General features: G+C 38.6%; 1 pseudogene; it reads right to left on the bottom strand.

Moving 5' to 3' along the window:
* Positions 1–37085: 37085 nt before the first annotated feature.
* LOC123464011 lies at positions 37086–38135 on the bottom strand (annotated as a pseudogene).
* Positions 38136–72089: the final 33954 nt, after the last annotated feature.

Here is a 72089-nt window from a genome sequence, read left to right as displayed (position 1 = left end):
AAGTTAACTCAGCCTTGCACAGCAACATGCAAATTTGTCTTACAAAATAGACAGGAATAGGGTTTTCACTTTGACCACAAAGAATTTCTGACAGGTGTTAATATTCAATATTCCTCAAATAAAATCTGAACACACATTTTCAAAATGCTTGTTAGGGCCTGAGGAAGTATCCCAGAGATAGAGCATGTACCTGGCATGTGCAAGGCCCTGGCGTCAATCCTTATCCTTGCCACTACCCACAGAAGAAAACAATTTAAAGAGATGACAAATTGTCTCCTTACCCATCTCACCTACATTACTTTATGTAATCATCTTTCTTACCAATTGTTTAATTTTTAAAATTACAGTCTGAGATATGAATGTGACCCATATGATGAAGTTCATGATGAAAAGAACTGGAAAGACTGGAGAAGAAAGAACTTTAATAGAGGAGGAATGATAGGAGGTTGAATGTGAAATGTACATGCGCTTGAGAGACTCATGTGCTTAAACACTTGGTCCCCAGATGATGGCACTGTTTGGGAAGATTGTGGAACCTTTTGGAGGTGAAACTTCTCTGGAGGAAATGAGTAACTGGATTTGAACCTTGAGGCTTTATGGCCCAGCTCCATGTTCTGTTCATTCTCTGATTCCTGATTGTTGATACAACGTGACCAGCCACCCAGTCAGTACTCCTGCTGCTGTGGTTCCTGCCATGATGAGCTGTATTCCCTGTAACTGTAAGCCAGAAGAAGCCCTTCCTCTTTTCAGCTGCTTCTTGTCCAGGACCTGGTCATTGCAAGACAAAAAGCAGTGCCAGGCGTGGTATGGTGCATGTCTTTAATCCCAGCACTCAGGAGGCAGAGGTGGGAGGATTGCTATGAATTCAAGGCTACCCTGAGACTACATATTGAATTCCAGATCAGCCTGAGCTATAGTGAAACCCTACCTTGAAAAGCCAAAGACGAAGGAGGAAGAGGAAGAAGGATTCAGTGGAGGAAGGACATTGTAAAAGGTAAAGGAGAAGGTGTGGGAGGAGATTATCATCATGGAATAGTGTCTGTAAGCATGGAAGTTCTCAATAAAGTTTATTTAAAAAAAAAGAAGAAGAAAAGTAGCAATACAAGTGGGGAGGGAATGGGGAAGCCAGCAAGGTCAAGCTCTGGAGGTGCTGGAAATCAGATTCCTTATTAGTTCACAGAGTGCTCTTCTCCTCCAGCAGTCTGGAGCCCACATGTAGGCTCAGCAAGAATCCATATTCAGGGTAATGGAGCAAGACAAGAAAAATAACCTTAAGGCAAAGATGCATTTATAATACACTTTCTAGAACAAGTGAGAATAAGTTCATTATTAATATAACTGGAAGCAGTTATTATCTAACTGATATTTAAATTTAAAAATACTGGGTGAGTAGTACATCATTTAGCGTAACATGATTAATAATAATCAACATCAAGAGGATATAGTTAATAGTTTTTACTTTTGTTTGTGCTCTTACCCAAAAACTATCAATCCTTTCTGAAAATTATAGGGCAAAACCACTATCAAACATATGGCCCTGCTCTTGTATAAAAGCAAAGTCATGAAAAATCAAATCTGATATCACGGACTGAGTTCATATACCATTATGATAAGGGCTGGGAAGTTTAATGTAAATAAGCTAAATATAATCATGTGGCCATCACTCAAGCATTAAAAAGGCTCAAATAACTGTAGTCTCCTGATAAATCTTTATCAACTATGTTCTTGATAGGGAGTTGAATGGTGTACAAGTGTATTATTTTCCAAATTCTATGACATAGATGATTAAAATGAGAATTTAAACTTACTAATATAATATTAACGGAACAAAGTTTGAAACCAAAAGCACAAAGCTTGTTCTAGGAAGATACAAAGGCCACTCCAGCACACCCCTGCAAATAACTAAATGTACACATTTTTAATTTTTTTCTAATTTTAATTATGAGAGAGAGAGGAAGAGGGAGAGAGAGAGAGAGAGACGAAGGGAATGGGTGTGATAGAGAATTCAGCCACTACAAACAAACTCCAGACACATGTGCCACCTTGTAAATCTGGCTTACATGGATCCTGGGAAATTGAACTTGGGTCCTTTGGCTTTGCAGTTGAGCACCTTATCCGCTAAACCATTCCTCAGCCCATACACACTTTTCTATTCATTGATACACTTAGCAGCATTTATTTTTGGTCCAAATTATAGGTATTTATATCATGGAACACCTAATGATTCTACACTTAGTTTTCATTAAAGGTAGCCAGGGTCAAGCATTAAACTTTGGAAGAACAAACACATAAATCTCAATACTCAGCTTTCTTAATGTATTTTTCATTTCATTTCATTTTTAGCTTTAAAAGGCTTCAAATTTTTATACATTTATGATGTATTCTTGCCAATCAATCACTCTCTATGTTGAGGTCTCTAATGCCTGCTAAAAATGGAGAATGTCCCTGGCTGGCTTGTATTTTTCTTTCTTGGATATCTTTCCCTAAGTTTATGTTACTAGAATGAATGTAATCATGATTCTGAAGCAGACATGGAGCAATGTCCATGAATATGGAAGTTTTGGGAATACTTCATCATAATTTTGGCAGTAATATTCGGTTGGCATATAGATTAAAATTGAGGTGCTGCCTCAAAAATAATTTTAAGTTAGACATGTACAGCATATACAAAGCAAGCTTATAAAGATATTTGTCATTTTAATCACCTCACAAAAACTAGTTACTTATGAGTAAGGTTTAAAACTCAAGAAATTACAAAGCCCATGATTACAAGTTGTGTTCAACTAAAAAGACAAAACTTATCTTGAAATAAATAATCATGGAGATGAGACTTCTCCTTCAAAACAATATCTTGTTAACATTTATTTATATAGTACTTTTTAACCTTCCAAAGATACACATTAAAACAAGGTCATTAACAAATCCACAGGAGATTAAGTTTATTTATTTATTGGATACCTAATGCCAAAATCTGAGAGAAATTAATAACAGTTATGGAAAGGATGGACACGACAATACACTGAGCATTAGCCATGTCATTAACCAGCTCTGCTTTATGAAAACAGGACCAAGGAAACTAACAAAGGAAATATCTACAATTGTTGTATCATGAAGTATCATTTCAACATATATATCTCTCTCTTAGACACCATCTGTCAGAGGGCTGAGGAGATGATCCAGTGGTTAATGCACTTGCTTGCAAAGCCTGCTGGCCTGTGTTTAATTCCCTAGCACCTACATAAAGCCAAACACAAAAGGGGTGCATGTGTCTGGAGTGCATTTGCATGGGCAAGACACCTTGGTGTGCATGCGCATGAACAGACGTACACACAAATAAATGAATAAGTGAAAATTCTTTTTAAAAATGAAATTAAAACATCTGAAGGAACAAGGAGGAAACTCAGTAGGTAAAGTACTTGCTATGCAAACAAGAGGATCTGATTTTGGATCCCCAGGATTTACATTAAAAATGGCCAGGCATAGTAACATGTGCCTGTAATTCCATTGCTGAGGAAGTGGAGACAGGAGGATCCCTAGTGCTTGCTGACTAGCTAGTCTCACCAATTCAGTGAGCTCCAGGTTCAGTAAGAAACCTTTTCTGAAACCAGGTGGAAAGCAACTGAAGAATTCATTCAGTGTTGAACTCTGACCTCCACATGCATACGTGTGCACAGGCACCTGCACACACTAATATGACCGCACACATACAAACATATATAACACATGCATACACCACAAATTTTTCCTCCTTTATTACTTGGAGTATGGATAACTCTGAACTTTCCTGTCTCTACTAAAACTTTTCTACATCATTTTAGAGTGTATAAATCATTAAAAAAATAATAATGGAGTAGCAAATATGGGGTGATAGTTAAGAGTACTCATAATGAGAAATAGCATAGAGCATTCTAGCAAATTTAATCCTAGTTTTGAATGTCCTAGAAAAGTATGAAATGAAGGAAAGGGCCTCACTTGGCTCACACCTGCTAGAAAATGGCAATTTATACAGGATTTTGTAGGTGAATTTTCTCTCTTCCACCAAAAGTTTTTTTTTTTTTAATTTTTTATTTATTTATTTGAGAGTGACAGACACAGAGAGAAAGACAGAGAGAGAGAGAGAGAATGGGCGCACCAGGGCTTCCAGCCTCTGCAAACGAACTCCAGACGCGTGTGCCCCCTTGTGCATCTGGCTAACGTGGGACCTGGGGAACCAAGCCTCGAACCGGGGTCCTTAGGCTTCACAGGCAAGCGCTTAACCACTAAGCCATCTCTCCAGCCCCCACCAAAAGTTTTTAAGATGTTTGATCTAGTAATAAATAGAATCCGCTAAGCTAATCAAGCAAGTTGGTAAACACCAAGTATATGCCACATCTAATTTTACGTGTCAACATAACAGGGCTAGGGAGTGCCCAGAGCTAGCAAAACATTATTTCTGGATATTTTCTTAAGTGTGTTCCCAAACATATTAGCCTTTGAACCAGTAAAATGAATAAAACAGATATGCCCTCAGCAATTTGGGTGGGCATCATTCAATCCAATGATGGCCTGAAGGAAAGCAAAAGTAAACCACATTCATCTCTGTTCTCAGATGTCAGAGCTCCTGTTCTGAGCCTTAGACTCAGGCTTATAACATCCCCTTATCAGGTTCTCAGGCCCAGAAGCTTAGACCAGACTCTTACCACCTATAGCACTAGCTTTCCCAGGCCCTCACCTTACAGGCTACTTAGATCATGAAACACTTTGGGTTTTTAGTCACATGCTAATTACTGTCAATAAATCATACAGAGACAGAGAAAGAGAGAAAGATCCCATTGGTTCAGTTTCCCTGGAGAATCTTCACTGATACAGACCAGATAAATGTTTTATTTAGTAAGTATGATTACAAAATAAAGTATAAACATAAAACATAAAACTTTAGAATGTGTAAAACTCCTAGGGAGGTATAGACCTGTATGTTACTGATCATAAGGTGTTAAAATCACAGTAATATATAAGATATGCATATAAATAAAATAAAACATCAATCATTTTAAAAGGTCAGATGCAAAGAAAAGGAAAAATAGATGAGACAATTAGAATTTGGAAAAATCACAATAGCAGCATTTCAAACCCCACTGCGGAACTAAAGAGAAAGTCTCTTGTATAAAAGGTAAAGCGAGCTGGAGATCAGCGACTTCTGGCCAAGATGGCGATCACCTAGCTGTGCTGCAGATACCGGGGAAAGAAAGATAGATGCAGATCCTAAGGAGAGAGCTGCCCCATCATACCTCAAAAGGGGCCCGACTGAAACTAAGGACAATTGGCGAAACAAGCAAGGGTGATGTTTTCCTGATGAACTGGATACCAGCACAAAGGGGAAGGAGACCAACACAGAGAAAAATCAATTCCTACCAAATCAGAGAGCCAGAGCCTCAGAGGCCCCCAACACCTCAGCACTGAAGTAGACCAAAAATGAACCCAACATGGCTCAGGGGAATTTTGCGGAAGAGGGGGTGGAAAGAATGACAGAGCCACATGTTGGGTCATGATATGCAGAGACATTTATCATACCAATAACTGTGGGCTAACTCCACAATTCACGACCCATTTACATCAACAAGGAGGGTCCAATGGGAGGGAGTAGATCATGGATGAGCCTAAACAATGGTACCAAACTGCCTGTATTTGCTGAAAAGAAAACTAATAAATTAAAATTTTTAAAAAAAGGTAAAGCGAAAGGAGTAATGTAGGTGGATAGCAAACTTGAAAAGCTAAGAAGCCTTCTTAGAATTCAGGAACTTATACATTTATATGGAATAGAAACATAATTATAGATAAAAGAAAGAAAATGGACTAAGAATATTTAGATTTTTAGTGTTTGGCAATATTACAAGGGAAAACAAAATGAGTAATATTTTTTGACGAAGAAATTGGATTAAAATTATAAAGAAAAAAAACAAAACTATTGTCTAGTAAAGTCCTTGATCTGAGAAAAGAAAAATGTATGTGAGAGGGAGTCAGCTTTGTTAGTCAACTTGGAGAAAAGGCTTACAAGAAAGACAGTCACCCTACTAAGCAGCAGAATTGGACTTCAGTGTCTGCCTCAGTCTCATCAAGTTTCTCGCTCTCCCTCCCTCTCTGTCTTCGTCTTGCATGCATGTGTGCTTATCTTACCCAGGTGTGTGTGTGTGTTTGTGTTGGTGTCTGTGTCTGAGTGTGTGTTCCCCTTCTCTGAGCCCCAAGCCAATTGGCTTTCCTGTCTTACCCAGGTAAGTCAGCCTCTTTTGGAAACAGCCCCCTGACTCCACATAAGTAGAGACTGCAGGTGCTATGCTCTCTAACCCTTTTCTGGATCACTGGCTGTTCACCTGCTGTCCCTAAGTCTTGGGGACCTGATACCAGTTAAGACAATGTGCTTTCTGTTCTCAGAGTAGGAAAGAATATTTGGCTTTTACTACTTTTATGGAATTTTTTTTTCAAGGCAGAGGAACACTTTATTTTCAGGTAAAATATAGTTTAAGAGACTTAACAAGAATAAAATCATGTATAATATTAGGTATAAACTAAGTATCAGTATAAGATTTTGGTATGACAGATATTGGGGTCAACTTTGCAGCTCAAAATTATCAACCACAAGAAGTTTGGAGGAAGAGGCTGCCCTGATAAGTTATCCTGTCTGGTAATATTCATTTTGCAAATGAAAAGCTGAAATAGATAATCTATCAATTTTCTAAATTTTGTGTGTCTTCAGTAGAGCTGACGTTATTAGTTTAGGGGAAGCCTTGGCTTCACTACTAAGCTGACAATGGTTGGTCTTACAAACGGTGCTCCTGTGTAGAATTAAGATGCTCAAATGTGTTGGGAGGTTCTGTCATGTCTCAGTGAGGAAGGAGGCAAAGGGTATGTGCTCACATGAATGAACTTTTATCAATGTAATGGGTGATAAATGAGAAGCAGTAGATTCTGTAATCCTAATGTATTTTGGATTCCTTTTAGTGACGTATAAAATATCACTATACTTTAACAAGTAGATACTTAATCAAAATACTTAAAAGTAATATTATAAACTATACTGAGTTATCTATCTATAAGTTTCTTTTATAATAAGCAGGAAAGAATCTCTTATTCCTATTTTAGTGAAAAGAGCAGCAACAGAAACATGGTAAGAGCTGAAAGATGGCTTAGCAGTTAAGATGCCTGCCTACAAAGCCTGAGGACCCATGTTTGACTCCCCAGAACTACATAAGCCAAATGCACAAGGTAACACATACATCTGAAATTCATTTGCAGTGGCTAGAATCCCTGCTGTGCCCATTCTCTCTCTCATAAATAAATAATTTTTTAAAATGTTAAACGTATCTTCTAGTCAGACAGATAGTTAGTGATTAATCCTATCAACTTGATTAAATCTGGGGTCATCTATATTTCATCACAGCAACAAGAAAAGTAGATAATACAGAATAACCAATTAAGGACTGGTCATGCATAGTTATCTTGGTGCTTATTGGAAAATAGCTACAATGTACATTTTTTAAATTTAAGCAACATTTTTATTAGATATGGACATATTTTGTATGTAAACAACACATGTTAGTACCATCCTTTCCCTCCTCCCTGCCCCTTTTCTGAAAATGGGGATGCAGGTCAACACCATGGGGATTGTTGGTCATGCATTATGGGCAGAGGGAGGCATTGTATCTGTGCAAAATGTCCCAACTTGTGTCTCTAATGGTCTTTCTGCCCTGTCTTCCACAAAATTCCCTGAGCCATGCTGGGAACATTTGAAGTCTGCTTCAGTGATGGGTACTTAGGAGTCTCTGGATCTCTGCTTTGGTAGGTGTTGAGTGTCCTTAGTGTCTATCTATCTACATCACCCTTGTGCTGATATTGGATTCATTCCAGTGAGGTTTCATCTAGGGCCTGGGTGGAGTGTAGTAGGTTGTTTACCTCCTTAGGTCCAGCTCCCATCTGAAAAACAGGAAGCAGATTCTCCAATGGAGAATTAAGTTAGCATTGGTTAAATCGGATAATCATTATTAACTTAGAGAGAATTAAATAGACCCTCTTTTTAAAATTTTTTTATTTATTTTTATTTATTTATTTGAAAGCAATGGACAGAGAGAGGGAGAGAAAGAGGCAGACAGAGAGAGAATGGGCACACCAGGGCCTCTAGCCACTGCAAACGAACTCCAGATGTGTGTGCCCCCTTGTGCATCTGGCTAACGTGGGTCCTGGAGAATTGAGCCTTGAACCAGGGTCCTTAGGCTTCACAGGCAAGTGCTTAACTGCTAAGCCATCTCTCCAGCCCAAGACCCTCTTATAGTATAAGGTTAGTGGGAGCTTGACAATGGAAAGCAGAATCATTATCTGGATATGATTCTGACTTGTTTCCAGTTCCAGATATGGGTTCCTTTCCACTGAGTGGATGTTAGCCAATTCAAGAGCAGTTGGTTACCCACCATGGCTGTGTGCCACTATTGCACTTGTGTGAGTATCATATCAGGTGGTTTGCTTCTGAGTAGCTTAGACTTTGAGTTGCTCAGACAAATGTTGGCCACTTTCCCTTGGTAGTTCATGGAGCACTTTCCAACACTAGATGGTCTAATTGTCTGGGGAATGTCTCTCCTCTGAATCCCAACCAGGTCTCTCCATGGTCCATGCCAACAGTGTATGGGGTCTTCAGCAGTAGGGTCTTACCATTAACCTCTGGTGGGTAATCAAATACTCTGACAAAGGTCTGTCTTGTTTGTTTTGGGAGATCTAGTAGGTCTCTCTGATCAACAGCTCGTTGTGAATGTAGACCGCATCATGGTACAGGGAATTACAGGTCAGTGCCAAGGGAAAAGAAAAAAAGAAAAAGACAGAGAAGAAAAAGAAATGGGAGAAATTTGAAGTTAGATTTCATCGCACCCTCTCCAGGGACCTTTGATTCAGGTGCTCACCCTAAGGTCCGCTTGAGGGATTCACGTTTCGGTCTGACTTCCAGGATATAGGATTTCATTGTACCAGTTCAATTTGAGTTCAATCTTGTGCCCCCATCCTTTCCCTTCCTCCTAGCCCTACATTCCCTATTGTCCAAGCATCAAGATGCTATTCAGTTATGTCAGCAAATGGGGCTGATCCAGGTTAGGAACTGCAGATGAGTGAGTTCATGTCATGGTTGTCTTTCTGTGATTGTGTGAATTCACTTAGAATGATCTGTTCCAAGTTTGACCAGTTTTTATACAAAGTTAAATGTGTCATTTTTTTTAATAACTGTTGGATAGACTTCCATCATTTGGATATACCACATCTTGGTTATCCATTCCTCCAATTATGGGCACCTGGGTTGATTCCAGTTTTTAGCTATTATGAATTGAGCAGCTATAAACATGGTTGAGCAAATATTTCTGAACTGAGATGTGGAGCTTTTAGGGTACATGCCAAGTAAAGGAATGACAGGTTCTCTTTGTAACTCTATATTCATCCTTTTCAGTAGTCTCCATGTTGATTTCCACAGTGGTTGTACCAGCTTACATTCTCACCAACAGTGAACACCAGAGTGTCCACAGCTTGACCAACATTTGTTTTCATTTGATTGTTTTTTAATATTTGCTATCCTTACTGAGGTAAGGTAGAATCTCATAGTTGTTTTAATTTGCATTTCCCTAATGGTTAGGGATGTTGAATATTTTCTCAAGTGTGTGTTAGCCATTTGAATTCTTCCTCTGAGAACTCCCTATTTAGTTCTCTGCCCCACTTATGGAGTGGGTTCTTTGTTTTTTTTATTGTTTAGTTTTTTTGTGTTTTTATAGATTCTAGATATTAGACTTCCGTCAGTGGTATAGCTGGCAAAGATTTTTACCCATTCAGTGGGTAATCTATTGGTTCTGCTTATGGTATATTTGTCTGTGTAAAAGCTTTCTAGCTTCATGAGATCCCATTGGCTGAGTGTTTGTTTAATGTCCTTGGCTTATACAGGAAGTCTTTTCCCAGTCCTGTATCATGGAGAGTTCCTCTTATTTTTTTTCTTCTAGTAGTCGAAGAATTTAAAGTCTTATTTTGAGGTCTTTAATCAATTTGGACTTGATTTTTGTATATGGGAAAATGAGTTGGACTAATTTCACTTTTCTACATATGGTCATCCTGTTTTTCCAAAACCATATGTTGAAAATGCTGTCTTTTCTCTAGTCCACTTTATTGGCACCTTTGTCAAAGATCAAGCAGCTGTAGTTGCTTGACCTAAGATCTGAGTCTTAAATCTGTTCCATTTGATCTATGTTTCTGTTTTTATTCCAGTACCATGATGTTGAATGGCAGTGGTAAGAGTGGGCACCCCTGTCTTGTTCTTGATCTCAGTGGGAACTCCTTGAGTTTTTCCCCATTAAGTATTATTTGGACTTTAGGAGCTTTATATATAGTCTATTGTATTGAGACATAAACCCTCCATGCCTATTCTTTCCAGTGTTTTGATCATGAAGTGATGTTGTATTTTGTCAAAGGCCTTCTCTGCATCAATTGAGATGATCATGTGGTTCTCATGGTTCAGTTTATTTATGTGGTATATTACATTGACCAAATTCTGTATGTTAAAATATCCCTGCATCCCTGGGATGAAGCCTATTTGATCAAGGTGAATAATGCTTCTGATGTGCTATTGAGCTCAGTTTGCAAGGATTTTGTTCAGGATCTTTGCACCTAAGTTCATTAGGGATATAGGCCTATAATTTTCTTTCCTTGTTGCATCTCTGTCTGGTTTTGGTATTAGGGTGATACTAGCTTCATAAAAAACAGTCAGGGAGAATTCCCTGGTCTCTGATTATGTGGAACAGTTTGATAAAATTTGATTTCAGTTCTATGAAAGTTTGATTGAATTCAGCTGAGAAGCCATCCAGTACTGGACTTTTCTTTTGGGGAAGGTTTTTGATTACCTTTTCAATCTCCATGGTTGTGACAGATTTGTTTAGGAGATTAATCTGCTCTGAGTTTAGTTTTGGTAGGTGGTATGTGTCTAGGAATTCATCCACTTCTTCCAGATTATTTACTTTTGTGGAGTAGAGGTTTTGGAAGTATGCCCTGTTGATTATTCCAATATCATTGATATCTGTTGTGATATCTCCTTTTTCATTTCTGATTTTGTTAATTTGAGGCTTTTTTTTTTTTTTTGCTTGATCAACTTGGCCAGGGGTTTGTCAATAATCATGTTTACTTTTTCAAAGAACCAGCTCTTCATCTCATCAATTTTTAAAATAGTTTTCTTAGCTTTCAATTCATTAATTTCTGCTGTAGTCTTGATTATTTCTTTTCATCTGGAGCACTTTGGGTTGGATTCTTTTGGTTTTACCAGCTCTTTTAGGTAGACAGTCAAGTTATTGATTTGGGATCTCTCTGTCTTTGTAATGAAGGCATTTTGTGCTATGAATTTCCCCCTTATTACTGTCTTAATTGTGTTCCATAAGTTTTTTGGTAGCCCCTGTTTTCACTATCATTCAATTCTAGGAATTTTACAATTTCTTTTATTTTTTTTTATTTCTTCCATGGCCCATTCATTGTTTAAAAGTGTGTTGTTTAGTCTCCAGGACCTGGTGGAGTTCTTGATGTGCCTCTTGTGGTTAATTTGTAGCAAAGCATTGTGATCTGACATGATGAAGGAAGTTTGGTGTTCTGTGAGCCTCTGGTACCTGGATGAACCTCTCTTTTGTGAGATTCAGGAAATTTTCTTCAATAATTTTGTTGAATATGTTCTCTATGCTTCTGACCTAGATTTCCTCCCCTGGTATACCCATGATCTGGATTTTTGGTTGTTTTATGTTATCCCACAGTTCCTTGTATTATGTGCACTTGATTCTTTGAACTTAGGAAAGTTTTTGGCCTCCCGACCAATTTCTTCTGTCTTATCTTCCAGGTCAGAGGTTCTGTCTTCCAAATGAGTAACTCTGTTGGTGAATGTTTTTAGAGAGGTTTTTATAATTTCTATTTGATTTTTTGTTTTCTGTTGTGTTATTTTGCATCATGTCCATCTCTTTTTTTTTTATTTTTTTTTAATTTAATTTATTAGTTTTCTTTTCAGCAAATACAGGCAGTTTGGTACCATTGTTTAGGCTCATCTATGATCTACCCCCTCCCATTGGACCCTCCTTGTTGATATAAATGGGCCATGCATTGTAGAGTTAGCCCACAGTTATTGGTATGATAAATGTCTCTGCAACTCATGACCCAACATGTGACTCTGACATTCTTTCCGCCCCCTCTTCCGCAAAATTTCCCAGAGCCATGTTGGGTTCATTTTTGGTCTGCTTCAGTGCTGAGGAGTTGGGGGCCTCTGAGGCTCTGGCTCTCTGATTTGGTAGGAGTTGATTTTTCTCTGTGTTGGTCTCCTTCCGCTTTGTGCTGGTATCCAGTTCACAGGAAAACATCACCCTTGCTTGTTTCGCCAATTGTCCTTAGTTTCAGTCGGGCCCCTTTTGAGGTATGTTGGGGCAGCTCTCTCCTTAGGATTTGCATCTATCTGAAAAAGCGAAGCAGATTCTCCAACGGAGAGTAAGTTAGCACCTGGAAAATTGAGATAACACTTACTTTTTTGATAGACAGTTTGATAGCTGTAGGCCCTATTGTACCCCATGATTGATGGTAGCTTGATATTGTAGAGTGGGCTTGTGTTTGGGTATGGTTCGGACTTGTTTCCCAGCTCCAGCTATGGGTCTAGTACCACTGAGTGGATCAGTTAGCCAAATCAAGAGCAGTTGGTTCCTCACCATGGCTGTGTGCCACTATTGCACTTGTGTGGGCATCACATCAGGTTGTTTGTTGCTATTTAGGTTAGACAATGAGTTGCTTGGACAGATATTGGTCATTTCCCCCAGTCACCCATGTAGCACCATCTGGCACTAGACACGCTGACTGTCTGGGGACTGACTCTCTCCTGGCTTCCATTTTACGCGTCAGCTGCGTATGGAGTCTTCAGCAATAGGGTCTTACCACTGGCCTTTGGTGGGTCATCAAGTACTCTGACAGAAGTCTGTCATTGTTTTGGGAAACCTTGTAGGTTTCTCTGATCAAAAGCTCATTGTGGATGGTAGGCCCAAGCTGGAAGTGGGGGTTACAGGTCAGTGTCCACTAAGAAATTGAGGAAAAAGGTAACTAATATACAAGAGTTAGAGAAGAGAGAGATAGAGGTGAGAGGTGGAGAGGGAGGGAGGGAAGATGTAGAAGATTTAGGTCAGTCTTGATCCTACCCTCTCCAGTGTCTTTTTTTTTAAGGTATGATTTCAATTTGACTTGTGATTTTCTTGATGCTTCCTGTACTTCATTCTTGCATTTGATCAAGTCTTCATTAATCAACCAGTTGTTGAGATCTTCCATTTCTTTACTTACCTTCAATTTATTCATATCTCTTTGGAGGGTTCTAATGTTTTCTTCAATCAAGTTAAGCCTACTGTTAAAACCCGAATGTTCCAGGCAATGATTCTGTTCAATTTCATTGACACAATTGTTGTTCTTTGCTAGTTTGCTTACAGTTCAGCATTTTTGTTTTTAATCAGGGTCTTACTGGTTGTTGGGAATGAGTTTCTGTTGATTTCTCTATGATTTGAATGGAGGCTTCCATTGTAGGACTAGGCATCCTTGGAGATCTCTGTTTTCTAACTTTTGCTGGCTTTTTAAGCTGCTGTCTAACCATTTTAAGAAGACTATTTTACTGACGAGGAAGCAAGGTTTTTCCTTTGGCCCATTCACCCTCTGACTCAGGTTTACAGTGATGTTGGTACCCAGTGTCCAATTAGGATACCAGAGCAAAATATCTGATTCCACAGCTCACACAGGGACCAGGCCTCCCCAAGCAAGGCACAATGGGATCAACCAGGACTGGGGGACTGGGAAGAGCAAGGGAGCAGGGATCTGGCCTACTTCCTGCCATGCCTTCCAGTACACATACCAGCACAGGGAACCCAGATTAGGGTGGTGGGAGGAACCTGGAAACAGGGATATGGCTTACTCACTCCAGACTGCTACACCAGCCCACATATTGTCTGAGCAATGAACTCAGTCCAAGGAGGTGAGAGGAGCCCAGAAAGAGGAGTCTGGCCTACTCACTCCAGACCACCATGCCAGGCTCACATGCTACTGGAGCAAGAATCACAGACCTGGAAGGTGGGAGGAGCCCAGAAATAGGGGTCTGACCTACTCACTACAGACCACACACTGTCCACGCAAGGAACTCAAACTGAGGTGGGAGGAGCCCATATACAGGTGTGACTTACTCACCCCAGACCACTATGCCTGCCTACACACCGTCCAAGCAAGGAACTCAGACTGGAGAGATAGGTAGAGCTAGGAAACAGGATCTGGCCTACTCACTCCACATTTCAGTGCCTGTCCACACACTGTACAAGGAACCAGGGGTGGGGTATGGGAGGGGAGGGGGGAGGATCCTGGAAACAGGCCTACTCAGGCCAGAATGCTGCATCCACCTACACACTGTGCAAGCAAGGAACTCAGACCAGGGAGGTAGAAGAGATCCACAAACAGGGGTCTGGCCTACTCATTCCAGAGTGCCTCACCCACATATACACTGTCCTGTAATTTTGATATTTATTAAGGCACAAGCACTTTGAGAAAATCCTTTTTCATGGTTTTTCCAAGGCCCATGCTAAACTCTCATGTGGGCTCTTGGATCATGTGGATGTATCCATTTTCCCTTCCCTAGTTCATGGACTCTCCCTTGTTTCCTGACTTCCTTGAATAAATGTAACAGTTTATAAACTATGTTCCTGATGTGTTTATTCTTATTCTCTTTTAACTAATTAATTTATTTATTCTTTAATAATTATGTACATCCTAAGTATGTAAACAGCCATGGTGGTGCCATCATTAGCCTCCTCCCTATCCTCTCCATGCCAAAGGGACCCTCCTCATTCTGGACTGGTGGACATGCATTGTGGATGCAGCCATCAGTTATGGGGAAGAGGCAATGTCTCTGCATATAATGTCCCAACTTGTGGCTCTAACAATCTTTCTGCCCCCACTTCTATGAATTTCCCTGAGCCATGTTGAGTTTGTTTTAGGTCTAGTTCAGTGATGAGGTCTTGGGATCCACTGTGTCTCTGGATATCTGGTTTGGTAAGAGTTGAGTGTTCTCTGTGTCTATCTTCTTCACCCTTCTTTTAAAAAAAGCCATATATGAACTCAGAGTTTGGATTTTAGGGACTTTTTTTGAATCCCCAAACCCCACTACATCTATACTTTTAAAAAGTTCCTAAATATCCATGAAAAATAATTTTTTTAAAAAGATAAAATTAAAAATAAAAAAGACTTAAAAAGCTAAAATACCTTATTTTGTAAAGTCTTGCAGACATCTGAATAAATTGACATACATATGAAATAGTATGCTAATTTAACTGACAGAAACATGTTAAAGGAAAGAAAATTTATTTTGGACCAGAATTTCAGAGGCTACAGTTCAGGGTTCTTTGGGTCTGATGCCTTAGGCCTGAGAGAGGTGGGCATTGTAATGGTTAGAGTATGCAGTAGTTTCTGCTCACCCAATGGTACACAAGAAACAGAGCTGGGCAGGAAAATGCTAGATGTTATGGATATTATGTGCTGGAATTCATTCCTTTTTAATATTTAATTTATTTATCTGAGAAAGGCAAAAAGGTGGAAAGAGAGTGAAAGAGAGAGAGAGGGAGAATGGGTACAGCAGGGCTGCCAGCCACTGCAAGAACTCCAGATGCATGTGCCACCTTGTGCAGCTGGCTTACATGAGTACTGGGGAATCGAACCAAGGTCCCTTAGCTTTGCAGGCAAATGCCTTAACCGCTAAGCCATCTCTCCAGCCTGGATTTCATTCTTTTACATAGGTGAAGAACGATAAGCAAGCAAGCAAAGTTTGAGGAAAATTTGAAAAAGCCACAAAGTTTCATGAAAAACATAGGACTTTGGTCATGAATCAAAGAAGATAAATAAATAAAGGCAAGAAAGAAAAGAATGTTTTCTGAGCTACAACTCAGAGAAGCAGATAGGCTCAGCAGTGAGGATCTGAGAATATCTGCATGGATACTTTTATAAGTTCCAGTATATTGCTTCATGAAGGGGATAAACATTTCTCCTACTTCCTTGTCTGTAGGAGAGGTAGTCTCTTGTCCAAGTGACCAACAGTCTCACTTGAATGAAAGGAAAGGAACCATAATCTTAAATTTTGGGTAGCTTAGAGGCCATGTCTCTACCTAGGACCATATTAGTTTACCCTCTCCAGAAGACCAGATGCTTCCATCCTGTTCCATTTCATTGTTTTTAAATTCTATGGAAGATTAGTCAATTGTAATGTTTCCCTTTCTAAGATTACCAGGGAAATAGCAGGTAAGGTCCATCCTACAAGTCCATCAATGACCTACAAGCCTAATATCTGCCTACCTACCACCCAGTGACAAGCTAGCCTTCCAAGGCATACCCTCTATAGTAGAAAGCTTCCATGCTCCTAGGATGAATGTCCCAACCAGACACAGTTTTGGGGAGGAAGGGGTTTATTGCAGGCTTACAGATCCAGGGGAAGTTCCATCAATGGTGGAAAAAACTGGCTCGCTTTCACAGATCCAAGTAGAGAGAAATTACCACCTGCCAGCAAACATCAAGTAGCAGCAAGCAAGGACCCCACTAGAGCTCAGACTGCTCTCCACACCTTTGGACTTGAATTTCATCCACCCAGACATATGCCTGAGCTGGATCCCAGGATCCTCACCCAGTGTCTCCTTCAGAGCTTGAGACCCAGTGTAGAAGCTTAATAGAACACCAGAGTTAGTAGGGTATATGCATTCACATTCAATCCTCTACACCCTCCCTGCTGGTGACCTAGTTCCTCCAGCTAGGCCCCACTGCTGAAAGTTTTTGTCACCTCCCACGAGTGTCACCGGCAGAGGCCTGTGAGGGCATTTCATGCTCAAATCATAGCACACACTCACTATAATGTCTCTTACAGTAAGGTCCCCCAGAAGAAAATTCTGAAGCTAAAGTATACTGATCCCAAGAATAATTTGTAAGGCAGTTGAACATTAAAACAGGAACAAGTCATTAAAATAATCTTTACTGAGCTGGTTACAGTTATGGGCAACTGAGGCTCAATCCTAGTAGGCAAATCTAGAAATATAAAGCACATGACTCATCCTCATCCCACCCGGGTGGTTAGAAAGCGGAAAGATTTATCCTGGATTATTCTCCAACTCTGGCTGAAAGGTGACAAAGGACATTAACACTCCTGCCTTTCCATCAGTCTATATGATGAGGCACATCTTTAGGCAAAAAATCAGGTACTTGTGGTTATATGAATTGGGTGCCCTTTCATGGGTCTTTAGGTTTATTAGAAAAAGAATTTAGAACTGGACTCAGAAGAAAACACAAGGACAATTTTGTTAGTATTTAAGAGAAAAAAACATAGAGAAGACAAGCTATGGATCTCAGCAGCTGCTGGGAGAAGGGAGATGGATGATAGGAAGAAAGACAGTCATTTTTCCTGAGTTCAGGTCCAGAAAGCAAGCAGCAATGGATGTCAGCCAGCAGCTGTATGAGGAAAGGTGTCTTCAGAGAAACTGTGAGAAAACCCAGAGTGTCTGGGCAAACGTGCTTAGGACTTGGCCAGGATCTAAAGAAGAGATAGAAAGACAGTAAAAGAAAACTATCCTTCTTGAGTTAGAACCCAGAAATGTGGGCAGGACTAGAAGTGAGCAACTACTTTGAGGGCGGGACTTCTTCTAGTTTCAGTGCATTATCTCAGTAAAGTATAAATATTCCTCCCACCTCCTTAGCATGCTTTTAGGTTAAGGGTGTTCTATTGGCCTAGTGAGTTACAGGCTCCTTTAGAGTAATTCTTAAGAGAAAGAATCATAATCTAAAGTTTTGGGTGGTTTAGAATGCCATGTTTCCACCCAGGGCCAGAGATAAAATACAAATTCTATTCTTTTCATAAGCAGGAAGTAGCTTTCCCACAGCAAAGCTCTGCTATTTCTCCCATGCTACTTTTATCAGGGAAAGCTGAGGTAGGATTTAAGGCTTATCCTAAGGGAAGGGCCCATCATCAATAGCCACAATTCTGATGGTACCTATCCAACTACCTCAGCAGGAGCCTGTCAGCACAAACTAGTCATGAGTGACTAAGGCATGTAGGAGGGCACCCAAATCATCTAACAACAATCTACTAACAATAATGAAAAATCTAGGGCTGAAGAGATTGCTTAGTGGTTAAAGGGCTTGCCTGTGATGCCTAAGGATCTAGATTTGGCTCCCCAGAACTCACATATGCCAGATGTACAAAGGTAACACATGTGAACAAGATTGCACATCCACACATGATGGCGTAGGTCTCTGAAGTTGGATTTCAGTGGATGGTGAACCAATTCTCTCTCCCTCTTTCATAAATAAAATATAATAAAATAAATGTAAAAATCTAAGGGCTAGGAAAATAGCTCAGAGTTTAAATGAGCTTGCCAGACCTGCCCATCCAGGGTTCAAATCTTCAGCCACACACATAAAAACAGACAAACATTCATGTGCAGCAGCAAGAGACAGTGGCATGTCCCACCAGCACCATACACGTGTGCATAAATGAATGAATATTTTTAATTAATCAAAAATTTATTTAACTTAATACTTCCTTTTTAAAGCAACATAGCCATTCCCACCATCAAAACCACAAAAATGTTAGAAGGCCATGAATTAGTGGTAGCTGAGGTTTGAGGAGAAAAGAAAGTATATTAGTAGTTTCATATCTACTCAACTCTTGCATAGTTAAATAAAACTGTGAGGAAATGTCATACACAAAACCAAAGAAATGTCCCCCAGGATTCATGGGTTGAAAGCTTGTGGCCAGCCTATAGACTTTTGGGAAGTAGTGAAACCCTTAAGAGGTGGGACCTAGTGTAAAGAAATTAGGGTATTCAGAATGTGTAGCTCCCTTGACAAGAATGCTGTGCTCATTCTCTCTCTCTCTCTCTCTCTCTCTCTCTCTCTCTCTCTCTCTCTCTCTCTCTCTCTCTCATACATAGTTTTTTCCCATTCAACATGAGTTGAGAAACTCTGATTGACCACACTCTCAGCCATGATGTGTTGCCACATCCAAAAGCAATGGAACCAGCCCACCATGGGCTGAATCCTCTGAAGCCATGAGCCAAAACAAATCTCCTCTTTTCAAGTTGATTTTCACCAATATTTTCAAAGCAACAGAATATAACACTCTATGTGCCCTACTTTTAAAAACTTGTATATTTCCATCTAGAAATAACATTTTGATTGTGAATATTTAATTCACTTCCATCCTAAATTTCCTTTGAGATTTAAAAGAATAAAAAAATTAATCTTCAACATAACCTAGAAAATAAATTCATACCTGAACCAGAAGATTTAAGATGTAGCAATTTCTATAAAATTTAGCAAAATTGAGGCCTAGGCAGATAATTGACACACCCAGGTTCAATGTATGCATATTTAAAATATATGGAATGGTTGCTCAGTAAGAGACCCAGTATAGGGCAACTTCTGAAATGGCTCCCACCCAAGACCTCTGCTTTTTGATACTTTTACCATTGTGCAATTTCCCTCTCCACATCCCTGTGCAGAAACTGGACCAAGACACCTGCTTCTGACCAATAGGAAAAAGTAAGACTACAGATGGTGCTTCTGAGCTTAGGTAATAGAAGACAGTGGCTTCCTTTATTCCAATTCTCACTCCTACTGGTGTCCTGTCTTGCCCTGTTACTTGCTGTTGCAGTCAGCTCCACACTGCTAGGATGAACCTCCAAACCAGATGCAGTTTATGGGAGAAAGGGACTTATTTGAAGCTTATAGATCCAGGGGTAGTTCTAGTGCTAGCAGAAGAAGCTGACCCCTTTTAAAGATCCAAGCAGAGAGGCACAAGCAAATAGCCAGCAGCAGGGAGATATCACAAGAAGCAGGGACATGCCAGGCGTGGTGGTGCACACCTTTAGTCCCATCACTAGGGAGGCAGAGGTAGGAGGATCACCATGAGTTCAAGGCCACCCTGAGACTACATAGTCAATTCCAGGTCAGCCTGGACCAGAGTGATACCCTACCTTGAAAAACCAAAAAAAAAAAAAAAAGAAGAAGAAGAAGAAGAAGAAGAAGCAGGGACAGAACCCAGACAGAGATCATCGTTCTCTGTAGACATTAGACTACAATCAGATCTGCCTTCAAATAACTTTGGGCTGGACCCAAGAATCTACTCCCACTAATATCTCTTCCAGAGACATGGCTAGAGATCCAAGTTACAAGCTTTAATAAAACTCCTGGGTCTATGGGGGCACACATTCCAACTGCTATACTTTCTCACTCTGCCGTGAGAAAATCTTATGCAGAAAGGACCTAAGGGTCAAGGGCCAAGGTCCTCAGACTACAAGCCCTTGCAAAACTGCCTCCAACCAATCTAGCTGGAAGTGGATGTATCTCCAAGAGAACCTTGAAACAAAACTAAAGCCCTGCCCTACATGTGTGAGAAACTCTATATCAAAGAAACCAATTAAGATACCAAAATTTTTAGTACTTGGCTAGTTTGAGATAATAAATGTTATTTCAAGCTATTAAGTTTTAGAATAATTTCTTACAAAGCAATACATAACATAGCCTATAAACACATCCTAGAAAGGAATGTCAAGGCTTGCTAAAAAAGCAGTGGCCACAAATGGATTAAACACCTCAATATAAAACCTGAAATTCTTAAGCTACTAGAAGAAAAAATAGGAGACACTCTCCATGATATAGAACTGGGAGAAGAGTTCCTGAATAAAACCCCAGTAGCTCAGGAAATTAAACAAGCACTTAACCAATGGGATCTCATGAAGCTAGAAAGCTTTTGCACAAACATATAATAAGCAGAACCAATAGATTACCCACTGAATGGGAGAAAATCTATGCCAGCTATACCACTGACAAAAGCCTAATATCTAGAATGTACAAAGAACACAAAAACTAAACAATAAAAAATCAAATAACGCACTCCAAAAGTAGGGCAGAGAACTAAATAGGGAGTTCTTAGAGGAAGAATTACAAATGGCTAACACACACTTAAGAAAATGTTCACCATCCCTAACCATAAGGGAAGTGCAAATTAAAACAACTATGAGATTTAACCTTACCACAGTAAGGATAGCAAACATTGAAAAATCAAATGAAAACAAATGGTGTCAAGGCTGTGGAGAAAGAGAAACCCTCATTCACTGTTGGTGGGAATGTAAGCTAATACAATTGTTGTGGAAATCAACATGGAGACTAATGAAAAGAATGAATATAGAGTTAACAATAGGCCCTGTTATTCCATTACTGGACATTTACCCTAAAAGCTCCACATCTCAGTTCAGAGATATTAGCTCAACCATGTTTATAGCTGCTCAATTCATAATAGCTAAAATCTGGAATCAAAACAGTTGCCCATAATTGGAGGAATGGATAACCAAGACGTGGTATATCTACATGATGGAATTTTACTCAGAAGTAAGAAAAAAAAATGGCACATTGAAATTTGTAGAAAAATGGTCAAATTTGGAACAGATCATTCTAAGCAAACTCACATGATCACAGAAAGACAATAGTTACATGTTCTCACTCATCCGCAGTTCCTAACCTGGATCTGCCCAAGTTGCTGACATGTCTGAATGGCATCTCAAGGCTTGGACAATTGGGAGAGTAGGACTTGGGGGAATGGGAAGGTGAGGGGCACAAAACTGAACCCAAATTGAACTGGTACCATAGAAATCTATCCTGGAAAGTAGACTACATGATTGAGCCCTCAATAGGACCTTAGGGAAAGCAACCAAATTGAAGGGCCTTGGAGAGGGTGAGATGAAGCCTAACCTTAAATTACTCCTGTTTCTTTCTTCCTTTCTTTCTTTTTCTTTTTTCTTTACCCTTAGCACTGAGCTGAAACTCGCAGTTCAAGGATGCAGTTAACACACTAAATGAGCTGTTGATCAGAGAAACCTACTAGATCTTCCTAAAGAAGACAGCCTTCTTTCTGTCAGAGCACTTCACTACACACCAGAGGTTAATGGTAAGACCCTACTGCTGAAGAAACCATACACTGTTGGCACAGCCCATGGAGACATCTGGTTGGAATCCAGAAGAGAGCCAGTCTGAAGACAATTAGCTTATCTAGTGTGAGGAGGTGCTCCATGAGCTACCAAGGGAAAGGGGCCAACATTTGCCTAAACAACTCAAAGTCTAAGCTACTCAGAATCAAACAACCTGACAAGATGCTCACTCAAGTGCAATAGTGGCACACAGCCATAATGGGTAACCAACTGCTCTTGCATTGGCTAATAGATTCACTCAGTGAAAAGAAAACCACATCTGGAACTGGGAAAACAGTCAAAATTATATCCAGATAATGATTCTGCTTTCCATTATCAAGCTCCCACTAATCTTGGACCATAAGAGGGTCTATACCCTTTAAATTATCTCTAAATTAATAATGGTTATCCCATTTAATTGGTGCTGACTTCATTCTCTATTGGAGAATCTGCTTCTCCTTTTCAGATGGGAACTGGACCTGAAGAGAATAATGACCCAGTTCACTCCACACCAGCCCCAGCTGAAACCACAGAGGAACTGGAGAAATGAGCAAGAGTGCTGCTTTCTTAGTGAATCTGATATCAGCACAAGAATTAAGGAGATAGACAATGAGGATACTCAAACCTACCAAACAAGAGATCCAGAGGCTCCTAAGTGCCCATCACTGAAGTAGACTTAAAAAACCCAAAACATGGCTCAGTGATTTTTGAGGAAGAGGAGGTGGGAAAGATTGTTAGAGCCATAAGTTGGGACATTTTGCAGAGACATTGCCTCTCCCCCATAACTAACTGACTGATGCCCCATAATGAATGACCAACAATCCCCATGGGGTTGATCTGCCTCCTCAATGAGGAAGGTCTCTTCAAAAAAGGGGCAGGGAGGAGGAAAAGGATGGTACCAACATGTGTTGTTTACATACTAAATATATCCATATCTAATAAAAAATTTTAAATAAAAGAAAGCACTGCACCAAATGAATATCTGCAAGTTTTATATCAAGTGCCAACTCAATTCTTCCTTGTGAATAAGCAACATGTTCAGTGGTGGGAGTGTGGTTAGAGAGAAGGTCTTGCAATTTCTAGTCATATCAGCCACAAGTTAGTTAATATGAAAGCCTTCTTCACTCTTGTTCAATCTACAGTGTAGGAAGGGCAGGAATGTGGGAGTAGTCACACTATGTAAAAACTAATGATAAAGGGGTGCATTGTATGGACAGATACAAGGATATAAATAAAGCCCACTTTCTATTAACACTATACAATATTAATTATATACAATATCACACAACTTGTCCCCATCAGGGTAAAGAGCCCTACTGACTTCCCTTCCATACATCACTATCTCTGACAAGATTTTACAAATGACTGGAAGAGTGAGACTTATTGGTGTCCAGAGACCTTCTGGCAACTACATCCGTACTTTTAAGGGAAAATTTGATCATTTACTCAACACAGACACCCTACATCAGAATGGTGAGAACACAGGAGTAAAATCAAAGTCACGGAAGGTTCTGGATCAAGTCAAGTGAGAGGAGTCTTATGACTAACTTCCAAGAGTACACCAAGTGTTTCATCACTGTGTGGTCACCTTTGCTCATAGTCAGGAGCAGAATTATTAAAAAAAATATTTATTAAGGTCCAAATTTGAGCCAAATGCTATTCTTAGACTAGGTAATCAGTAATTAACAAAAACACATCATTACTTTTGTGTAGTGCATATGACTGGTAATTATTACAATTGCCTAAGAAATTAAGGGTAGTTTATTCAAATTTCCTTCCCATCCTAACAGCATTTACATTGTCAGTGATTATACAGCATAGAGCTCTTATAATCTATCTCTTTCAGTACTTGTGAGATTTACAAATGTTGTTATCTCCTAAGTAAATTTTTGTTTGGCACTGTATGGCCAGAATGCAATAAATATATATGTAGAAAAGTTTGACTTTACTATACTGTCTCCCTTACCCCTCCCTGATGTTCATACTCCACTTCACCTAGCTACTATTTTCTAATATCATCCTTAATTTTAAGAGTTATTTCTTCTTTGTTCTTATTTTTAGACATAATTCTGCTCTGGGAGATACTTTGAGAGTAGGAATAACCAATAGCTAAGAGGCCTGTCTAATACACTGGCCATAGAGATATGCTGACTTTTTAAAGAAAGTCTAAACTGTATTTTATTTTTTAATATTTTATTTATTTTAGAGAGAGAGAGAGAGAAACAAAGTGAGACAGAATGGGAACATCAGTGCCTTCAGTGGCTGTAAACACACTGCAGATGCATGCACCACCTTGTGCATCTGTCTCACATGGGTCCTAGGGAACTGAACCTTGGTCCTTCGGCTTTGCAGACAAATGCCTTAACTGCTAAGCCATGTTGCCATCTCTCAACTATATTTTAATCCCTACAGGTTTCTAATTAGACATTTCCTCCCAAGTCAAGAGCAAACAGGGTCACAGACTCAACACTCTTGTTTGCACAGTATCTTTCTAGGAACCCTGGTGAAATATGAGCATGTCCATTCTTTGTGCTTAATCATCTGTATTTACAGAGAAGACTCCACATTTTGCTTTCACTTAAACTTTTCAGCTCTAGGGCATGAAAGCCTTAGGTTTGGCCATATGGTCTTAGAAATTTTATTTTCATCAGACTTCTGACCATCTACTCTGCTGTTGTATATTTTAAGTTTCTTCCCAAGGTGGCTTCTGATAGGACACACTGCCTCAATCCTTTCCTGTCTATGATTATGAAGATCTCCCAGGAGCACCTTGTTCTTTTTAGGGTACATGCCCAGTAAGGAAATAACTGGGTCTGCTGGTAGTTCTGTAGTCAGTTTTTTTAGGCATCTCCATATTGCTTTCTAAAGTGGTTGTACCAGCTTACATTCCCACCAACAGAAGATGAGGGTTCCTATTTCCCTACCAAACCAGATATCCAGAGACACAGAGGTGCCCAAGATCTAAACATGGAAGCACACCTAATATGAACCCAACATGGCTCAGGGAAATTTGCAGAAGAGGGGGCGGAAAGAATGCCAGAGCCAATGTTGGGTCGTGACACGCAGAGACATTTCCTCCTATCCAAAACTAAAGGCTAACCCCACAATGCACAACCCATATACCCCAACAAGGAGGGTCCTTGTGGAGAGGGAGGCCAAGGAGGGGGCTAACAATGGTACCAACTTGACTACATTCACTGATTACAAAACTAAAAAAAATATGTTCACATGCCAAAAATTATGCTGTGGAAATGCAAAAATGAATAAAGTTCCTTTTCCTGCCCTTAAGGAGCTCACATTCTAGTAAAGGATACTTAATACAGTACAATAATACAGTATAGGTAGGTTGTATTTACAGTGGTGATACAAAAGGTTAAATGACTCTCCTTGGATGGTGCACATGATCTCACAGAGATACCTATGCTGAACCTGCAGGAATTTACCAGGTGAAGAAGGGAGACTAGGTGGCAATTATAAACATTCAGCAAGGTGAGGCACTAAAAAACTGTTTTAAATATTTTATTTTTATTTATTTATTTGAGAGAGAGAGAAAATGGGCACACCAGGGCCTCCAGCCACTGAAAATGAACTCCAGATGGATGCAACCACTTGTACATCTGGCTTATATGGGTCCTGGGGAGTTGAACCTGGCTCCTTTGGCTTTGCAGGCAAGCACCTTAACCACCGAGCAATCTCTCCAGCCAAAAACTTTTTTTTTTTAATCATAAAACTGACTGGGAAAAACACAAGTATCTTGTACACCAAGTAGAGGACTGTGGCTCTCCAGAAAGCTCATAAAGTCACAGACAGGAGTTAAGCAGAGACATACTATTAAGTGCTTTCTAGAAAGCCTAACATTAGGGAGCCACAAAGAGGAGATAGGCTGATTATAAGGAGATGTCAGATACTAAGAGTAAAAAAAATAAAAAGATAAAAATAAAAATAAAGGATTTCAGAAAGGTTGAAGTAAAATCATCAGAACTCAGACACTAACAGGTGGGGAAAAGTTTAGGAGTGGAATCAACTGTGCAAACTTGGTTCTGAAATTAACAGCAACTAAAAGGGAACATGGGGACTAAGAATGAGTTTTGTGCAAAACAGTTGTGTGGTGGTTTTATTTAGGTGTCCCCCATAAACTTAGGTGTTCTGGACGCTAGGCTCCTCAGCTGATGGCAATTGGATATTAAAGCCTCCTGGAGGTGGTATATTGTTGGGGGCAGGCTTATGGGTGTTATAGCCAGTTTCCCCATGCCAGTGTTTGGCACACTCTCCTGTTACTATTGACCACCTTATGTTGGCCCGGGGTGATGTCCACCCTCTGCTCATGCCATCATTTCCCCCTGCCATCATGGAACTTCCCCTTGAGTATGTAAGCCAAAATAGCTCCCCTTTTTCCCGCAAGCTTGTGTTGGTTGGGTGATTTCTACCACCAACAATGCTAACCTGACTGCAACTTGCTTGAAAGCACTCATGTGATGGGACAACCAAGGGAAGTACAGTAGGAAAATGGACTGAGGAGTGTAAGCTGCAGATGAAAGTTTAGGAACCACTCAACTGGAACTACCCAAAAGTGACGAGTTTTTCAGTGACTAAGACAGCAAGAAGTCTGAGGAATGTCCTATAAGGACTAAATGAAGGAGCAAGCAGAATATAAGAGACCAAGGAAATAGAATTTCTGAATGGAACAAAGTCAAGAAATGGCTTGTGAAATGAACTGTAGATCTACAATTAAGAAAGGGGTGGATGAGAGCGCAGGACCAAATGCTCGCTCTTAGTTAAGAACAAGTCTGAGGTGAAAAGTAAAGGTATGAAAGAGTGCAAAAAAAAACACTGGCTACTAAAAAAATGGGGGGGAATAGATATATGGCAATAACTTCATCCTTTGAGTCCCCAAGAAAACTGATTGAGTGAGCTAATGTCTTTCTTTTATTGTACTAGTCAGACAAAAAATGAGATAGAAGCTGGACCAGATGGTGCAAACCTTTAATCCCAATACTCAGGAAGCAGAGGTAGGAAGATCACCATGAGTTCAAGGCCACCCTAAGACTACATAGTGAATTCCAGGTCAGCCTGAGCTAGATTTTTACCCTATCTCAAAAAAAAAAAAAAAAAAAAAAAAAAAAAAAAAAAAAAAAAACGAGAGGGAATATAGGACACACACTGTTAAAATTGGTTATATGATTATTCACTTGAGATATATTAACTACATACTCATATTGAATCAACAAATATTTACTGAGCACCAACTATATGCTTGGGCACTAGACCAGGTCCTAGGGACACAAAAGAAAATGATGTATGTTAAAGTGTAAAATAGCATTTCTAAACCATTATGTAAGTAGACCTTGATTGACTAATAATGTGACATGTCAACTAGTTATAACTGCTAAAACATATGTAAGGGGACACACAATTTTGAGGTGTGACTTTTTTTCCTACAATCAACAAGTGATACTAATTCCCAAACCCTTTCAAATATTTTTATTATTGAAGAGCTTCCACTAATGAAAACTTATCAAGTTTATAGTTCAGTTTTATGGAGTAAATGAAATGAATTTGATATATCAAAGTCATAAATTTTATGCTGTAAGACTAGCATAAAATCAAGAATGAAAAAGCAACAGGACAAAAGACGATTGGGACTTGACATGATTTATTTTAAGGTTTATAGTGTTATAGTCCATATTTGTAGGGTGTTTTATCTTGAAGAAAAATCATTCTTAGAAAATTATTCAGTATTATACTGACATATTCTGAGTTAAAATAGCATCTTGTTCTTATTGAAACGTTGCAGTTCATTCATCATGGTGAAAGTGAGATCCAGGGCCAGCTTCATGGGACCTGGGCAGTCCCTCAGGTGCTGTGCTTTGGGCCACACTGGGGTAATGCCAAGAAATCAATCTCATGAAATAATTAACAACTTTATACAAGGGGTTCCCACATTTTCAAAGTTTGCTCTGAACCCCATAAGTTAGGTAGCCAAACCTCCTGACACTGTGATCCCTTTTGACACAATAATAAATTTCAGCCTTCTACCTGCATCTTGGTTCTTCTGTGGTAGCAAAAGCATTTACTTTTGTCACTTGTCCTATGACCTGAAGGTCTGAGAGACTGGATTTCACAGTCCAGAAAACCTGGGCACATTGGGACCACACAGATAGAAGCACAACCACACCCACCACCTCACCACTCAAATTCCATCAGGTACCACATGCAACTTTGTGCTATTCAGCATCATAAAGGCAGAATTGCCCAGGTTTGAGAGTCTCCCTACAGCTGTGCCTGGTCCCAAGTCTAACTTCAATCAGCACAAGGGAATCCCACTTTAAGGTAAAGAGAGATGCCTCTTTCATCACACTTCTATTCATTTAGTCCAGTTAAACTGAAAACTAGGTTAATAGAAACTGCCCTGGGTATTTTTATCTTTCTGTTTTCGTCCAAGAACATCTGGATTCTAGAATGCAACCCGAGAGGAATCTGTCTGTGCAGAGTTTGTTTTTTTTTTTTTAAATGCCTAGTCTTCTTATTCATTTAGATCTTACCTGAGAGAGTAAAGATGTTATACTGGTTCTCTTTCACCATCGTGTGCTACTTGGTTGCCAAGGATATCAATATGCCTAAAATTCTAGCTACAAAATTCTATAAGTGTCTGTGTAAATAGACAAAATATGTATATTACTCATATTGTCTTTCAATTTGTATAGGTCCTTTTTGACACAATCATCACCTTCAGCATTCTACTACATCTGGATTACTGAGCAAAGTTTTCTTGGTTAAAATAGCCTATTAATAATATAAGCGTGGGCTGGGGAAATGGTTCAGCAGGTAAGAATGCTTGCAGATCAACCATAAAGGCCTGATACCATCTGAGTTTGATTTCCCAGCAAGCATACAAACAGATAGACATGGCCATGCACTCTTTTAACACCAGACCTGTGAGGATCAGAGACCAATGAATTACTGGGGTAGCGCTGGGTTCAATAAAGAGACCCTGTCTGAAGGAAACATGTGGATGAGCCATGGAGGGGAAACTCAACAGTCTGCTCTGACCTCAATGCACACACAGGGCACATGCTTCTGCACACACATGCATATACACAACACCACACAACCATAACAGTGGTTGGAGCAAATGTCTACATGTATTCTCAACTTTCTGTTTCTGGGGCTTCCAGGTTCTTGGCATCTTACTCAAACAGTTGAAGAAAGGCACACACAAGTAGTTAAGCAGCAAGAAACTCTACTAAGAGCAAAGAGGCAGGAAAGGTTTGAATGCGCTTCAAAAGGCTATTGAGTGCTGAGTACTCTAGGGGACCTAGAAGCCATCTGCAGCTTCTCTCAGAGGATTTTCAGGTTGCCCAGAATGCAGTTTGTGTGGTCCTCTGGTTTGTTTGATGGAGGCTTGGGTAATATAACATTTCCTCTACTGTGCATGTTCCTTTTCATGATGCATCTGGTTTTAATCATATGTATGCCCAGTTATGCATAAACATAACCTGGTGTTGCAGTCAGGTTCGCATTGCTGGCAGAAAACACCTGACCAAGAGCAGCTTGTGGGGAAAAGGGTTTTATTTTCTAGGGAAGCTTCATGATAGCAGGGGGAAATGATGGCACAAGCACAGGGTGGACATCACCTCCTGGGACGACATCAGATGGACAACAGCAATAGGAAAGTATGCCAAACACTGTCAAGGTGAAGCTGACTATGACACCCATAAGCCTGCCCCCCAAAATACACTACCTCCAGGAAGCTTCAATTGTCAAAGTGGCACCAGCTAGGGACTTAAGCATTCAGAACACAGAGGTTTATGGGGGACACCTGAGTCAAATGACGACACATGGTAAATAAGGGTTTCTCCCTAAAAGTTCATTCAGAGGATACAATTTTCCCTGTTGCCCATATCCCAAACCTGTCTTGACCTCATGGCCCCCAGTATTCCAATCCTGATTGTACCTAATACTTTCTAATAGGAACTCATCATAAATCATGGTTACTAATGGGAGGAAAACTTACTTCACTGTTAAAAATGGGGTGCATGTGCAGTTCAATGCCAATAGGATGCTAGGTACATTGTTTATAAGGAGGTGTCCTGGGTGGCCAAACTATTCCCAATGCTTTCCTGCCTCACTAAAAACTAGTGCATTTCCTCCCTGAAAGCATATGCCAGTTCACTACTCTATACAACTTACTGTAAAGAGCTCTTGGTATATCTATTGTATGTCTAGGTTATTAAAGCAAAGCTGAAGAATGATTAGAAAAGTGTTTTGTGGGCTGGAGAGATGGCTTAGTGGTTAAGCGCTTGCCTGTGAAGCCTAAGGACCCCGGTTCAAGGCTCGGTTCCCCAGGTCCCAGGTTAGCCAGATGCACAAGGGGGCGCACGCGTCTGGAGTTCGTTTGCAGAGGCTGGAAGCCCTGGCGCGCCCATTGTCTCTCTCTCCCTCTATCTGTCTTTCTCTCTGTGTCTGTCGTTCTCAAATAAATAAATAAAATTTAAAAAAAAGAAAGGTGTTTTGTGTGTGTGTGTGTGTGTGTGTGTGTGTGTGTTCAGCTTCCATGGGTGTATTGGGAAGTGTACATGGGCTGCCAGACTTTGCAAGCAAGTGCCTTTAACCATTGAGCAAATTTCCATGCCTAGAGTTTTCATTTGTTTGCTTTTTCAGGTAGGGTGTCACTCTAGCCCAGGATGACTTAAAAAACACTCTGTAGTCTCAGACTGGTCTTGAATATACAGTGATCCTCCCATCTCTGCCTTCCAAGTGCTGGAATTAAAGATGTGCATCACCATGCCTGGTGATTAGAGAGTTTTACTTCCACATAAAGGAAAAGAGAAAGAATGAAAATAGCCTCTATTTGTTTCAGCTCCAACCTGTTGCCAGGACTACTATCCAGGAGCAGCACATGATAGCCTAAGACAGCACAGAACTCTTCCCCCTTACCCTGAGCAATAGTAATGCACTTGAACATGCAATGAGTAAGCAAGGGTCTGTTAGGGCTGGGGCCACCTCATCTCAGGAGAACAATTAAAGCCATTAAAAGTATGATTTCCAGGGCTGGAGAGATGGCTTAGCGGTTAAGCGCTTGCCTGTGAAGCCTATGGACCCTGGTTCGAGGCTCGGTTCCCCAGGTCCCACGTTAGCCAGATGCACAAGGGGGCGCACGTGTCTGGAGTTCGTTTGCAGAGGCTGGAAGCCCTGGCGCGCCCATTCTCTCTCTCTCCCTCTATCTGTCTTTCTCTCTGTGTCTGTCGCTCTCAAATAAATAAATTTAAAAAAAAATTTTAAAAATATGATTTCCAAGCCGGGCATGGTGGTGCACACCTTTAATCCCAGCACTTGGGAGGCAGAGGTAGGAGGATCGCTGTGAGTTCGAGGCCACCCTGAGACACCATAGTGAATTCCAGGTCAGCCTGGGCTAGAGTGAGACCCTACCTTGAAAAACCAAAAAAAAAAAAAAAAAAAAAAAAAAAAAGATTTACAAACCAGGCGTCGTGGCACACGCCTTTAATCCCAGCACTCAGGAGGCAGAGGTAGAGGGATTGCCAAGAGTTCAAGGCCACCCTGAGACTACATAGTTAATTACAGGCCAGCCTGGACCAGAGTGAGACCCTACCTCAAAAAAACAAAAAACAAAACAAAAAAAAACCAATTTCCTTTCCTCAAAGTCAATTCTACTAAAGATGGGAACAACTAAAATAATTAGAACTCTAATTATCTATAATACTTAAGTGCATAAAAATAAACTAAAGACTATGTACAGCACAAAGAGATAAACACTGACTAGGAATGCTGTCCCTTCTTCACATCAAGTACAATTGTATGAAGGATCCCCTTTCTCACAGGGAACTCTGAGAAATTAAACAAAGAATTTATTGCTCAGCTGTCTGTGGCTGCATAAATTTATGGCTGAAAGGGAAATTACACCAGATGTATTCTTGGAGGGGAAATGGGTTACTGCATTTCATTAATGTAAGGAAAGGTCTTACAGGAATCAACCAGTCAATTTTATCCCATCATTTCACCTTTCAGATATATTACTAAGCCCTGTCCCTGGCCCGCCAAATACTCATTTTATTTTCAATTGATTTATTGTTGCCTGATACTCTTCAATGAATGAAGGATACAGCAAAGGATGGGGAAGGCGTATGGGAATCTTAAAGTCAATAATGTAAACAGGTGGAAGAACACTGGAGTTGGACAACTGATGCTTAGCTCCAGTCACTGCAGCTGAGCACACCTCACTGCAAAAGGCACATACATATGCATAGCTCACTCCCCAACACACACACATGAAAAAGAAAAAGAGTAAAATATACTATCACCAAACAAACTATTTAGGCAGGACTTTATTTTGTTTTATAGAAAGTTAGTTTTACATGAAGTACCACATAAGTATAAGCATATTTCTCTTCTATGAGAAGACTCTTTGCCTCTTTGGAATGCTCGTGTTTCTCTTTGAAAAAGTCTTCTTCTTCCCCTGACCTCCTGAAATAGTCAGTACACAGAAAACACTGTTGCTTATGAAAATATATTTCCAACAGACAAATCCATCCATCACTGAGTCAGCCACACACTAAATGAAAGAATCATTATAAAGTTAAACTGTGCTTGATATGCTATATTATTTTAATAATCTAAGAGTATAAAAGATTATCAGAATAAGCTTGATGTACATGAACATGTGTGAAGATCAACAATGAAAAAAAATGGACAAATGATACTGGGAGTAACAAAGGCACTAGTCTTCAATAATGTACCAAGAGCAAAACTACTCACATTATTTGACTGTCAACTTTCACAACAATCTATTGCATAGATATGAAAATGAAGGCTCAATAAATGAAGCAATATATGGAGTCATGCCAATAAATAATTGGAAAACTGGAGGCATGAGATCAATCTTTGTAATTCTGAAGTTCTTTCAGTACCATGCAATGTTTTAGGTACTTGCAGGAGCACAGTAAGGGAGCTGAAGGGGAGAGACACAGAATAAAATGAGAAAAATCATATTTAGCCAAGAGCTTTGCCCCATCCGTGAACCTGTTTCTACCCGCGTTTGCCCCAGAAATATCCAGACAATGATTTTCATCCTCCAGTTTCCTTATCAAGTATTAAAATAAGAATGACCCAGTTATCACAATCCTCTTGACAGGAAAGTCAGGACTGACATCCAATTAATTCGGGGTTTCACTGTGTCTTGTCAGGGCCTCCCACAGGGAGAAAGCCTCCACAGTCCTTTTGCACCTTCTGAGCTGGAAGTAATTGCCCCTGCTCAGGCAATGTGAAACCACCATGCCCCAGGGCAGCAATCTGGCCCTTCATTTGTGAGTCTTGGCTCTTCCCTGGCAGCTGTAGATGCCCCCTCAGCAGTCACAACTGTCGATGGGACACCTGTTCTCCCTAATTGAAGGTGATGGCCAAGAGGCTGGTGGGGAAATGTTGGCAGTAGCTCCCCTAATATGTTGTGATCGGACAAAAACTCATAACGAACCATGATGTAAAGGAAATTCTGTCAACAATAGCATCTCTCTGGAGAAGAATCAATTTGTAGTGCAGTAAGTCAGAAACCCCCAATATACACTGAGGGTGGGCAGTAGAGAAACTCTGTTGGAAAATAACTCCTAAGGAAAAAAAATACCTAAGTGAACAGTGCTCTACCCACTCCTCACTGCAGCATTCACAGCCTTTTCCCACCTACCTCCCCACCACTTCAGTAATTGGTTTAATGGAAGCTAAAAGCATGGTGAGGAAATGTAGCATACCCAATTTATTACTACGACTCATTTCATAGATAGCAAGCCCACACCCTACCATGGCGTTTGAATATGTAGGTTGCACTTACAGATCGATATCACTGGCTGCAATTTGATAAGTGCTTCTAATTTAATTTCTGGCTATGACATTTACTTAATCAAACCTTTGGCAATGAGAGCCAATTCTAACATGATATGCCATAAGAAGATTTGGAAAAGAGGCAAAGGGAACCACAGGGTGAAGTCAGAAATGTAAAGGCATAATTTAAGGTCTTTATAATGCTAATTGAAACATTAAGTTTTTTGTAACATGCACAAGTACTCCTGCCCGACCACCAGAAGGAACTATGGTGGGGGTGACCATTTCAGATGTAAGGACTCTGGGTGGATGATATGATCAAAGCAGAAATAACACCACCAGGGAGGCAAATATTAAGGTCCAATGGAAAAATATTTCATTAGTCGTATATAAATGGTACATTACTTATACATGAGATTTTAATGTTTTAATCTTCAAATGTATTTCAGGATAATAATATTCAATAGTTCTTTAAAACTGTCTGGAAGCTTTTCTTAATATTTCTAAAATTTACTCTAGAAGGCTGGCGTATTCAAGTCCTCATTTTGCTAAATATTCTGATTATTTTATGACACTAGAGCTCCTAAATACAGCATAATTTTCATCATCTTGTAATTTTGAAGGCATTGTTGTCCTCACTATAAGTCAGATCTTTTGTTGAAATTTGGGCCTTTAAAAGAATACTGTTAAAATAAGAAAGCAAACAACTTTGAGGTCAGTGGTAAGAGACGAAAGTCCCATCTGAATGATACACGATCTCAGCTCAAATTGCTAAGCAAGTCTGCCAAAGAAGTGTTTATGCTTCATCTAAAAGTAAAAAGAAGAGTGTCTCTTTGGCACACCACGCAGAGGGGATTCAGATGGCCTTTGTAGGGCTCCTTGCCTTGAGTTGTCCACCCTTCCTTCCCCTCTTTCTAACACCCAAGAGGAGCTGTAACTTTCTGAGGAGAGGTGCTCTAGCTTAAAATTCACAGTGGTGTGGGAGTGAGAGTAGCCTGGAGCTTCACAAAGGATTTCCTTGGGGGATCCTTCCCTTCCGCTCTGGGCTAGGAAGAGAACTTTGTGAACAGAGCATTCCCCAAGAAGCCACTACTTTTCTCTCAGGCCCTTGCTCATACCAAGTTGGGTGAGAGACAGGTGGCAGCTTTGGATTAAGGGTTTCATGAGCATAGAACGTGGGGTAGTCAGTTCCTTCTGTTGTTAACCTCCAAGCCTAAGCTGGTTTCTACATTTCCAAACCAACTGGAAACACCTACTCTGTACCTACTGCAAACAGTCTAAATCCCAACTGTAGGAAACCAGAAAAAAAAAAAATTGACATATTCAAATTATGTGAAACTACCAGGACAAATTAGCTATACTTATAGGTAACAACATGAAAAATTCTCAGAAATACGTTCCAGTGATGTGGTACAAAACAGGGAGATAGACAATGAACAAATAATAAAGTTAAATTTATAAATCAGATGATTGCTTTTAAGCTATGGGTGTGGGGGAATCGGGAAGAACAGCTGTAGGACTAGAATAAGAGGACTGGGATGCTTTATGTGAAATCTCACTAGAAAGATGGTATTCCAGAAAAAACATGAAAGAGATGGGGTGTGAAGAACTTTGTTTTGCCAGACTAAGATTTGCAGTTGCCAGTTAGTGAAGGTTTTCCAAGCTGGTTCTGAGTAACATACATCCTTTCCTATTATCCAGTACAGGTAAAAAAAAATTTATATTTTGTATTTATTTTCTGGAATTTTAGTTAGAACCTACTTTCTGGATCTTAAAGAAAAAGGATTGAGCCTGGAACTGATTTTATTTTAAATAACTATATACTTCTGAAGGGACTTGGTGAAAAAAACTGTTATTGTATTATTCAGGAATAACTATGCCTAAATACATCTGCTGTTTTAGCAAGACAATCGATACGAAGAACTCTAGTACCGAGAAAATTCTCAGGCAGCTAAAGGAAAGCATCTGGCTTATTTCCCAAACAATACAGTATTAGTCAAAGAGGCAGAGAACATGCTGTGACCAATGGAAGAGTTAATGTCTAGAAAGAACTTCTTGACTTCACGGGCTTGTGATATTTGGCAAACTAATTCATTTATCTGGGCCTCAGTTTCCACATTTTTAATGGAAATACATTCCCCAATCCTTAGGAAGTAAGGGAATGGGTAGATAAGTAGCTGCTCTGCATCTTCCATCCTGGTAGGTTCTGTGTCCATGATGCGACCACTGTCTGTGGTAATGTCCTCGGTACCCTAGGCCCAACACATGTCTTCCAGCCATATATTAAACACATACTATTTCTTTTCTGATCTCTAGTATTCTAGGGGCTTGGCTTCACTAAAATCACTTAGCATGCCTGATGTGAATAATCATGAACCACAATAGATTGTTGTTGTTGTTTTTTAAGTTTTGGAGATATTTTACTTAGAAAAAGAAAATCACCACTGATTTTAAGAGTTTAATTTTTTTAATGGTATACTGATTAGACATGACATAGTCCTCAATACTAAAAGTGTAGCAGTTACCTTCTCATTGCTGGAATAAAACATACAACCAAAAGCAACTTTTGGGAGGAAAGGGATTTTCTTCATGCTTACAGATTTGAAGGTTAGTTTTATCATAGTGGAGAAAAGCCACCAATTCACAGCATCACACATCTACAGCAGAGAGAGAACAGCAAGCATGAGCTGTCTCTGAACACACAGTAGGGCTGACCCAAGGCCCAGCCCCTGTGACACATCTTCTCCAGCAGGCTCTACCTGCTGGGGACTAAGTGAATGTAAACATAAACACTTGAGGCGGAGGAGGACATCTACACCCAAACCACCACACAGAGAGTGAAAAGTAAACATACAGTCACTGAAACACAAATTGGTTATCCAGTGATTCATTTCAGGTTCCCACTGGTCATCTTCTGTTTCACTCTTCTTTGCCTTTTGTAAATCCTTTTCTTTCTTGCTTTCAAATCCTCTTCTGTCTCTGTTTTTTTTCCCCCCATGGTATGTCTATTGGTTTTTCTTCAGCCAGTATAACAAAAACATATCAGGTAGATCACTGGGAAGAATAGTCTTTGATTCATTGTTTCTGTCTTTGAACATCTTTCACTCACTGTTTCTGTATTTTGAGGTTGTGATGGATCTTGAAGACATGGTGCATGTTTGGTAGCTGGCAGAGGGGATGTTCATATAAGGTTGTTTGTCCAAAACTTTCTTAGAACTCTTCTCTTAAGACAAACTAAGATCCTACATCTATGATCTGAGAGTTTTGAAACCATAGTCTATTATCTAATATGGTAACACTAAAGACATTGTTCACAAATGATTGGCTTTTGGAGTGATACCACCATGTACAAATCTAAACTAAGAGTTTCTTTTTCTAATTAAAAAAAAAGCATAAATTGGCAATTTATAAAAAGCAGGGTCAAAAGACAGAAGGTTGGAAAACCTTTCAAAGTAGTTTTAGTCATCTTTAGTTCACCTAGGGTTTCAATATTTTGGACAAGGAATCTGGAAGATGACCCATGGGGTGAATTTGAAAGCTACATACAAGGATCCTGTGTTTTCTTAGCTTCAAAACAGATGTTTTAGGCAGGAGATATGGCTTGGTGGTTAAGGCACTTGTCTGCAAAGCCTAAGGACACAGGTTCAATTCTCCAGGTTCCACATAAGCCAGATGCACAAGGTGGCACATGTGTCTAGAGCTTCTTTGCAGTGGCTAGAGGCCCTGACACATCCATTTCTCCCTCTCTCTCCCCTCTTCCTCCCTCCCTCTGTCTCTAATAGATAAATAAAAATTAAAAACTTTTTTTTCTTTTATTTATTTTTACTTTTGGGTTTTTTTTTTTTTTTGAGAGTGACAGACACAGAGAGAAAGACAGATAGAGAGAGAGAGAGAGAATGGGCGCGCCAGGGCTTCCAGCCTCTGCAAACGAACTCCAGACGCATGCACCCCCTTGTGCATCTGGCTAACGTGGGACCTGGGGAACTGAGCCTCGAACCGGGGTCCTTAGGCTTCACAGGCAAGTGCTTAACTGCTAAGCCATCTCTCCAGCCCAAAAACTTTTAAAAAGCATGTTTTTGTTGCAATTTTTCATTCTAAGTACCTACTAATCATAAATATTTTATCTTCATGATTCATTTTAGTATATACTTTAAAGTGAGACATGAAAATCCTCAAGTCCTGTGTTAAATGTGCTACTCTATAATTTATTCCTCTAGAAGAAAAGATGAGTATTCATTTCTTATGTGCTTTTACAAACAGAACCTGGGATAGTGAATTTCCCATTCCTCTACTTCTGACACTGCTGGAGGCTTCCCAGCTCACTTCCAGCATCATTTAAAAATTTTTATTTATTTATTTATTTAATACACAGGGATAGAGGGAGAGAGAGACAGACAGACAGAGAAAGACAATGGGCATACCAGGGCTTCTAGCCACTGCAAACAAACTGCAGATGCATGTGCCACAATGTGCATCTGGCTAATGTAGGACCTGGAGAATCAAAATTGGGTCCTTAGGCTTCACAGGCAAGCACCTTAACCGCTAAGCCATCTCTCCAGCCCCCCAGCAAAATTTTGACCTTTTCTCTACAATCTCTACTATGCATGCCCTTTCCTGTTGGTTGTATCCATCTTGCCTCCAAGAGGTTTTTTGTTTTGTTTTGTTTTTGATGAGTCAAAAATGTGAAAAGGCTCTTCCAGCCATGATCATGATTCATGCACTGAATATGGTCACCTTTCATGAGACGGTAAGTCTCAGCCAACTCTGGCATTCTAAAGTACATTTAAGCTTCTGTAGAAACCTTCCTTGTGGTTTGAAGATGGGAGTTGTTCTACTCTCCTCAATGAGAGTCTCAGTCTAGGTTCCTCAATTCTAAGAAGTTGGCTCTTCCTGTTTGTATTATTTATTTTCAAGGCACTGTGACTAACTCCCTGACAGAAGCTTCATAAGAAAGGAAAAATCAATTCTGACTGCTGTTTTCAGAGGGTTTTAGTATATTGCGGTGAGGAAGAAATAGTGAAGAAACTCACGTAGATAGATCATAGTGTAGAAGTGTATGGGAAAGCCTGTTCACATCAGGGTAGACCAGGAAGTGGAGCAAGAGGCAGGAACCAAAGGCCAGACAGTAGTCTTCAAAGCCCTACCTCTAGCAAGCTACTTCCACCAGCTGGGTCCAACCACCTGAAGGTTCCACAGCCTCCCCAACATGTGCCAAAATCTGGGAAACAAAAGTTCATAACATGATCCTGTGGGTAACACTTCTGACCCAAGCTGTTTAACATTATCTACCCCAGACATTTCATTCATAATGTTCAGAGTCCGCTGGGAGGGAGAGAGAGAGGAGGGGTGTCCGCAGCTGGTGATCACAGCCTCATGGCCAGGTTCCAAGTGAAGCAGCTAGAGGCTCAGGTAGGATCATGTGCCACCTCTCCATGGTTTTCATACCATCTCAGAGGTAGAGAAGAGATTAAGAAAGAGCTGGAGATATAAAAGCTGTGACCAGAAGTTGATATGGCATCATGTTTGACTGGATTCTACAGTCCCAACAATCCAAGCTCCAACTCATTAGCTGGTATAGCTCCTTGAAAATAGCTTAACCTACCTCCAACTGGGTAGAATAATACGAAGAGCCAACATCTACTGTGCATACCCTATAGGTTAGACATTGCTCATACATGCATGCATTAAATCTTCATATGGTATAGAGCCCAATAGTATAATTTTACAAAGGAGGATCTGCTCCATCACCTGCTCCAGTTTACACAATGGTTTACACTACCTGACTAAACTGAATGCCCATCCGATATGCACTACATCATTGTGATGACTGAGTAAGGTGATATTTGTGCCTAAAAGAATGCCTGAAATATCATCATGTTTTTGGAGGAACACAAATAGAACTGTCTAGTCAGAAATATAGGTTCATGAAATTCCATCCACAATGGGGTGGGGATGGTTAAGAAAAATTGGAGAAATTTGAATCCTCCATTACTACCCTTGGAAGGCAATGGAGATTAGAGCAGACGAGGAGGATTCACTTAAGAGACTGTGGCAAGGATTCATGTGCAAACTTAGCACATCCTCCCCAAGCACAGTACTTCGGAGAAGGCAGAGGCACACAGGAGAAAGCAATTAAGAAGGCTGACTGTTAGAATAGCAACTCAACAGGGCAAGGACATCAAGATGGCTCCTAAGAGTGCCGCAGGAAGATAATGCCGTTCCTCTAGAGAGAGGCTGCAGACCAAGATCCCAGGACAATTTCAAAGGAGATGGATGCATTCAATTTAAGTCATCTTACATTTAAAAAGAAAGCAAGACATGGCAACCAGACTGAAGATAGGTGAGATAAAGTTTCTCCTGACTACAAGAAAAAAGTCATGAAAAACAATGTCATTAAAAAAAAGCTCTGTAACAGAGCCATCAACTGTGAGTTTCTGCTTTTACTTTCTTCTGCCAGCAACCACAGTGCTTTGGCCTCCAGGTCCATATGATTACATTTTAACAATTCCTTTATGTAAAACAAGGAGAGCACTGTGAAGATTAAGAAATGTTCATCCCCTTCTTTTCAGAAAAAGTTGTTTTATGAAATAATTTATTTTGGCAGGTTCCTGGTGTTTGAGTCTTTATCTTGAAAACAGAACAGAAATGTCTTCCCACAGAGAAGTGTACAACAGTACTAACTAAAAGACAACAACAGGGGGAATAATATTCTCTTGACCTTTTATCTGAGCATTCTGTTGAACTGTTCAAATTGTAAGAACTGATGGCTGAGTCTCCAAATTTGAAAAGTGCACAAAATAAACTTTCTGTTCTTTCTTGAAATGATGTGGTATTATCTCTGCAGGAAAAGAGATTGGGAAGGTTTAAAGAATTCTTTAAGCTTTTCAATTGATGTCAAATGGAATGGGATGCCTCCTATGGCAGCAGGTTCATTTGTTTCACCCTATGCCTATCAAAGTCCAATATGCTGAAATTCTCACTCAGTTGTTCCACACTCCAGGATGCGTTATGCCACCAGATATTAACTGTTGAAATGCCAGTCTCCACCACCCATGTGCACCATTATCTCAGCCAGAAGAGTCAGTTGACAACTGCCTGTCTTTAAAGGAAGTGTCAGAAAAAGGTGTGACAAATAATATGTACTTCAACAAAAAAAGAAAATGAAGACTAAAAATGACAAATCATTAAAAATCGTGTCTTCCTGTTGAGTCCTCACTGAACCACATCAAAAATGGGTGATGCCAACATGGTGAGGATGGCTCTTGACATGTTGAGCTTCCTCTTGCTTCATGGCTGACACATGTCTTGAACTTTCTGGATTTTCCATTCCCTCACATGTAAAATGCATATAAAATATCTACAACACAATATTGTTAGTGCAAAAACTATATGAATGAATGACTAGAATAGTTACATAGGCAGCAAATTCATGTCAGTAATACAGAGTTGTATTGAATAACATGTAGTATGTATTGAATGTCTGAGCATTGTCCTGACAACTTTTTCCTCTTGGTTACATGTCAAAGAACCTCCTAGATCCTTTATGTTATAAATAAAGATAACAACATACCAATATTTTCCAGTGGTAAACAATTTAAAAATACCTCAGCATTAGTCCATGATGCTCACTGAACTATTGTCCCATTTACACTTTAAGTAACTTCAGAGTCCTATGTCAGTGGTAGCATCCCAAGTAGTGAGGATATGGGGCAAATTAATAAGCTTACCATCCTCAAGAATAGAAAGATTGGTTCACTATTATAAATATACGAAATAATATGCTTTTGCAGAAGCATAAGTTACCATGTAGCAGAGATGTCCACAATTAAACTGGATCTTTAAGAGGAGAGGGATAGGAATATGGTTTATTGCTAAATCACTTGACTAGCACTCACAAGGTGCTGGATTCAATTCTAAGTGTGGAATGAAATAAAAGAGCAATGGAGAGTGGAGTACTGCCCAAGCACGAAATAGACAAAATGTGAAATGGAAGAGAAGGGGCTGGAGAGATGGCTCAGCAGTTAAAGGTTCTTGTTTGAAATGGAAGAGAATAATGGAATTATGTTGTCTTAGCCTAAGTCTCCTAGAAAGCAGAGCCTGAAAATGAAGGAGCTAACACAAAGCTCAAGGTTTCCAGGACCATAAATGTATGGAACTGGAGGAGCAAGGGGGATGTGGTGCAAGGTGATATGTTTTGTTACAGTAAGTCCAATTTCTTAAGCAGAGAGACACAGTGTATCATGCAGCAAATATACTTTCTCAGCACAACTCCAGCAGAGCTACATCTGAGAATGGTCCTCCCAAGATGTATCTGACAGTTTTTCAGATAAGGTTCTCACATCATGGGTCTGCTGGGTCCTTGGGAGTTGCTCAAAACCCAGATCTTAAGTGGGAGCTCATGTTTAGCCACAGCTAAAAATACATGAGAAAGTTCTTGTGTACCCTGAGAAGCCATTGAAGAATTTCCTGATTAAAAAAAAATAGAAGGAAGAAACATGGAAAGAAAATGGGGCAGAAACAGCAGAGATTAATTTGCAAAAAGCTTCTAAGTATACCTTTGAAAAGTCCAGATTTTATGTTGTGGATAGAGAAACTTTTAAAGAAAGAGTAATCCAGCTGGTCATAAAGCAAATCATCAAATATCTAGGCAAAGGGGGATTTATGTATTCTGACAGTTGTTTCAGTATTTGGCCAAAGTTAAAGAAATTTTTCCTAGGATATTCAAAGTTTGTATGTAGACAAAAAATGATTGAGATACAATCATTCTACAGGAGACAGACAAACTGTCAATAATAATAATACTTGATTCACTTACCCATTTTGTTTAACTTCAAATAGGAATTAGGTGAGGATCTCCTCAACCAGATGGGAACCAAGTCCAGTGGGTATGAGGGTTGGTCTGGAATACTATGAGTTGGCTGACATCACTGCTGGAACTCTGTAAAAGTGGCTCTTTTCACACCTGGCTTACAAAGCAATCAACCAGGAGGAAGCAAGCACATTGAATGCTCTTTGAATCATAACCACCAACAACATCTGGCTTCTTTTTGGAAGAATGACTTTTTCACTCTATGCTAATCATTGTTGTCTAGCATTGGGCAACATTTCTAAACTGCTTTTCGTAATTTGTAATCTCATTTAATCAACATAGCATATTTATGAGAAAGGAATTATTAACCTCTTGTGCTGTTATGAAAATTCAAATCAATTCAGAACTAATGAATACTGTGCACAATTCCTGCAGCCAATTAATGCTGTTGCTAAAAATTTAGATCCTGTTTGTCTATAATATTTATATATATAAAATATTATATATTTATATAATGTCTATAATGCTTATGGATTTTTTTCCTGGTTTATCTTGCAACCTCACAGGTTTTTGTAAGAAAGTAAATTTTTGTGTATGTGTGCACACATATGTGCACATGTATGAAAGAAAAAGAACAGAGCTTTAGAAGTTGAAAAGTTATCAAAACACATATATCCCAAATTTTTCTCAAATGGATCTATGTTCTCAGATGACACAAAACTTTTAATTTTTATTTGTTTATATGACAGAGGAAGAAGGAGAGAGAGTGAGGGAATGGGCACACCAGGGCCTCCAGCCACTGCAAATGAACTCCATATGCATGCACCCCTTGGGCATCTGGCTAACATGGGTCCTGGGGAATTGAACCTAGGTCCTTTGGCTTTGCAGGCAAACACCTTTACTTCTAAGCTATCCCTCCAGCCCAAAACTGTAAGGAGGGAAATTAGTTTTACCCACATGATTTTAAGTTGTCCATCCTAGTATAGGATTTAGTTCAAACCTTTAATGCTTTCAAAGTTTCCATAATTTTACTGTCCTGAAATTCATCTGGCAGATTTCAAAGAATTTTTAAAAGAATATATCAATTTTCATGGTCAATGGGTCTGAATTTATCTGAGGTTCTTCTTTATAAAGACTTGAATGAAAGATTCCATTTCTCTAAATTACCTCTTGCATAGAAAATGGTGCTCATGGTGGCTCTTTCATAGGATTTTTCATCTGCCAAATGACATTTTTTGCAAAGCATGATACAGGCAGAGTTTTGCATCATAACAGGACCAGTTACCTCACTGGAGCCATCACTCTACCTAACTTTTATGTGAAGTCTGTCCCTTCAGGCTCCATCTTTAAATTCACTAGAATCAGAAGAATAAAATTTTGCCATTGGGAATAGGACATTTTAGAGATGAAAAGTGTTTAGTATGTACCCACAACAATCTTTCCACTGAAAGAGAAAAGTGGTCATTTGTCTCCTGCGTTCTCTACTGTGGGTAATGTCAACTTGGATAGGAGAAAGCATTAGGATTCCACAGGCATTGTCATCTGCCCAGGCTCTGACTGCACTGGATGTTTCAGATGACAGGCTTCTTGGTTCCCATCCTCTTTCTAGTTCTGATTCTGCTCAGATTAGGAAACTGGACCCATTATCATGTATTCCTATTATTCACCTGGTGACTGGATTCTTTTTTCTTTTCATTTTTCAACTCCTTTGTTCAAAATCTATTGCAGAAGAGTTCCGGGTAAAATAATGCTAGAATAATACATCTGTTATCTATTTTTTCTCAAGTCATCATTGAAATAATCAAATAGCATAAGAATGCTATTTGAAATTGCAGGTACATCACAATATCTGAAGATTAATGAAATAAGTGTAAAATAATAAAGAAAACTAACAAAATTTTGTGATCATGGGAGATTTATATTTACTTTACTTCATCTCATTAAACAATGAGCCTGAATCACATATTTAAATATAAGTAAAATAAATGTCATTTGCTTAGGAAAACAGAAAAAAATAAACATAAGAATTATCTTTTTACAATAGATAAATTTTACAACTAACAGAAACAATAGTTCACTTTATTTTGTCTAGTTTGTATTATAAATAGCAATGTTTAGCACTTTGGATTATGCCCGAAGGCTAGTTAATAAGAAGAATATAATTTCCACGGGAAATGAATAATGTACACTTTAATGTTCTTGTGATTAGGCAAAATGTAGACATTTGTAATATGAGATAATGAATTTGGTGCTAAAAATTGAAATATACAGGCTGTAGAAATGGCTTAGTGGTTAAGCGCTTTCCTATGAAGCCTAAGAACCCCAGTTCAAGGTTCGATTCCCCAGGACCCACGTTACCCAGATGCACAAGGGGGCGCACGCGTCTGGAGTTCATTTGCAGTGGCTGGAGGCCTAGTGTGCCATTCTGTTTGTCTGTCTCTCCCTCTGTCTCTCTGTCACTCTCAAATAAATAAATAAAAATGAACACAATTTTTTTAAAAAAAATTGAAATATACTGTGGGAATACCACAAAATAGTTGAGTATTTCTATTAAGCTGGTGTAATTTTCTATTTAATTATATAGAAATTGTAAATTAAATTCAGATTTATTTAAGTATTCTCAGATAGTCATATATAATTTTAGCATTATTATTATATTCATTGGAGTAGCCTTCAACAGCAAAGGGAATTTATTTTTTTCAACTCACTCTTTCCTCCAGTAACATTGTAATCCAACAGTCTATATGTAAGAAATTCATCTAATCATGACTCCAACCTTAAGATATGTATCATGATAGTTGCATAAATGGTAACAAAGAAACACAGAGTAGATCAAAGTATAGGCAGATAACTAGAAAACTTCATAGAATAATGTAAGAAATTACACTATCAATGTTGAGTCATCCAAACTCCTTCAGCGTTTTATGAATGTATGTTGTCAGACATTGTCATAATATTCACATTGTATTCCTGCTGCATGTACATTTTCAAAACAGATCCTTAGAGACTATTAAATCACATTTTTAAATTTTACTCAGAAATACAATTTATTTCTCTTCTTATTTCTTTCTTTTTTTTTAATCTTCCTTTATAAATTGACCACCTGCTACATTCCTGGATCCTGCTAGGAGCCACATGTACAAAGGAAATAGATAATAAACACTGACCTCAAAGAGTTCATAGTCAATAACCAAGTCTAATTTATAAATGAAGACTTATATTATCCATAACAATAGATTTACAATGTCTGAAGCTTCAGAAAGAAAGTGAGAAGTTGGTATTTGAGGCCTTCATGAGAACAGTCTATGAAAGATTAATTAGCAGGTTACTTTAGTTGTCCTCCAGAGAAATAATGAGGTCACTGACAATGCTTGATCCAAGAGGTTGAGATGAAATAACTCTTATACAATCAAAGCTCAGGGCAGGGACTAGTAGGAGCAGCCCATTGTTTGTAAGTATGGTGCAATTTTGGGATTGAGAAACACACAAATGCCTTAATAAATATAACAGTGTGGTGAAGATTTTAGCTGAGAGAATTTTTTTCTCAACTTTTTTATTATTGGCATATATTTATTGTACAAAATAATGGGTTTCATTATGAAATTTTCATATATGTATACATCGTATTTTTATTAGTTATGTATATAGCATGTATACAGCCATGATGGTAGCATCATTAGCCTTCTCCCTGTCATTCCCCCAGGAGGACTGCTGGTCTTGCATTGTGGGGATAAAATATAGAAAAATGACCCTAAAACCAGAACTCAGGGGAGTAACCAATGTGTCTATGAAAACTGGAAAATATTTGTTATGCCAAGTTTTAGTTTAAAGTCTTTACCTACATTATCTAAGCTAATGCTTATAACAACCCTGATAATTAACTATGATTATATCCTCACACTGACTGGTGTAAAAACAGAAAACTCAAGCAACAATAAAAGCCAACAGTAGTGAAATCAGGATTTTCTCACAGTAAAGCTAAATTTTGAGCTCTTAACTATAGTGCAAGGGATTGTACTTGACCTTATGATAAAGTAACTTCTAATCTTAAAAAAAAATGATATTCAAGCCCAGGTTCAGACCAAAAATTTGCAATCTCGAAACTGGTATTTCTCACTCTTAAGTTATCTAAGTGTTATTAAATTTGAAAACCATTCTATTATCCTATTATTTCTTTAAAAATTATTTGTTCATTTGCAAGCAAAGAGAGATAGTGAGGGGGGAGAGGGGGAGAAAGAGAAAATGGACACTCCAGGGTCTCTTGCCACTGCAAACAAACTCCAAATGCATGCACCATTTGGTGCATCTGGCTTTAAATGGGTACTGGAGAATCAAACCCCAGTTTCTAGGCTTTGCAAGCAAGTACCTTAAGTAGTGAGCAATCTCTCCAGCCATTATCCTATTCTTGAAAACTGAAGATGATGTTGAGTTGACAGTTGGGAGCTAGTGAGAATCATTAGCATATGAGGCAATAGGAAAGAGCATACCAATTGACAGAGGCCTCAAGATAAGGTCTAGTAAGACATTGGGTGTATATCATACCTAGGTGAAAACCTTTGTGGGATGAAGGGGAAAGCAAGGCAGAATAGAAAAGGCCATTTCAAAGTATATTTTATAAGACCTTGAATTCCATAATATGAATATGAAACTTTACCATTCATTGAAGAGTTTTTCAGAATTTTAAGTATGAGTAGACTAGAGAGATGGCTCAGTGGTTAAAGACACTTGCTGCAAAGCCTGATGCCCTGGGTTCATTTCCCTGGTACCCACATAAAGTCAGATACATAAAGTAGCACATGTATTTGGAGTTTATTTGTAGTGGCAGGAAGCCCTGCCACATCCATTTCCCTCTCTCTCTCATGCTTTTGCTTCTCTTTCTCTTTCTCTCTCAGCTTGAAAATAATTTATTTTTAATTTTTTATTTTTTATATTGGTATTATAGCATTTACTAAAATAATGGTATGGGCTAATAGAAACAGCAAAGAACAAAAGAATTAAAATGCAAGCTACCTAAAATTCCAACTAAAACCTAGAAGAGTCTAATGTATTCATTCATTATCTAACTAAAAGCCCAAGAAAGACAAAACACCCAATATAATAAAGTACTGCAAAACAATTGGCAAATTTTCAGTTATCAAAATTGTGGATTTTGCATTTTGTATCCTTTTCTTAATCAAGAAAATATTCTTTTTTGAATGTTATATAACATACGTATAAAACATGATAGAAAAATACATTATAAAGTTGTAACAATGGCTGTAATACATTATCTTACATGTTTCTCATAGACAATTGGTTGGTTATGGTACATACATAGCATGGGACTACTCAGATAGTAAAGAACAGACAAAAAATACATGTCATCTGTAAGGTAACATACAATAAGTATTGGGGTGAAAGAGAAGATGTCCTGTATTTGAGAAAAACTGGTTTATGGAGTAATAGAATAAAATATGGTAGTAAGTGATTTGCAGTGTATTGAAATAATCTGAAGAATTCATGTTGGCTAGTGGGTTCTACTATATCCTACTAGAAAATGAACTTAATATTCAATACTTCTAATTCAATTCAAAGTTAATTCTCTGTGATACTTTTACACTGCAGATGTTATCCAAACTACATGAACATGAGACACTTAAGATGAATTTAGCAATTATTTAGATATGAAAAGAACTAACGTGATTCATTAGTCTTTATTTGGTGTCAGATTTTTGTACCACATGGAGTGAAGACAAAAAAGGTGACAGCAAGACTGAAAACTCACATTTTTAAATTAGTCTCAATTATTTTTCTTCAATCAAGAAAATTCTTCTTAAACCAAGGAAGTAAATGACATTTCTAAAACCACAGCTCATCTCATAAATCATATCCTCTTCACTGAACTGTTGCATATTTTCAACCATCCTACCAGACATGGCATATAGATGGAATAGGAGTATCATAAAAATTACAGTGAAAAGATTTCTTTCATTCTGTTGCAATTCCTAGATAAAAAGACAGGCTTCATTCTTCTTTTACAACTATATACAGCTGAAGAGTCCCCTCAGGAATGACATGCAGAGTAAAAATGTTCAGGAACATGTTTCATGTGAGGTTTTATGAGAAAATTAATTTATAATTCTAACTTAGGATATCCATTTGCATGGGATCAATTAATTCTTGTGCATCTAAAATGATACTAGCTTGTATCTTCCTGAGGAAAATTGAGAAAATCATCAAGGAAATCACTGTCTTCAGGACTTAGTTGTCTGACAGCCCAAGTGATATGGCAGATAGATGGGAAAACTACATGGATCAAATACAGAAGAGGGAACGATACAGTTAAAGACCTTCACATTTCAAGAATAAAGAAAGCCGCTTTAGAGCCATATAACCATGAGACTGGAATTTAGAGAAACATATATATTAAGACTGCTTTCCTTTTAGTAGCTATTCTGCTTCATGACAACTGTCATACTGAATGATAAAAGACCTGGGAATATATTAATTAGACATACACTTATAATCAGAAACAAATATCAGCCTATGGAAGAGATATTCAAAGAACAAGAAATTTAGGAGTTAGTCTAAATAACATTATCTGATCTTAAATAAGTTTTTAAGGAGACATTTGAATAACTTTATATTCTTTGAAGTCTTTAATTTCTAAGTTAAGCAATATGACCTGAAAATGTAATTTTTTTATCTCTTCTGAAACCTCATTAATATTAGAGAAAGTTTAAAATGGAGTTTCTATTTGCAGATTTGCTGAAACACTAAAATGCCCCTCCAATGAAATATGGCACAAGTTAATGTATAGCATATAAAGACCATATATGCCAAAACTGTAGCTGATATTCTCAATGGCAAAATGTTTATAGTTTTCCACAAAGATCTTGAAAAAGTCAAAGATGCTCACTCTCACTATTGCTGTTCAACATATGTTGAAAGTCTGAGTCAGAAAAATGAAGCAGTAGAAAGCCGGGGGTGGGAGGAAGGTATATACAAACTTAAAAAGAATTACTTAAATTATCCTTATTAGCAGTTGAATAAATTTATATATGCAAAACTCTAGACTCCACAAAAATCATTGTTGAGACTGATAAACAAATTTATTAGGAAAAATAAAGTTATAGGATACAAAATCAATATGCAAAATTCATAGAATTATTATATTCTGACAATAGTAAATCCACAAATAAATCAAGGAAACACTTACTCATTATAGTTACAACATATAATAAGATACATATGAGGGTAAAAGACTTCTGTACTGAAAAGTATAAAGCACCCATGAGATATATTGAATACACAAATGAAGAGAGCTCCTATGTTTGTAGGGTATAAGAACTTATTTTGTTAAAATGTCCACACAATTAAGTACAATGTCTGGATTATAACTCCATCCTTATTTAAATTCCAATGAAAAAAACTTAAAAAGAATCATAAACTCACCTGAAAGAAAAAAACCTCACCTGAAGCCACAAAAGAGCTTGCCTAAGTAAAATAATCTTGAAAAGAAGCCACAAACTAGAGGTAGCATTATCTGACTTCAAACTATATTATAGATATGGCCACCAAAGCAATATACTATTTACATAAATATAGACATGCAGATCAATGGAACAAAATATAGAGCCCAGTAATAAATTCATGCATTTTTACTCAGGTGATTTTCACAAATAATTCAATAACATAATATAGGAAGAGGAAAGTCTTTCACATGCAGAAGAATTAACTTGATGCCTATATCATGTGAAGAAAAATAAACTTAAAGTGAGCTGAAGACAAATATAATATATAGACATTACTAAGATATTATTATTAAGATAAGGAATTTAATATCAAGAAAGCAACTGACCCAAATAAAAGTAGTCAAACAGCATAAATAGATATTTCTCAAAAAATACATTTAAATAGCCAACACATTTATGAAAAATGCTCAAATCAATAGACAAATGCAAATTAAATAATAGCGAGATATAACCTCACACCTGTTAGAATGGTAATTATCAAAGACTTAAAAGATAAGAAGTGTTGGCAAGGATGTTGAAAAAAAGGGGAACCTTTGCACAATCTGCTAAGAATGTAAAATAGTAAACCCATTATGAAAAATATTTGGGATTCTTCAAAAAAAAATAAAACTTGTAACCCAGAAATTGTCTTACTGGCTATATATTACAAGGTAGTGCACTTGTTAAAATGGAGTGATATCTGTACTTCCATGTTCATTAAAGCTTTAACTACAAAAGCCAATGTACTGCATGAATCTGTTGCAGTTACCTTTGCATTTCTGGCAGCTTGTGGGATGAAAGGTTTATTTTTGCTTACATACTCCATAATGGTAGGGAAAAGGATGGCATGAGCAGAGGATGATATCACCTGCTGGCCAGCATCAGATGGACAACAGCAGCAGGAGGTTATGCCAAACACTGGCAAGGGAAAAGTGGCTCTAACATCTATGAGCCTGCCCACACTAGCACACATCTTCCACAAAGGCTCTAATTCCAAAATTGCCACCAGCTGAGGACCTAGCATTCAGAATACATGAGTTTATGGGGGCCACCTAATTCAAACTATCACACAATCAATTTCAGTTCCCACATTCAAATAAATAGACAGGTAGAACAGAACAATTTAACCATTAAAAAAAGGAACTGTTGCCATCTACAACAACAGGTCACATTAAGTAAATAAGCAAGGTACAGTGAGGCAGATACCATGCAATCTCACTTACATGTTGCATTAAAAAAAAATCAAGGGGCTGGGAAACTCAGTGATTAAAGGAGTTTGCTTTCAAAGCCTGCCAGCCTGGGTTTAATTCCCAAGCTGCCCACATGAGACAAATAAGTGATACAACCATCTGCCATGTGTTTACAGAGTCAATAGACCTGGAATTCCTCTGCACCCACACATGTGCAAATAAATAACATTTCTAAAAATTCAAATCCATACAAGCAAATATTAGGATAGTATTGACTATCAAAAGGAAAAGTATAGATATATGGCAAAGGATATAAAATTCCAGTTAAGAGGAACCAATTTAAACGATCTATTACACAACATAGTGGCTGTAGTTAGTAACAATGTTTTATTTGTGTCAAAAATGTCTTAAAAACCTGAAAGTCTCTGGGCGTGGTGGCACATGCCTTTAATCCCAGCACTCGGGAGGCAGAGGTAGGAGGATTTCCATGAGTTTGAGGCCACCCTGAGACTACAGAGTGATTTCCAGGTCAGCATGAGGTAGAATGAGATTCTACCTCAAAAAGAAAAAAAAAAAAAAAAAAAACCCTGAAAGTTAATTTTAAGTGTTCTCAACACAAGAAAAAGCAAAAGAGGTAATAGATATGCTAACTAGCTCAATTAGCCATTCCAAAATGGATACATATTTCAACACATGTTGTACATGCTAAATATGTATAATTTTCCTTATTAAGTTAAAAATTAATTAACAAGGAGAATCTATTTTGCTTTTTGAGTGTATTAACAATCTCTTGATTAAAATTAATTCATTGTAGAAAGTCACAGATTTAAATAATATACAAAAGTCAACCAAAGAATAAAAGGAACCTTGTAAGAAGGCAAGTAAATGATGACTATTTTTCATGTTTCTGTAACACAGTTTCTTTTCTTTTGAAAAAATTCATTAAGGCATAGAAGAGACAGAAAATGTTATTTAAGATAGGCAAATCATGGGCTGGAGAGATGGCTTAGCAGTTAAGCGCTTGCCTGTGAAGCCTAAGGACCCTGGTTCAAGGCTCGATTCCCCAGGACCCATGTTAGCCAGATGCACAAGGGGGCGCACACGTCTAGAGTTCATTTGCAGTGGCTGGAAGCCCTGACATGCCCATTCTCTCTCTTGCTCTCTGCCTCTCTCTCTCTCTCTCTCTCTCTCTCTCTCTCTCTCTCTCTCTTACTCTCAAATAAATAAAAATAAAAAAAATAAATATAGGCAAATCCTTACCCTCCTGGCACTGTGCCCGTCCTTTGCCATGTTCCAAATAAAGCTTGGATTTCTAAGAGGCACACTGTAAGTGTAACTCAGAATGTAAAGTAAGTTAGCCTTAAAAATGGCATTATTTATGAATGAAATTGGATTTTATTTCCTGCTTGTTAGAGAAAAAGTACACCATCCCTGAGAATTTGTAGTTATAATTTACCATCTAAACTACCAGTACAGACTGAAACTCTCAAGTATATAATTTAATATAAAATAGTTGACTATGTTCAATGTAATAATGAGCACAAATTCTCTCTAACAAAATTCAGTTTCAACCCAGGTTCAAAGGATTACCACAGACAAACTTTAAATTAACGTGAGCTCACAGGCAAAACTCCAAAAGCACATTAGATACAAAACAAATCACTGAGAAAAATAAGAAGCAGTAGCAAGAAGAATTAGACCTGTAAAAATACTATAAAATGGTGTTACTAGACACAGAATATGAAATGATTGTTTTATATGCTTACATAAATAAAAGAAAGGCTTTAAAATGTGAGCAGGAAATCAAGAGATTTTAAAAACAACAGATTGGAGAAAGAACCAAACAATCCTTTGATATAATAAAAATGTCTTCTGCAGAGAATGTATAAAATCAGTAGAGAACGTAAATCCTACTCTGACAAAAGATCATGCTAGGAAGAGTACAAAAATGCTCATGTCTCTCAAACAGCTGAGGTCACAAGATAACCTACTATCATGGTTGGAATCTGAGATGTTCTCCATAGGCTCTTGCTTTGAATGATCGTAAGCCAGTGGTGTTATTTGAGGAGGATCTGGAGACCTCGGGGGTGGAGAGTACTTGGGGAAAATAGGTCACAAGGGTGAGTCGTGGGAGTATATTATACATGGGCAACTCCTGGCATAAACTCTTCTTTCTGGTTTTCCGTAATGTGAGCAGCTATCCTCTACCACGATCTCCTTCAGCCATGATATTCTGCTCAAAGATGTGGGGCCAAGCAACTATGGACTGAACTCACTGGAACCATGAGCCCAAGTAAATCCATCTTCCTTTTAAAATTCTTTGTTGGATATTTTATCATAGTGAAGCAAAATTAACTATCACACTTATCAAACTAAAATCCAGAAAGATAGAGATGTCTTCCAAGAAGAAATGGGTCCCAGATTGTTTGGACTTTGTCAGAGGACAGGAGATAGGAGGTAACCACCAGGAATGGGCAAGCAGAAATCATATGAGATTTTAGTAACTATTAAATATTGAGTACAGGATGTGAAGCAATTTATAATGTTTGAAACCCCCAGACACAAAGGAGAGTATCTTAACCACCTACAGAATTTTTCCATTAGTCTCCACTGATCATTTATGGAAAAGATGGAGGGCAGGAAAGGAGAACTGAAAGACAGTTCCTATGTTACAAAGAAAAGCAGGATAAGTTTGAGATTGGAGAGAACCTATACACAGGAGCCTGTGTAAGAGAAACAGAGTCCACTGCTGCTGAGAGAGAATGGAAAATCCTACTTTGTTCATCTAGGCACAGTTTCTACCTCTCAGTCTGACTGTAGAGCATTTCTCTGTTTAACTTATAAGAAACATACTTACTTAAATGGTATCTTTATCACTTTACTAGATCCTTAAATATGGAGAAAAGCACATAGAACTTAACCATTCACAGACTGGTTTAAAGTGTGTATTAACTTCATGAAACTAAAATAGTTCACCACTTCTTACAGCTGAATTCAGTTACCTGCTAGCTAGAATTCATTATTGAAAACCAAGAATTTATTTCTAGGATAAGCAACAACAGTTCATAGAGGAATGTGATACAAACTAGCCATTTGATGTTAAAGTAGCACAAGAAGATAATCGTTATGCCACAGGCATGGTCCCATGGCATCACCCAAAACTAATTTTTAAAAACTCCTTCAATTTCCAAAGACTAGGCAACTAAAACTAACACACCTGGAGACCAAGCTCCAGGAATTCAGGCAGGCAGACAGGCAGACAGGCATGCAGACAGACAGATGACTGATAAAGATAGGTAGATTATAGATAGATAGATGTAGATAGATAGATGATAGATAGATGATACATATGTACGTACGTACATACATACATACATACAAACATACATACATACATACATAAATGATATACAGACAGATAGATGCATAGATAGATAGATGGGTGGTTAGATACATAGATAGATAAGAGACTAAATTTGAATGTGAAATGCCTGTGTGAGCCATGATTACATGGAGATAATTTTATTTTTAGATGTGAGTGATCTAGCAGAATAGATTATAAGTACAAGTATATATGGAGGAAGATGAAGAAGTGGGTGTGTGAAGAGAGAAGGAATAATTTAATTTTGTAACCTAAAAAAGTTGTTTCAAATTAAATTAAGAGTAACAGTGAAAAGTACAATTTTCATATGACTTTTTTGTTACTGGTTGACAAAACCTATAGTCAATATACACCTTCACTAAAACCCACAGTCTTTCAGTCATCTTTGTCTTATTCAATAAATATTTACTATATACTAGGAACTACTGTGGTCACTAAGGATACATTGTAACACAATAAAAAGCAAAGTATGGTGGCACATGCCTGTAATCCCAGCACTTAGGAGGCTGAGGCAGGAGGATCATAAGTGCAAGGACAGACTGGACTACATAATGTTACCCTGTCTCAAAACACAAAAAAGAAATAGAGCAAAGAAAACCTCCCCTCCCCATCCTTTTGGAACTTAGATCCCAGTGAAAGAAGAACAAGCTATAAACATAAGTGACCAAATTACTCAACATGTTAAAAAGTAAGTCCTATGACCAAAAGAACGAATAAATAGGAAGGAAGATCAAAAATACAGAGTTAGGGCTGGAGAGATGGCTTAGCGGTTAAGCACTTGCCTGTGAAGCCTAAGGACCCTGGTTCAAGGCTCGGTTCCCCAGGTCCCACATTAGCCAGATGCACAAGGGGGCGCACGCGTCTGGAGTTCGTTTGCAGAGGCTGGAAGCCCTGGCGCGCCCATTCTCTCTCTCTCTCCCTCTACCTGTCTTTCTCTCTGTGTCTGTCACTCTCAAATAAATAAATTGTTAAAAAAAATTTTAAAAATACAGAGTTAATGTTGCACTATTAAACTAGATGGCTAGGATAGACATCATTCATAAAGCCAGCTGTGTGTGATGATAGGTTAACTATGCAGTAGTAAGCTCATTCCTAAAGAGGGAATACAAGATGTGTTTGAGGGTTGTTATTCAAGATGAGTTCAAGGAATAGGTAAGAGGGCAAATTGGCTAGAATGGTACAAGAAAGAAGAAAGGAAATTGAAGAGGAGTCATCTTCACATCCATTTCACTCCTCACTCCAAACCATTAGGTCCCACTGAAAGCAAAACATAAATGCAGAGATACACATCACTTTGAGATAATGAGTCAACATTAGCTGTTGTAGCTTAGTCTTAGTGATGTAATCCCTTCCATAAATCATTCCACTCAGCAGAATTTCAGCTTTGTCCTTAGCAAGCTGACAAACATAACTTCACACCTTACATCTCCACAGATGTCCTTAACTCCTACTTTGTTCAGAGCAACCAAAGGACATTCACTATGCTCACATCCATGTAATTCTGGTCTCCTTCCAACCAGGTTGAAAGGGATAGCCCTCCCCCACCCACCCAAGACAATCTATACTGGGTTCTACCCTTATCCCTTTGGCTGTCCTGCTGGGACACTGTCCGTGTCTTTTTCTCTGAAGTTTTCTTTGTATTTGTTTGTCTCATGAGCCTCCATTTTCCTTGAGAAGTTTCATTTGTATCATTGCTGTAAATTTCCATTTATATTTGGGCAATTTTCCTTTTATGCATATATGTGTATGTGTATCAGTGTGCATCTTGCATGTTTGTCTGTGGGTCCACATATATGTATATGCATGTAGAGGACAAGGAAAATTTTGGGTGGCATCTTAAGTAATGTTGTCCATCCTTTTTAAGACAGAGTTTTTCACTGACCCAGAGTTCACAATTTAGGCTAAACTGGCTAGCCAATTCACTATAGGAATGCCCCTGGTTTTGCCCCTCCAGTTTAGTATTATAAGTACACCACCACACCTGGCAATTTTACATAGGTGCTGAACCTCATGCTTGCAAGGCAAGCACTGAACTGAAAGAGATGTTTTTCCAGCACTGTTTTGACAATTCTCTAACCTACCTCTCTAATTATGACTTATTCCTATGGTGGTCTAAGTAGTGATTTACAGCCATTTCCTAGACACACATGTGTTCTAATGATACATCATACACACAGTATCAAAAATAAAGTCTATTTCCACTAATACCATGTGTTTCCCAATACCTTAAATCACAGTTCTTGTTAGCATTCTGTTTCAAAGAAAACAGTCCTAAGCATCTTCTGTTGAGTCTAGGGATGGTGAGCTCAGTGCTGTTCCTTGTTTCTAACCTAATAAAGGAGTTTGCTGCTGTTTCTTTTGTTGTTTGTATGCTTTGCCTCACAATGCTTTTCATTTTCTTGTATCTAGTGAGGTAAGTATTCATTGAGTCATTCATGTAAGCATGGGACAACTGATTGGCTCCTAAATACATTAGTGTTAAAACCATGTTACAAAAGAAAAATGTACAGGGGTAGCACTCTAGAATGAAAAAAAAAAGAGTTACAAAGGCAAACAAGAGAGTGTAGGGAGCAGAGAAAACAGCATTGGAGAATACAGAAGTTTTAAATATAGTTTTGAGTTTAGGTTATTTTGGGAAGCATAGTGAGAAATGAGGCTCAAAGGTAGGAAAGGACTAGGATCTGAATCCACTGGGGAGCCAATAAAGAGCTCTAAGCAGAAAGTCCTTTGAGAAACACAGACTCTAGATGGGCCCCACTGTTTGTTAGTTAGCTTAAATCATATTTTTACATCTCCCACAAAATCTAATACAATGCTTTCAAAGAATGTGTACAAGTCAGGACCAAATTGTGTTAGGTGGAAGTAAATGGTAGACACTTCATGGAGAACAATAAATGGCTAAGCTCTGTGCAGAGCATGATTCTGAGCTGTCAAATTTGAAAGGGAACATATCGGCTATTGTAAAGTTGAGCCCAGCATTGTGAGCCCCACTCTCCCATTTTGATGGTTGTGGTTGCCATGGTTACAACTACATGGGCAGGCTTATTTATAGTTATACACTATCTTTAGTGAACTCCGCAACAGAGGAGAGAAAAATTCCACTGTGAAGCCATCTAAATGCATTGCAAGCACTTAGAAAGTGTGATAGAATCAAATATACACTAGCAGATCTCAAACACACTACAGAGAACACCATTTTAGGCAACTGTTTTGTGAACACTCTTCTGAGTAAATTAAAAAAAATAAAGGGTTACAAATTGCCAACACATGCCCTCTGCCAGCTGTGCCATTGCAATTTATAAGCCAAAGTTCCAAGATTATGGAAATTTAAAAAAAATGTCTTTATGACTTATCATTTGCAAGACAACTATAAGTGCTGGTTCTTTTGAGCCTTACTATAGTAATATGACATAGGTAATATTTTTATTTTTATTTCTACTTTGTCATTAGAAAATCAAGGAACAAGGAGGATACAAGTTTCCCAAAGCCACATGCTGAGTAATGATCAGGGCTAGGCAAGAGCTCAGGTTGGTTGTTTCCAGTACTGACTCAATTTGATATTATAGCCAAAAGGTCTGGGGATTAGAATTCACTGAGAAACCAACAAACAAATTTATATCAGTTTAAAATAAAGATAAATCTAAAATAATTATTTTATTAATAAATAATTCATAATTCATGCTGCCAAACAAACTATAGGCCAACCTGAAATTCCTAACAAGACAAAATATCCTTACCCCTATTTCAAATGAATAATAGTAAGATTATAAGGAAAGTTTCAGTTTTGTGTGAAATTAAATACAGTTTGGGAAATATGCACTACATGTGTGAGTGTACATGAAACAAATATATCATGTATGATAAAGAAATTTTTCTATGATTAATGAAAAAGTAAAGGATACTGACAGCTATTTAGCCTTTTTTCGCATTCATTCTTGAAAAGTCAATGAGGCAAGAATCATTGATCTCTCTTAAAAAGATGAAGAAAATGGAGGTTCACAATGGATCAAACTTCCTAAAGTATACATAACTCATAGGCAACAAAACTAAGTCTTTCTCATACTAAGGGCTAGATTTTTTTCCTTATGTGTTTCTCTGTCACCTTGCCTTTAAAAAGAACCAAAATTTGATTAGTTTTCTCTGCTTAAAGTCAAGGAAACTGCCTTTGAGCAACCACAACTTACTGTAGAAGGATAACAGGTGGGTGTTGACATAAACAAGTCCTAGTTCAATATATGAACTGCTTCCTTTTTGGAGGGATGTGTATTTCAATCCTGTTACTTGTGCTAGAGTACAAGACAATGCTGTAGCAAATGTTCTTCACTCAAGTCATTATTGATTAAAACAAAATTTAACAGCCTTGGAATTCACATGTGTTGCTAGTGACCTCAGTGATTTTAGGATTATGTTATGTTTGTCTAGGCTTCTATTAAATACATACTAAGAACCTAAAATGGTCCTCTTACTATGATAAGTTGTGGAGATAGTGTCATATTAGACAAATATATACAAATACATACTGAAATGTAGAATACTACTAAAAGAATATTCAGAATGTTTACGGACACAATCAATGTTAGTGCTTTCCTTACTTCTGATGCCATGTGGCTTCCTAAGGACATAAGGGTGAATAATTAATGCTTCTTGAAGTGACTTTAGACATTAACCATATGAAAGATGTCTAAACTGAAGTACCAAAAGACTAAGTACTCATCCAAGCTCATGAAGCAAAATTTAAATTAAAACCAGTGGCTGCTCATGATATCTTTGAATCCTGAAATTTACTTTAGGATTCAGAGTTTTGGGAAGCCTCTTTCTACCTTTCACATTTCTTGAAACAGTGTTGTGGTGGTTTGATTCAGGTGTCCCCCATAAATTTAGGTGTTCTGAATGCTAGGTTCCCAGCTGACAGATATTTGAACATTGGTACCTCTTGGAGACAGTGTATTGTTGGGGGAAGGCTTATGGGTGTTATAGCCAGTATCCCCATGCCAGTGTTGGGCATACTCTCCTGTTGTTGTTGTCCAACTTATGTTGGCCAGGGTGTGATGTGTACCTTCTTCTCAGGCCATTGTTTTCCCTTGACATCATGGAGCTTTCCCCTCAAGCATGTAAGCCAAAATAAACCACTTTAATTTCCCACAAGCTATTCTTGGTTGGGTGATTTCTACCAGCAATGTAACCTGACTGCAACAAGTGTCATCACTTTCTTTTCTTCTAAAGTAGAAGATAAGCCTGAAAGACATATAAAAGATGATAGGACACACCTTTAATCCCAGCACTTGGGAGGCAGAGGTAGGAGGATTGCTGTGGGTCTGAGGCCACCCTGAGACTACATAGTAAATTCCATTTCAGCCTGACCTAGAGGAAGTCCCTACCTTGGAAAACCAAAAAAAAGTTGATAAAGCTACAGCCTCAACATCAAAAGAATTAACTGTCCTAAAACAATAATTCCAATATTGAGAAAGTTTAAAAACAAACAACAACTTTGTTGCAGTTACCTTCTCATTTCTGGGACAAACACCCAACTAGAAGCAGCTTATGGGAGGAAGGGTTTATTTCAGGCTTAAAGATTCCAGGGGAAGCTTTATCATGTAGAAGAAACTGGCTCCACTCCATCATACACCCAGAGCAGATTGACAACATCCAGCAACAGAAAGCATGAGCTGACTCTGAACACACAACTAGGGCTGGACTTGAAATCTGCCCCCAGTAACACACTCCTTCAGTAGGACTCTGCTTGCTGGAGACTAAGTAGGAAGATTAATTAAAAAAAAAATATGTGAGGTTATACATTCAAAGCAACACATTCTACGCTTGGCCCCTATAGACTCATGATCATCTCACAATTTAACTTGCACTTAGTCCAACTTCAATGGTCCCTATAGTCTTTACCAAATTTCACACTGTTCAAAAGTCCAAAACCTCATCTGAGATTCAAGACTGCCTCTTAACTGTGAGCTCTGTAAGATCAAAACACAAACTACATGTTTTCAATATAATGGCACATGGTAAATACTGCATAAAGAAAGCAAAGTAAGTGGAAACTGCACCAATGCAAAACCAACAACCAGCAGTCAGACGTGAAATATCTGTGTTTTCAAATCCAATATCTGTAATCAGTGATCAGGTCTCTGAGTTTCCAAATCTGCCCCTTCAGCTTAGGTGCTCAGAGCCCAGGGAAAACTCCATTCATTGTTGGCAGCTCTCCTTGACAACCATTCCACTGTCCTGGTATCTCTAAAATCCTTGGTTGTTCATTCCACCAATGGTTCATCTTCACAGCTCCATACAATGGCCTTACTTGCCCTCCATACAAGAATTTAAATTTTGTATCATGTTGCCACATCTTAGCAACTACTGGAACCATGTGTACTTCATGACACTTATTCTGGCATTTTGCATGCTTCCAAACCCAGTACTGAGTAGGTGGCATAGACAAATTTGTAAATCCAGAGGGAAGTAGAGATTGACCTTCAAGAACAGGATACTCCTACAAAATTACTCCTTAAGAAACTTCCAGGTAAGATGGAGGCATAGGAGTCATGGTAAACCAGCCTAGGGAGGGATTCAAGCAAAACCACAACAAAATGTACTCTTCTTCTGAAAAGTGAGGATGTATAGGTTCTTATTGGCCACAGAGGCAGGGGGACCAAGATCTACCAGAAAGGATGAAACCTGCCAGAATCCCACTGAGGCACTTATAGCCCAGATGCGGCACCCACCCAGCCCGGCACTGAGCTGCAAGAGCAAAGACCAAACAAGGGGATTTTCCAATCTCATCAGCCCCCTGGCAAAGTCAAGAAACCTGAAGTGGAGATAGCAGAGACCATCTGAGGACCTGCTGAAGGGATACATACGGAACCAGCTGAACAGCTCCAGTACAACTCCAGGCTTTCTGGACTCTCCCATCCCTCAACCAACAGAATTGCCAACCTCTGGAGAACTCATTCAGCCCCTGGCAGCAGGGCATCCAGCACAGCTGATCAGAACACCAGATCCACAGCACAACACAAAGGGATCAAGGTGTGCACTCAGCTTTGGTGAGATTAGAAGCCTCCCCAAAAACTAATGAGGCCCACTGACAAAAATAGTAGGTATATAGATAGGCCTGCACTGGAAGTGCTAATCTCTCTTTCCATATCAGGGCCGGTACAGGTTACATATTCTTGGGTGGCTTTACTATTCTCAAGTAAACTGTATGTGAGGGTTGACTATTGTTGCCTTTGATACTTTCAGATTTATAGGGCCTTTGTCTTTTTCTTCTGTTATTATTGGAGGCAGGGTCTGATTCAGACCCAGGGTAAGTTTGAAATCATTTCAGAACAGAAATCTCATCCTCAATAAAAGATAGACTCTGTCTTAGGGTTAAAAGATGGAAAATGTTATTTCAAGCAAATGGACCTAGGAAACCAACCAGTGTTGCTATCCTAATATCTGAAGATAGACTTCAAACCAGTATTAGTGAGGAAAGATAAAGAAGGTTGCTTTATACTAATTAAAGTCCTCCAATAGGAGGACATTACAATTCTAAATGTATATGCACCTATCATGGAGACTCCCCATTTCAGCAAACAATATTAGACTTAATAGACCTAACAGATATCTACAGATCAGTCCATCCAAATGCTGCAATGTATACGTTTTTCTCAGTAGCACATGGGACATTCTCTAAAACAGACCATATGTTAAGGACACAAAGTAAATCAAAATTCTTTCTTGAGGACCTTTACTTTCAAAAGAAATTGCATTCTTACAAGTGTAAGGCTTCCATAGGTTGGGTTTCGCCCTCAGAGAATCTTTTATGTGGTCCCAATGCAAAACAGTCAGCTCAGCATTAATGGTGGTAATCTCCTTAACAACTGCAGCTTAAGTAACCTAAAATCAGTCTCTATGCCCATCACTTCAAATTTACTTGAATTTTTCCTATAGTAGAATGTGCATCTTTCACATATTTCTGTTCTATACTTTGACCAAGCACACCAGTCCATTACTATAAAATTCAAACTTGGTAAATTCTCAGGGTATACGCAGAATTGAGCCAGCCTTTCCACATCCCACTTCCAACAGCTTTTTTTTAATTCCCCCTTTAAAAGTTCCTAAGGCAAGACTTCACAGCCATCAGTTCTTTCTGCATTTGGAATTTTCAAACTCTCACAAGAATAGCCCATCCTCTGTCTACTGCACTGCAAGATGTCTCTAGTCCAAAGTACCAAATCCTTCCAAATTTCTCCTACAAACACATCCCACAAGAAAAAAACATGGTCCGATTCAGCACACAAGAACCCCACTTCTCAGTACCAATATTTTTGTTGTAGTTATCTTTTAATTATTGGAACAAAGCTCCAGAATAAAAAGCAGCTGATTGAAGGAAAGTTATTTATTTTGATTTAGAGTCTCAAGGGGGCACATGTTGATGGTGGGGGATGGTGTGGCATGAGCAGAGCCTGGACATCACTTCTGCCACAGCAAGTAGAAATGGCAGAAAAGAGACCGTGCCAAACACCAGCAAGGGGAAACTTGCTTTAACACCCATAAGCCTGCCTCCCACAACATACCTCTTCTATCGAGGCTTTAATTCCCAAATCGCCATCAGCTTGGAACCTAGCATTCAAAACACATTAGTATATGGGGCACATATAATTCACACCACCACAAACATTTGTAGACTAAGTATGAATAAAAAGAGATTATCCTTTCTGCCTTAAATAGAATAGAATAGAAATTAACATGAGGAACTGGAAAGTTATTTGATGTTATACAGAAAAAAAGCTGGGGTTTATCTTCAAATATTTAAGCTGTAGAAAAACATTGAGGGAGTTCAGCATTCATAATAGCTTAGATAAAATGTTTGTATCCAACGGGTCCATGAGCAGAGACTTGCATAAGCTTTGTATATCGCTTGTCATTTCTGAGTTTGTATGCTGACCAAGTAATTCTCAGATCTCTACATGATTTCATATGCAGATTATTTCAAGGATAAAAAAGGCTTATGAGGTTCTTTATCTAAATGTAAGCAGATCTCAAATTGGTTAGTGGGGTGCTAGATCTGCAGAATATTAGAGTTCAAAGATATAACTATCAAGTATTCTAGCCTTCATCTGCTTCCACTGTGACCAGGACCTGCCATCTTCTCACTACACTAGTCCTGTTTCCCATTATAAATACGTGTTTTAAAATAGCAAGAACCTAAATTAAAGAGAGTTTTAAGATTTTCAATAATAATATGAACTGAGCTAGTCTCTCAAAATTGATATAAAATCAATGAATAACTTCCTGGTGACAAAATATTCAATTCAAATAAAATATTAATTACAAAATTGACTCCATCTCAGGGAGCCTTACAAACAAAATCAATAAATACAAATAAATTGGTAAGGCTAAAATTATTTTTCCAGAAAATTTAAGAAAAGGCAGAGGGAAAAGTTGTCATATTAACATAAAAAAAATAAAACTTAAGCCCTGAAGTGGAGAATGATGGTATTTTTATGTTGAGAAAAAGATTCAAGCCATGTTGAACATTTATGCATTAAGTAGCATAGCATAGCAAAATATTTATTGTTTACTGCTTTCACTTTCAAAACAACCTAATGAGGTAAATATTATTTAAAGGTAATGATGTGCTCAGATTTCATAAGTACTGATTTATTGCTTACCAACATAAGAAATAGTTATCCTGGTCAGAGACAATCTCTCCATGCTGTGGATATAAAGGGAAATTTATATATCCACATTAAAATTTTATGTTTCAAATAATATCGTCTCAAACTATACTTACAAGAAAATCTTCTAACCGGGCATGGTGGCACACACCTTTAATCCCAGCTCTTGGGAGGCAGAGGTAGGAGGATCACCATGAGTTCGAGGCTACCCTGAGACTCCATCGTGAATTCCAGGTCAGCCTGGGCTAGGGTGAGACCCTACCTTGAAAAAAACAAAAACAAAAAAAAAAAAAAAGAAAAAGAAAATCTTCTAGAAATGTATATAAGAAATTGATTTAAAAAGACAATAGTGAAGCCGGGTGTGGTGGCGCACGCCTTTAATCCCAGCACTCGGGAGGCAGAGGTAGGAGGATTGCCATGAGTTCAAGGCCACCCTGAGATGACAGAGTGAATTCCAGGTCAGCCTGGACCAGAATGAGACCCTACCTCGAAAAACCAAAAAAAAAAAAAAATTTTTAAAATTTAAAAAAAAATAAAAAGACAATAGTGAGATGTTTCTATAGAGCAAGCAAATAAAAAATTAACCAAGGTAAAGATAAACTTTTACAATTAAGAACTCTATTTAAAGATGCCCAAATCATTTTCTCTATATACTATAGCACCCTTAATAGATGCAAGAACTCCCCAGTTGAATTATGCTGAACTTCAGTCTTATCTGCAAGTATTGTGATTAAGATGGTATGTCCTTATGGGGACTTTGGACTATAGGATAGAACCCTTCATATTACCCATAAACAAGAATTGCCAGTATTTAACAAGAATCATTTTTGTAGGTCCAAGGGTCCAGTGGCATGTGAAACTTCAAATTTATGGAGTTCCATGATCCAAATATCCTCATTAAAAATTTCAGAGTTGAGCATCTTTCTAATCAAGTTCTTTTTGGCACAGAATATTTGTCACAAAGGTAGGTTGAATTTCTCTATATGTTTTCTGCTTTAAGTTTTGGACCTGGTTCTCAGATTCTTCTGCACATTTAGCTATACAAGATGTTTCACATACTGCTAAGGAGACCATATGCTTGCTTTTTAAAAATTTTGTCTTCAAACGGTTATTAGCCAACCTTTATTCTTTCATTATCTTATTCAATGCATCATTATTATCCAGGAAAAATTATCCATTCAGACTCTTCTGTCATAATTCTCAAGTACCTGGAATGTTGCTCTCAGCAAGGCATTTCCTTCCTATATTATCCTATTCCAGTGTACCACTAGGGAAAACTCTAGAGATTCAAGAATTACAGCATGCCAGAGGTTCTTAGTACCTACCTAATACCAATGGTGAAATAATCTGCTCCAAAATTATATCATAGAGTTGTCTCCCTAAAGCTATTTCGATCATCAGTTGTCCTAGGTTTGATTACATGAAAAATTACCCTAGAGTGGGGATTTGTACAAACAGCATTTGTTGAAGAGAAATTCCATGAATAGCACTTGAAAGGACTGTATAGTGTATGATGATGTACTGCATATGATGCAGGTAGAACAGTGGCCACTGAGGATTTCACAAGGAATTCTTAAGAAAGGTAAAGAGAAGATTCTTTTCAGAATCATCTAAATTAAGGAAAGGGGTAGGCCTTATATTTCCATATTAGTCTCCTACTAGATCTTGATAAGGCTGTGAAGGTAATACCTTGAGAGCAATGGCTTCCTTTGACTGAAACAGCTCCCAGAGAGGGACAAGTATGAGCCATCATCAGACAGTATGTCCATCTCTGGGAGAATGTATTCTGGGATGATCTGAGCATGTAGCTAGCATGAATAGGAAATCAACCTTTTTCAAGGTAACATGATATTTTCTACTAGCAGAAAACAGACTTTAGTGTCTATAGTAGAACGAAATGAGTTTTTCACCACATTTTTCTAGAATGTTTGATCCCTGCCATGTATTTTGAATACTACATTTCATGGAGTGTAAGTTATAGAATCTACTGTTAGTGATATTTCATGAGTTAAAGATGTAATAAAGATACGAAAGTATAGGAGGTAGAAGAAATGTGTGTGTGTGTGTGTGTGTGTATATATATATATAATCTCCCCAGCCCCTGAGGATAGTTTTGATGGATTATTTACTCATAATATCCTTCATAACAGGATTGAAATGTATCAGTTAGGTTCTAATACAATTTAATACTTTAGCTGCCAGTTGAATTATCACCTATGAACTTTATGGGTAAGTGAAGTCAGAAAGGAATGCACAGCATACAGGATGCAATTCAGATTTTAGAAACAGCTGAGAAAGCTAGAGAAAGGGCTCAGCAGGTAAGAGTGCTTGTCCCACCAGCATGAGTTCAATCTCTAGCCCCTATGTAAACATCTAGATGTGGCCATTCACTCCTATAAACCCCAGTTTTGTAGCAAACAGAAATAGGAGAACTTCTGTGGCCCTGACCAAAGGCAGCAGCTCCTTGTTTAGTGAGAGAGTCCAGAGTCCATCTCAAGGAAACCAGAAGAGCAATTGAAGACGACACCAGACACTCTCCTCCACCCTCCACATGCATGCTCTTGGGGCACAGGCATCACACATGTGCATATACCACACACATCACAGTACACATGTACAAACATGCATGTGCAAATGGAGAGAGAAAAAGAAAAGAAAACAGCTAAGATTCAGTGTCATTTGTCCACTCCCCTGGCTGCCTCTCAGAGGAAGTCCATGCTTGTTTGGATGACTGTAGCAGGGCTCCGGTGGGATCCTTGTCACATTTGCTAGGCTATTAAAAATCCTCTATGTGGCTCTGAACACAGCTCATTACTAAACTGTCCTTCCAGACTCTGCCTATGCTCCCACCAACTCTGGTGCAAATTAATATTCTCTGACAATAAACTTTGTGGTGTAAACTTTCTCTCTTATCATGGACCCTTGACTTCTCATCAGCTATGAATTCCTCTTTTGTAGAAGCTGAGTTTCTAATGTCCCTAGATTCTGCCCTTGAGCTCTGTCTTAGAGCAGCCTTGGAATAGCCCTAAGGTGAAAACAGGTAATAAACAGAGGCTGTAAATTATCTATAAAGGCTGTTGTCTATGAAGGACATCTTGGTGCCACAAAGCATTAAAAAGAATGAACAGAACTGAATTGGAGTGGGGATTGTGCTATTAAACCCATGGGCTTATGACAGAGCTGAAAGTAAAAAAATTAAAAAGTCAATAAAAAAGAGTGGGAATGATAATGACTGGGCTAACCCATGAAACAATTATCTGAAAAGTAGTGGAGACAAACCCAGGAAAACATTCCTCATGTAAGGAAGCGGGAACTATGAACATTGTGAACATTATTTGATATTCTGTATTTGTCATGACAGCCTAAAGTCACAAGGGAAATGATGCTATTGAGAGCCCTGTGGAATGCTGCCTGGACAAATCAATGTGATCCCACCATTGGAAGGACTCCCGCCATGTCAGAACACTTGGCCTTAGGAACATCAAAATTTACACCATAACATCTTACTCTCGGTGTGTTAATCATATAATACTTCTAACGAACAACATATAAAATAATAAAGAACAGTATGACGGCAAGTCATTAGAACATGCTCTATTGAAATGAATAAGGAAGAGAGCTATAGTGTCATTTTATACAATGAGGAATCTTGTGGGTTTAACTTTGAAACTCTACTTTCTTTAATGGCACGTTTTGTACTTTAGTGGAGTAAATATCGAATTTTAGCTGTGTAACCTAAGTCATGTAATACTGATTTTCTTTTTCAATGTCATATGGTTCTAGAAACTGATGCATTCTGAACTTATATTTTATATTGAACATTTCTTGCCAGATGTAGTGGTCCTGTAATCTTGGCACTCATCAGGTTGGGGCAAGGTTGAGACCACCCTGGGCAACATGGTGAGTCTTCATCTCAAAACAATCAAACCAACAAACAAAAACCCAAAAAGAGGAAAAACCTTTGAAAGTTTCACAAACATCAGTTAAAAAAAGAATGATTCAGAATAAAGATGTAGTGTAATCTACAGTCACATCAAATCTCACATTTCAAGTAATGTTAGCATGACATTTTCTGGGTTTAATTTGAGCAATGCTGCAAAAAAGTTCTTTATATTACAGAGAATCAAAGACATCTAGATAGATCATCATCAGTGAACTTTGATCAAATGTCAATTAAGCTGAATTCTTAACCATATCCACCAAGAATTTCTTTCTCATTTAGGACAAAAAAAAATTGTCTAACTTCCATTTCAAAAGCATAACTGAAATCCATGAGGATCACATAAAATATGTTAAATTTGTTATCCTACAATCATTGAATTAATTGTATTTTATGCTGACAAATATCTATAATATTATAACAAAACAAATTAAGAGCATAGAAGTAATAATAGAGAAATATTAATTATATTTGTACATTCATTTGAAAGTAATGTTTATTGAAAATATTAAAGAAGCTATAATTTTTTTCTTTAGCTATTTATTAGAAGGGTGTGATGGTTTGATTCAGGCATCCCTCATAAATTTAGGTGTGAATGCTAGGTTCTCAGCTGATGGAATTAACACCTCCGGGAGGCAGTATATTGTTGGGGGCCGGCTTATGGGTGTTATAGCCAGTTTCCCCATGCCAGTGTTTGGCACATTTGTTGCTATTGTCCACCTTATGTTGGTCAGGGGGTGATGTCCACTATCTGCTCATCCCATTGTTTTCTCTGCCATCATGGAGCTTCCCCCTTGAGCCTGTAAGCTAAAATAAACCTCTTTTTCCCACAAGCTGCTCTTTGTTGGGTGACTTCTACCAGCAACATGAATCTGACTACAGCAGTAAAGTGGTACTGAGGAGTTGGTTGCTTCTTTACACCTGACTGTGTGGCTTTGGCCTTTTGGAGCTGATTTTCAAGAGGAATGTGGGAGGATTTGAAACTTTGGCCTAAGAGATGTCTTGCAGTGCTGTAAGTACAGCTTGATGGACTATTCTGGTCAGAGATGAAAGACCTGAATGCGGTAAGAAGTATGGACTGTGAGGTTTGGCTTATGAGGGTGAGAAAGAGCTTTGCCTGGACTGGGCTAGAGGCAGTTTGAGAGTCTTGCTATTATGGCCATGTCCTGAGAAGTTGTACAGGGTTGCATTGCATAAAAATGGACTGGTATGAGCAGAGGGATATGGCACAGAAAAAAACCTTTGGGCTTAAACTGCTGCCCATTCACCTGCAAATTGAGAGATTAGGACTATTGAGAACAAGCCAGCTGACCTGCACTGGGACAACAGGAAGAATGTCGACTCTTTTGAAGGGGCCTGAGCGCTCAAGGAGTGTTCTGTCCTTCAAAGACTGCTTTATACCCCCCTGGATTAACAAATTGGCACCCTACCTAGTATTGTGGAGTATAAGAAATGCAGGAAAAGAGCAGGACATTGAGTTTGCAACACAGTCTTGTGTTTGGGAAATGGCCATGGGCAGTGTGAAACAGGTTTGCTGGTTGCCTGCATGGAGACTCCATGGGACCATGGGGATAAACTGTGGCTTGCAGTGGAGAACTAGTAGAGATGCCAGGACCACTAGATGGCTGTCAAGGAGAGTTGCTGGCCCTGATGAAGTTTTCCAGGACTTCTGAGTAGCATAGCTGGAGAGGTGGAATTGGAATTCCAGAGACCTGTTGCTGGTTAGAATTGTTTAACTTGGAGATTTTTCACTGGCTAGAGTTGGACTTGAAGCTAGAGTTTAGTGTTTACCCTTGCTGTTTTAAATCTCGTATTGGCTGAATATTTCTTTGCTATGCCCAATGCCATCTTTTGCAGTGTGAATGTTTATTCTGTGCCATTATGGGTTTTTTGAGGTCATTTTTTGGTATTACAGCTCAGTTAAAAGATCTTGGACTATGGGAATATATGAACATCATTGGAATTGATAAAAACTATGGTGACTTTTGTAGTTTGATGAATGCATTGCATTTTATATCATGTATGTATATCAGTTTATGGGGGCTAGTGGTGGAATGTGGTGGTTTGATTCAGGTGTCCCCCATAAACTTAGGTCTTTTGAATTCTAGGTTCCCAGCTGATGGAGATTTGGGAATTAACACCTCCTGGAGGTGGTGTATTGTTGGGGGCGGGCTTATGGGTGTTATAGTCAGTTTCTCCTTGCCAGTGTTTGGGCACACTCTCCTGTTCCTGTTGTCCACAGAGGGTTTTGCCCACCCTCTGCTCATACCATTGTTTTCCCCTGCCATCATGGAGCTTCCCCCTTGAGCCTTGCCTCTTTTTCCTCACAAATTGCTCTTGGTTGGGTGATTTCTACCAGCAATACAAACCTGAATGCAACAGAGGGAGAGAGAGAATGGGCATGCCAAGGCCTCTAGCCACTGCAAATGAACTCTAGACATATGCACTACCTTGTATCTGGTTTATGTGGGTTCTGGAGAATCAGACCTGTCCTTAGGATTCACAGGCAAGTGCCTTAACTGCCATTATGCAATAGTTTGCCATTTGTATTTCTTTGGTTAAGATTACTTGACACACATTGTTTCTTACACTCACAGCTGAAAATGTCTAATCAATATACATACACACACACACACACACACATATATATAAATATATATATAATATATAATATAATATAAACATATAAAAATATAAATATTATATTATATAATATAAACATATATATATATATATATGTTATGTGCCATCATTTGTGAAAATTTTATAGCAGTATACACACACAAGCTGCTGCAGAAGCCTAGCCCCTGTCTAACACACAATGACAGAAAAATACTCTGACAATACAGTTTTCACCTTCATAGCCAACAGTGATTTGCTGAAACTCAGCAACTTTTTAGTCTGATTGATGGGCAGCAACATGTTCTACTTGTAGAAACTTCATTTTTAGCCATTGCCACAAACGTGACAATACTTCAAATTGTATGCCAGTCCTCCATCTGTGTAGCAGTATTTCTTCCTGAACTCTGAGACTCAGAGAACTTATGCTAGCTTTTGTCACAGAGTTAGAATCACATGAATTGTGTGGACTGAAAATAATGCAAACACATGGAGGCCCTTACTTATGATGACATAGACATCTGCATGGGAACCACAGCTTTCTTCTTCGTCAATGCCATGTTGAAATTGGCATAATTGTGAGTTTTCTAGATCTTTGGATGATAGCACACTGTCAGAGTGTATTCAGAAACTCATAATGGTTTTCAGCTGCAAACAAATGAGGGGCTGACTCTATAGAAGTATGATATTTCTTTTGCTCCTTATATTGGTAGCTCTGGCATGTCCCACCAAGACGCCATCTGTATACAGCATGTCAGGTCAAGGTTGACTCCTCCACCACTGTGTATATTGTTGTGCTGTTTGACACATATGATTGTTACAGTGCCCTTAATGTTGCCAGGACAAGACACCTGGCCAAAAGCAGCTGATGGGAAGGAAGTTTTTTTTTAATTTTTTTTTTTTTGTTATTTTTGTTTATTTATTTGAGAGAGACAGAGAGGGACAGAAAGAGGTAGATAGAGAGAGGGAGAGAAAATAGGCACGCCAGGGCCTCCAGCCACTGCAAATGAACTCCAGACGCATGCACCCCCTTGTGCATCTGGCTAACATGGGTCCTGGGGAATCGAGCCTTGAACCAGGGTCCTTAGGCTTCACAGGCAAGCGCTTAACCACTAAGCCATCTCTCCAGCCCGAAAGTATTTA

This window comes from Jaculus jaculus, chromosome 1 (genome assembly GCF_020740685.1).
Source record: "Jaculus jaculus isolate mJacJac1 chromosome 1, mJacJac1.mat.Y.cur, whole genome shotgun sequence".
Classification (NCBI taxonomy): domain Eukaryota; kingdom Metazoa; phylum Chordata; class Mammalia; order Rodentia; family Dipodidae; genus Jaculus; species Jaculus jaculus.
Note: the sequence above shows the minus strand (reverse complement) of the source record. Positions and strands in the feature narration are given on the sequence as shown.